The sequence below is a fragment of the Hyla sarda genome, chromosome 1 (assembly GCF_029499605.1).
Source record: "Hyla sarda isolate aHylSar1 chromosome 1, aHylSar1.hap1, whole genome shotgun sequence".
Classification (NCBI taxonomy): domain Eukaryota; kingdom Metazoa; phylum Chordata; class Amphibia; order Anura; family Hylidae; genus Hyla; species Hyla sarda.
In genome coordinates, this window is record NC_079189.1 from 599,211,780 (window position 1) to 599,283,868 (window position 72,089).

The 72,089-nt window shown below is 43.3% G+C and overlaps 1 protein-coding gene across 1 annotated transcript; it reads right to left on the reverse strand.

The window, feature by feature from the left end:
- Positions 1–41,424: 41,424 nt before the first annotated feature.
- Positions 41,425–45,029, reverse strand: LOC130296311 (gastrula zinc finger protein XlCGF26.1-like). Its single transcript, XM_056547711.1, has 2 exons — positions 44,876–45,029; positions 41,425–43,247 (listed from the first exon to the last, which is right to left on the reverse strand). Exons 1-2 carry the CDS (start codon positions 45,000–45,002, stop codon positions 41,881–41,883), a joined length of 1,494 nt encoding a protein of 497 aa, XP_056403686.1. The 5' UTR covers positions 45,003–45,029; the 3' UTR covers positions 41,425–41,880.
- Positions 45,030–72,089: the final 27,060 nt, after the last annotated feature.

Genomic DNA, 72,089 nt, shown 5'->3' on the forward strand with positions numbered 1-72,089 from the left:
AAAATTATATAAAATAACCTATGTAAAAAAAACAAAACAAGAAAAAGAGTGCAGGATTGGTATAAAAATTAAAGGAGTACTATGGCGCTTTTTTTTTTTTTTTAATAATTAACCCTCCATGCTCGGGCTGCAAAATGAAACAAAACAAACTTTAACTCACCTGCCTAAGTTCCTCCGTTGCTCCGATGTCGGTGTACTGTTCTCCGATCCCTGTCTTCTTCCGCTTCCTGTGGGTTGGTTAGTCACACTGCTCTCATCGTATCACCGACCGCAGCCGGACATTGCTGCGGCCGGTGATATGTTGAGAGCAGCGTGACTCACCCACCCGCAGGAAGGGAAGAAGACAGGGACCGGAGAATAGGACACTGACATTGGCGCAACAGGGAAACGTAGGCAGGTAAGTTAAAGTTTTTTTTGCTTCATTTTGCAACCCGGGCACGGAGGGTTAATAAAAAATAAAAGTGCCATAGTACTCCTTTAAGGACATGACTGGGATATAAAAAATTTGTGTGCTGGATCAAGATATACAAATTAGGGTAATGGTTGGGAAATATAAAAATATAAGAAAATATGTAAAAAACTAATGGTGCATGATTGGTATACAAATTAGGGACATGATTGGGAAATATATAAAATAAGTGTGCAGGATCAGTATATACAAATTAGGGATATATTGGGGTGTATAAAAAATGTATATGATTGGGATATGTAAAAAATTTTGTAAACAAAATATAAAAAAGGGGAGTGCATGTGGGTGCATGGTAAATAAAAAAACAAAAAATAACTTTAAAAACTTTGTAAACAATAAGAGTGCGTGATTGGTATACAACTTAGGGACATAATTGGGAAATATAAAACTAACTGTGCAGGATCAGTATATACAAATTAGGGATATATTGGGATGTATAAAAATATATGATTGGGATATATTAATTTTTTTTTAAAGAATATTAAAAAAGTGGTGTATGGGAAATAAAAAAACAAAAACACTATGTAAAAAATAAGTGTGTGTGATTGGTATACAAATTAGGGAAATGACTGGGAAATATAAAAAAAATATATGAGGGTTGCAAGAGGGTGAATAGGGAAAAAAAATTATATAAAATAACCTATGTAAAAAAAAAAAAACAAGATAAAGAGTGCAGGATTGGTATAAAAATTAAAGGAGTACTATGGCGCTTTTTTTTTTTTTAATAATTAACCCTCCATGCTCGGGCTGCAAAATGAAACAAAACCAACTTTAACTCACCTGCCTAAGTTCCTCCGTTGCTCCGATGTCGGTGTACTGTTCTCCGATCCCTGTCTTCTTCCGCTTCTTGCGGGTCGGTTAGTCACGCTGCTCTCAGCAAAACACCGACCGCAGCCGGACATTGCTGCGGCCGGTGATATGTTGAGAGCAGCGTGACTCACCGACCCGCAGGAAGGGAAGAAGACAGGGACCGGAGAATATGACACTGACATCGGCGCAACGGGGTAACGTAGGCAGGTGAGTTAAAGTTTGTTTTGTTTCATTTTGCAGCCCGGGCACGGAGGGTTAATAATAAATAAAAGTGCCATAGTACTCCTTTAAGGACATGACTGGGATATAAAAAATGTGTGTGCTGGATCAGGATATACAAATTAGGGAAATGGTTGGGAAATATAAAAAATATAAGAAAATATGTAAAACACTAAGGGTGCATGATTGGTATACAAATTAGGGACATGATTGGGAAATATAAAACTAACTGTGCAGGATCAGTATATACAAATTAGGGATATATTGGGATGTATAAAAATATATGATTGGGATATATTAAAAAAATATTTAAGGAATATAAAAAAAAGTGGTGCATGGGAAAAAAAAAAAAAAAAAACTATGTAAAAAATAAGTGTGTGTGATTGGTATACAAATTAGGGAAATGACTGGGAAATATAAAAAAAATATATGAGGGTTGCAAGAGGGTGAATAGGGAAAAAAATTATATAAAATAACCTATGTAAAAAAAAAAAAAACAAGAAAAAGAGTGCAGGATTGGTATAAAAATTAAAGGAGTACTATGGCGCTTTTTTTTTTTAATAATTAACCCTCCATGCTCGGGCTGCAAAATGAAACAAAACAAACTTTAACTCACCTGCCTAAGTTCCTCCGTTGCTCCGATGTCGGTGTACTGTCCTCCGATCCCTGTCTTCTTCCGCTTCTTGCGGGTCGGTTAGTCACGCTGCTCTCAGCAAAACACCGACCGCAGCCGGACATTGCTGCGGCCGGTGATATGTTGAGAGCAGCGTGACTCACCGACCCGCAGGAAGGGAAGAAGACAGGGACCGGAGAATATGACACTGACATCGGCGCAACGGGGTAACGTAGGCAGGTGAGTTAAAGTTTGTTTTGTTTCATTTTGCAGCCCGGGCACGGAGGGTTAATAATAAATAAAAGTGCCATAGTACTCCTTTAAGGACATGACTGGGATATAAAAAATGTGTGTGCTGGATCAGGATATACAAATTAGGGAAATGGTTGGGAAATATAAAAAATATAAGAAAATATGTGAAACACTAAGGGTGCATGATTGGTATACAAATTAGTGACATGATTGGGAAATATAAAACTAACTGTGCAGGATCAGTATATACAAATTAGGGATATATTGGGATGTATAAAAATATATGATTGGGATATATTAAAAAAATATTTAAGGAATATAAAAAAAAGTGGTGCATGGGAAAAAAAAAAAAAAAAAACTATGTAAAAAATAAGTGTGTGTGATTGGTATACAAATTAGGGAAATGACTGGGAAATATAAAAAAAATATATGAGGGTTGCAAGAGGGCGAATAGGGAAAAAAATTATATAAAATAACCTATGTAAAAAAACAAAAACAAGAAAAAGAGTGCAGGATTGGTATAAAAATTAAAGGAGTACTATGGCGCTTTTTTTTTTTTTTTTTTTTATAATTAACCCTCCATGCTCGGGCTGCAAAATGAAACAAAACAAACTTTAACTCACCTGCCTAAGTTCCTCCGTTGCTCCGATGTCGGTGTACTGTTCTCCGATCCCTGTCTTCTTCCGCTTCTTGTGGGTCGGTTAGTCACGCTGCTCTCAGCAAAACACCGACCGCAGCCGGACATTGCTGCGGCCGGTGATATGTTGAGAGCAGCGTGACTCACCGACCCGCAGGAAGGGAAGAAGACAGGGACCGGAGAATATGACACTGACATCGGCGCAACGGGGTAACGTAGGCAGGTGAGTTAAAGTTTGTTTTGTTTCATTTTGCAGCCCGGGCACGGAGGGTTAATAATAAATAAAAGTGCCATAGTACTCCTTTAAGGACATGACTGGGATATAAAAAATGTGTGTGCTGGATCAGGATATACAAATTAGGGATATATTGGGGTGTATAAAAAATGTATATGATTGGGATATGTAAAAAATTTTGTAAACAAAATATAAAAAAGGGGAGTGCATGTGGGTGCATGGTAAATAAAAAAAACAAAAAATAACTTAAAACTTTGTAAACAATAAGAGTGCGTGATTGGTATACAACTTAGGGACATAATTGGGAAATATAAAACTAACTGTGCAGGATCAGTATATACAAATTAGGGATATATTGGGATGTATAAAAATATATGATTGGGATATATTAATTTTTTTTTAAAGAATAGAAAAAAAAGTGGTGCATAGGAAATAAAGAAACTAAAAAACTATGTAAAAAATAAGTGTGTGTGATTGGTATAAAAATTAGGGAAATGACTGGGAAATATAAAAAAAATATATGAGGGTTGCAAGAGGGTGAATAGGGAAAAAAAATTATATAAAATAACCTATGTAAAAAAAAAAAAACAATAAAAAGAGTGCAGGATTGGTATAAAAATTAAAGGAGTACTATGGCGCTTTTTTTTTTTTTATAATTAACCCTCCATGCTCGGGCTGCAAAATGAAACAAAACAAACTTTAACTCACCTGCCTAAGTTCCTCCGTTGCTCCGATGTCGGTGTACTGTTCTCCGATCCCTGTCTTCTTCCGCTTCTTGCGGGTCGGTTAGTCACGCTGCTCTCAGCAAAACACCGGCCGCAGCCGGACATTGCTGCGGCCGGTGATACGCTGAGAGCAGCGTGACTCACCGACCCGTAGGAAGGGAAGAAGACAGGGACCAGAGAACGGGACATCGTAGGCAGGTGAGTTAAAGTTTGTTTTGTTTCATTTTGCAGCCCGGGCACGGAGGATTAATAAAAAAAAGTGCCATAGTACTCCTTTAAAGACATGACTGGGATGTAAAAAATTAGTGTGCTGGATCAGGGTATGCAAATTTGGGAAATGGTTGGGAAATATAAAAAATATAAGAAAATATGTAAAAAACTAAAGTTGCAAGATTGGTATACAAACAGGGACACGATTGGGCTATATATAAAAATAAGTGTGCAAGATCAGTATATACAAATTAGGGATATATTGGGATATGTAAAAAAAATTGTAAAATACAATATTAAAAAAGGGGGTGCATGAGGGTGCATGGTAACTAAAAAAAAACATTAAAAAAACGTAAAAAGCCTTGTAATTAGGGACATGATTGGGAAATATAAAACTAAGTGTGCAGGATCAGTATATACAAATTAGGGATATATTGGGATGTTTAAAAAATATATGATTGGGATTTATTAAAACATTTGTAAAAGAATGTAAAAAAGGGGTGCATGGTAAATAAAAAAACTAAAAAAAAACTATGTAAAAAATAAGAGTGCGTGATTGGTATACAAATTACATCCCTCCCCATATCTACCCACCTCCCCATATCCAACCCCCTCCCCCTTATCCATGTACTTTATTTGGGGTATAAGGGGGTCAGACAGGGAATAACCAGTCAAGCAATTGCGCTTCCACAGTCAGTCTTTGCGCTGGCCACTCTGTTTAGCAGAGTCTAAGGGAACGCAGGTTTTCACCCTTTAACCCCCATACAGGGATCTGGACTTCTCTGCTACGTATCCCCAGGTTGCGTCTACATAGTAGCCGCTGACAGATGGAGCTGACAGGTGAAAACAGGAGCCAAGGGTCAGAAGTGGGAATGAAATACATGTAATGAGGAAGGGCCGGGCCGTATGGCTTATTATTATATTCTCAATGGTTTTATATACTGTACTGTAAGAGATAATATTCATAATCAGTATATGTATTGGGATTGCTGTACCCCCACATCTCTTACATAAAAGTATAGGACACAAACATCAATGTCCAAAAAAGCCTCAGCCCCACTTGTACAATCCCCCCTAATTGTCATCACAGCCCTCTCCATATCCAACCCCCTCCCCCAGTGTTATCACAGCCCTCCCCATATCCAACCCGCTCCCCATATCCAACCCCCTCCCCCATTGTTATCACAGCCCTCCCCATATCCAACCCCCTCCCCCAGTGTTCTTACAGCCCTCCCCATATCCAACCCCTTTTCTAGTGTTATAACAGCCCTCCCAATATCCAACCCCCTCCCCAAGTGTTATCACAGCCCTCCCCATATACAACCCCCTCCCTATACCCAACCTTCTTTTCTATTGTTTTCACAGCCCTCCCCATATCCAACCCCCTCCCCCAGTGTTATCACAGCCCTCCCCATATCCAACCCACTCCCCATATCCAACCCCCTCCCCCAGTGTTATCACAGCCCTTCCCATATCCAACCCCCTCCCCATATACAACCCCCTCCCCCAGTGTTATCACAGCCCTCGCCATATCCAGCCCGTTCCCCATACCCAACCCCCTCCCCCATTGTTATCACAGCCCTCCCCATATCCAACCCCCTCCCCCAGTGTTCTTACAGCCCTCCCCATATCCAACCCTTTTTCTAGTGTTATAACAGCCCTCCCAATATCCAACCCCCTCCCCAAGTGTTATCACAGCCCTCCCCATATACAACCCCCTCCCTATACCCAACCTTCTTTCCTATTGTTTTCACAGCCCTCCCCAGATCCAACCCCCTCCCCCAGTGTTATCACAGCCCTCCCCATATCCAACCCACTCCCCATATCCAACCCCCTCCCCCAGTGTTATCACAGCCCTTCCCATATCCAACCCCCTCCCCATATACAACCCCCTCCCCCAGTGTTATCACAGCCCTCGCTATATCCAGCCCGTTCCCCATACCCAACCCCCTCCCCCATTGTTATCACAGCCCTCCCTATATCCAACCCCCTCCCCATATCCAACCCCATCCCCAGTGTTATCACAGCCCTCCCCATATCCAACCCGCTCCCCCAGTGTTATCACAGCCCTCCCCATATCCAACCCCCTCCCCCAGTGTTATCACAGCCCTTCCAATATCCAACCCCATCCCCCAGTGTGATCACAGCCCTCCTCATATTCAACCCCCTCCCCATATCAAACCCCCACAGCCCTCACCATATCCAACCCCTATCTAGTGTTATAACAGCCCTCCCCATATCCAACCCCCTCCCCCAGTGTTATCACAGCCCTCCCCATATCCATTTACTTTATTTGGGGTATAAGGGGGTCAGACAGGGAATAACCAGTCAAGCAATTGCGCTTCCACAGTCAGTCTTTGCGCTGGCCACTCTGTTTAGCAGACTCTAAGGGAACGCAGGTTTTCACCCTTTAACCCCTATACAGGGATCTGGACTTCTCTGCTACGTTACCCCAGGTTGCGTCTACATAGTAGCCGCTGACAGATGGAGCTGACAGGTGAAAACAGGAGCCAAGGGTCAGAAGTGGGAATGAAATACATGTAATAAGGAAGGGCCGGGCAGTATGGCTTATTATTATATTCTCAATGGTTTTATATACTGTACTGTAAGAGATAATATTCATAATCAGTATATGTATTGGGATTGCTGTACCCCCACATCTCTTACATAAAAGTATAGGACACAAACAATGTCCAAAAAAGCCTCAGCCCCCCTTGTACAATCCCAACTAAGTGTCATCACAGCCCTCCCCATGTCCAACCCCCTCCCCAGTCCCATCACAGCCCTCCCCATATCCAACCCCCTCCCCAGTGTTCTTACAGTCCTCCACATATCCAACCCCCTCCCTATACCCAACCCTCTTCCCTAGTGTTTTCACAGCCCTTCCCATATCCAACTCCCTCCCCCAGTGTTATCACAGCCCTCCCCATATCCAACCCCCTCCCAATATCCAACCCCCTCCCCCAGTGTTCACAGGCCTCCCCATATCCAACCCCCTCCCCATATCCAACCCCCTCCCCCAGTGTTCACAGCCCTCCCCATATCCAACCCCCTCCCCATATCCAACCCCTCCCCCAGTGTTACCACAGCCCTCCCTACATACAACCCCCTCCCCATATCCAACCCCCTACCTAGTGTTATAATAGCCCTCCCCATATCCAACCCCCTCCCCCAGTGTTATAACAGCCCCCCCCTATATCCATTTACTTTATTTGGGGTATAAGGGGGGCAGACAGGGAATAACCAGTCAAGCAATTGCGCTTCCATAGTCAGTCTTTGTGCTGGCCACTCTGTTTAGCAGAGTCTAAGGGAACGCAGGTTTTCACCCTTTAACCCCTATACAGGGATCTGGACTTCTCTGCTACGTATCCCCAGGTTGCGTCTACATAGTAGCCGCTGACAGATGGAGCTGACAGGTGAAAACAGGATCCAAGGGTCAGAAGTGGGAATGAAATACATGTAATGAGGAAGGGCCGGGCCGTATGGCTTATTATTATATTCTCAATGGTTTTATATACTGTACTGTAAGAGATAATATTCATAATCAGTATATGTATTGGGATTGCTGTACCCCCACATCTCTTACGTAAAAGTATAGGACACAAACATTAATGTCCAAAAAAGCCTCAGCCCCACTTGTAAAATCCCCCCTAAGTGTCATCACAGCCCTCCCCATATCCAACCCCCTCCCCCAGTGTTATCACAGCCCTCCCCATATCCAACCCCCTCCCCCAGTGTTATCACAGCCCTCCCCATATCCAACCCCCTCCCCCAGTGTTATCACAGCCCTCCCTATATCCAACCCCCTCCCCATACCCAACCCCCTCCCCCAGTGTTATCACAGCCATCTCCAACCCCCTCCGAATATCCAACCCCATCCCCCAGCGTTATCACAGCCCTCCCCATATCCAAACAGCTCCCCCAGTGTGATCACAGCCCTCCTCATATCCAACCCCCTCCCCCAGTGTGATCACAGCCCTCCCCATATCCAACCCCCTCCCCCAGTGTGATCACAGCCCTCCCTATATCCAACCCCTCCCCACATCCAACCCCCACAGCCCTCCCCATATCCAACCAGCACCCCCAGTGTGATCACAGCCCTCCCCATATCCAACCCCCTCCCCCAGTGTTATCACTGCCCTCCCTATATCCAACCCCCTCCCCCAGTGTTATCACTGCCCTCCCTATATCCAACCCCCTCCCTCAGTGTTATCACAGCCCTCCCTATATCCAACCCCCTCCCTCAGTGTTATCACTGCCCTCCCTATATCCAACCCCCTTCCTCAGTGTTATCACTGACCTCCCTGTATCCAACCCCCTCCCTCAGTGTTATCACAGCCCTCCCTATATCCAACCCCCTCCCTCAGTGTTATCACTGCCCTCCCTGTATCCAACCCCCTCCCTCAGTGTTATCACAGCCCTCCCTATATCCAACCCCCTCCCCCAGTGTCATCACTGCCCTCCCTATATCCAACCCCCTCCCTCAGTGTTATCACAGCCCTCCCTATATCCAACCCCCTCCCTCAGTGTTATCACTGCCCTCCCTGTATCCAACCCCCTCCCTCAGTGTTATCACTGCCCTCCCTATATCCAACCCCCTCCCTCAGTGTTATCACAGCCCTCCCTATATCCAGCCCCCTCCCTCAGTGTTATCACTGCCCTCCCTATATCCAACCCCCTCCCTCGGTGTTATTACAGACCTCCCCATTACCTACCCCCTCCCTCCCTCAATGTAATCACATTTTAACAAAATATAGAGATATACATATACACAATTGTGTACTTATTTGGGTGGTGTAGCACCAGTTGGTAAGCGTTCTTGCAGGTGGTCTTGCTTGCAGGCTTGTTAATTGTTCTCTCTAGCAGGCTTGTGGTGGTCTCGCTGGAGGTCTCAGTGGTTTTGCCTATGGTAATGTCATTACGTTTGTATTCACTTGTAAAATCCAAATCTGATGGTTATGGTCTTTAGTCTTTACAGTCTACAAACAAAAAGTAGAGTATATGTTGGGTTTTATATTAAAGGGGTATTCCGGGCAAATACATTTTATCCACTATCCAAAGGATAGGGGATAAGATGTCTGATCGCGGGGGGCCCGCTGCTGAGACCCCCCGCGATCACCCTGCAGCACCCGCATTCTATGCGGGTGCTGAATCTCCAGTTTCGGAAACCTCCGGGTTTCCTGGACTGGGGATGTGACGTCACACCACACCCCCTCCATTTATGTCTATGGGAGGGGGTGTCACACCCCCTCCCATAGACATGAATGGAGGGGGCGTGGCGTGACGTCACATCCCCAGTCCAGGAAACCCGGAGGTTTCCGAAACTGGAGATTTAGCACTCGCATTCTTCCATAAAACATAAAGCATTTCTTCCACAAAACAGACAGCGAAGGGATGATAGAAGATCAGGCCAATAGCAAAACAGTCCACTCCTCTCCCATGTGGCTGGCAATTCCCCATTTTTGGGTTGTATATTCTGCTGAACCTCCACACACATCTGTGGTCATCTCATATACGCCGTTCATATGGCCTTCACTGGTCTGAAGTATATCCAGTGGTTTTAGATCCCGATAGATAATACCTTTTCTATGAAGGAACTCTGTACCACAGACCACTCCTGCTGTAATGAATAATACAGTAGCAGTATCCAGAGGCCAGAACCTCTACATAAAGTCCTACAGGCCTCCTGCTACTCTGAGATGGTGCAGACCTGATGGGCTCCCCTGGTCTCTACTGCTGAAATATGTCACAGATCTACAATCCTTCCCCTTCAAATCACTGGATTTACCATATTATGATTTCCTCAACATCATCTTCCCTTTTCTCCCCTTTAGAAGGCAAATGATATATCTTAGAGTGTGGAATCAAGTTTACTCTGTTATGGTAAATCCCAGCATGTGATGAGACCCCTTATAAAATATAACTTTCATGGTATACATTAAAGTCACAGACCTCAAACATCCAAAATAGAAAATGTGTGAAATACTATGAATGACACTTGCTGAATATGGTCAAATAACTGCAGTATCGTAGAGCAATAGTGAGCCTAGTGAGATAATAATAAATCATCGCCTAAAGAACCTTATATAATATCATATTCAGAAGAAGATACAGATCACACAAATCACCATGTGAAAAAAGTGGCAAAAACTAAAATAAACAGACTATTTAAATTACGCTTGTTCCGACACGTTTTCCCCCCTTGACATCGGGGTTTCTCAAGGAACTTGTGTTACGCCGAGCGCTCCGGGTCCCCGCTCCTCCCCGGAGCGCTCGCAACTTCCTCGCATTTGCAGCGCCCCGGTCAGACCTGCTGACCGGGTGCGCTGCAATGTCTCTCTCAGCCGGGATGCGATTCGCGATGCGGGAGGCGCCCGCGCGCGATGCGCATCCCGGCTCCCGTACCTGACTCGCTCCCCGTCGGTCTTGTCCCGGCGCGCGCGGCCCCGCTCCTTAGGGCGCGCGCGCGCCGGGTCTCTGCAATTTAAAGGGCCACTGCGCCACTGATTGGCGCAGCAGGCTTAATTAGTGTGTTCACCTGTGCACTCCCTATTTATACATCACTTCCCCTGCACTCCCTTGCCGGATCTTGTTGCCATTGTGCCAGTGAAAGCGTTTCCTTGTGTGTTCCTAGCCTGTGTTCCAGACCTCCTGCCGTTGCCCCTGACTACGATCCTTGCTGCCTGCCCTGACCTTCTGCTACGTCCGACCTTGCTCTTGTCTACTCCCTTGTACCGCGCCTATCTTCAGCAGTCAGAGAGGTTGAGCCGTTGCTGGTGGATACGACCTGGTTGCTACCGCCGCTGCAAGACCATCCCGCTTTGCGGCGGGCTCTGGTGAATACCAGTAGCAACTTAGAACCGGTCCACCAACACGGTCCACGCCAATCCCTCTCTGGCACAGAGGATCCACCTCCAGCCAGCCGAATCGTGACAGTAGATCCGGCCATGGATCCCGCTGAAGTCCCACTGCCAGTTGTCGCCGACCTCACCACGATGGTCGCCCAGCAGTCGCAACAGATAGCGCAACAAGGCCACCAGCTGTCTCAACTGACCGTGATGCTACAGCAGCTATTACCACAACTCCAGCAACAATCTCCTCCGCCAGCTCCTGCACCTCCTCCGCAGCGAGTGGCCGCTTCCGGCCTACGATTATCCTTGCCGGATAAATTTGATGGGGACTCTAAGTTTTGCCGTGGCTTTCTTTCACAATGTTCCCTGCACTTGGAGATGATGTCGGACCAGTTTCCTACTGAAAGGTCTAAGGTGGCTTTCGTAGTCAGCCTTCTGTCTGGGAAAGCTCTGTCATGGGCCACACCGCTCTGGGACCGCAATGACCCTGTCACTGCCTCTGTACACTCCTTCTTCACGGAGATTCGAAGTGTCTTTGAGGAACCTGCCCGAGCCTCTTCTGCTGAGACTGCCCTGCTGAACCTGGTCCAGGGTAATTCTTCTGTTGGCGAGTACGCCATCCAATTCCGTACTCTTGCCTCCGAATTATCCTGGAATAATGAGGCCCTCTGCGCGACCTTTAAAAAAGGCCTATCCAGCAACATTAAAGACGTGCTGGCCGCACGAGAAATTCCTGCTAACCTGCATGAACTTATTCATCTGGCCACCCGCATTGACATGCGTTTTTCCGAAAGGCGTCAGGAGCTCCGCCAGGATATGGACTTTGTTCGCACGAGGCGGTTTCTCTCCCCGGCTCCTCTCTCCTCTGGTCCTCTGCAATCCGTTCCTGTGCCTCCCGCCGTGGAGGCTATGCAAGTTGACCGGTCTCGCTTGACACCTCAAGAGAGGACACGACGCCGCATGGAGAATCTGTGCCTGTACTGTGCCAGTACCGAACACTTCTTGAAGGATTGTCCTATCCGTCCTCCCCGCCTGGAAAGACGTACGCTGACTCCGCACAAAGGTGAGACAGTTTTTGATGTCAACTCTGCTTCTCCACGCCTTACTGTGCCTGTGCGGATATCTTCCTCTACCTTCTCCTTCTCTGCTATGGCCTTCTTGGATTCCGGATCTGCAGGAAATTTTATTTTGGCCTCTCTCATCAACAGGTTCAACATCCCGGTGACCAGTCTCGCCAGACCCCTCTACATCAATTCTGTTAACAATGAAAGATTGGACTGTACCGTGCGTTACCGCACGGAACCTCTCCTAATGTGCATCGGACCTCATCATGAAAAAATTGAATTTTTGGTCATCTCCAACTGCACTTCTGAAATTCTTCTTGGATTACCGTGGCTTCAACGCCATTCCCCAACCCTTGATTGGTCCACAGGAGAAATCAAGAACTGGGGTACTTCTTGTCTCAAGGACTGTCTTAAACCGGTTCCCAGTACTCCCTGCCGTGACCCTGTGGTTCCCCCTGTATCCGGTCTTCCTAAGGCTTATATGGACTATGCTGACGTCTTTTGCAAGAAGCAAGCTGAGACTTTACCCCCTCACAGGCCTTATGACTGTCCTATTGACCTCCTCCCGGGTACTACTCCACCCCGGGGCAGAATCTATCCTCTGTCTGCTCCAGAGACTCTTGCCATGTCAGAGTACATCCAGGAAAATTTAAAAAAGGGGTTTATCCGCAAATCCTCCTCTCCTGCCGGAGCTGGATTTTTTTTTGTGTCCAAAAAAGATGGCTCCCTACGCCCTTGCATTGACTACCGCGGACTTAATAAAATCACGGTAAAAAAACGCTACCCCTTACCTCTTATCTCGGAACTCTTTGATCGCCTACAAGGTGCCCACATCTTTACCAAACTGGACTTAAGGGGGGCTTATAATCTCATCCGCATCAAGGAGGGGGACGAATGGAAGACTGCATTTAACACCAGAGATGGACACTTTGAGTATCTGGTCATGCCCTTTGGCCTGTGCAACGCCCCTGCCGTCTTCCAAGACTTTGTTAATGAAATTTTTCGTGATCTCTTATATTCCTGTGTTGTGGTTTATCTGGACGATATTCTGATTTTTTCTGCCAACTTAGATGAACACCGCCAGCATGTCCGCATGGTTCTTCAGAGACTTCGGGACAATCAACTTTATGCCAAAATGGAGAAATGTCTCTTTGAATGTCAATCTCTTCCTTTCCTAGGATACTTGGTCTCTGGCCAGGGACTACAAATGGACCCAGATAAACTCTCTGCCGTCTTAGATTGGCCACGCCCCTCCGGACTCCGTGCTATCCAATGTTTTTTGGGGTTTGCCAATTATTACAGACAATTTATACCACACTTTTCCACTATTGTGGCTCCTATCGTGGCTTTAACCAAGAAAAATGCCAATCCCAAGTCCTGGTCTCCACAAGTGGAAGACGCATTTAAACATCTCAAGTCTGCCTTTTCTTTTGCTCCCGTGCTCTCCAGACCTGACCCATCTAAACCCTTCCTATTGGAGGTAGATGCCTCCTCTGTGGGAGCTGGAGCTGTCCTTCTACAAAAAAATTCTTCCGGGCATGCTGTTACTTGTGGTTTTTTTTCTAGGACCTTCTCTCCAGCGGAGAGAAATTACTCCATCGGGGATCGAGAACTACTGGCCATTAAATTGGCGCTTGAGGAATGGAGGCATCTGCTGGAGGGACCAAAATTTCCAGTTATCATATACACTGATCACAAGAATCTCTCCTATCTCCAGTCTGCCCAACGACTGAACCCTCGCCAGGCCAGGTGGTCGTTGTTCTTTGCCCGTTTTAACTTTGAAATTCATTTTCGCCCTGCTGACAAGAACATTAGGGCCGATGCCCTCTCTCGTTCTTCTGATGCCTCTGAAGTAGAGGTCTCTCCGCAACACATCATTCCTCCGGACTGTCTGATCTCCACTTCTCCAGCCTCCATCAGGCAAACTCCTCCAGGGAAGACCTTCGTTTCTCCACGCCAGCGTCTCGGGATTCTCAAATGGGGACACTCCTCCCATCTCGCAGGCCATGCGGGCATCAAAAAATCCTTGCAACTCATCTCTCGTTTTTATTGGTGGCCGACTCTGGAGACGGATGTTGTTGATTTTGTGCGGGCCTGTACTGTCTGTGCCCGGGATAAGACTCCTCGCCAGAAGCCTGCTGGCCTCCTTCATCCTCTGCCCGTTCCCGAACAGCCTTGGTCACAGATTGGTATGGACTTTATTACAGACTTGCCCTCATCCCGTGGCAACACAGTTGTTTGGGTGGTCGTTGATCGATTTTCCAAGATGGCACATTTTATTCCTCTTCCTGGTCTTCCTTCAGCGCCTCAGTTGGCAAAGCAATTTTTTGTACACATTTTTCGCCTTCATGGATTGCCCACGCATATCGTCTCGGATAGAGGCGTCCAATTCGTGTCTAAATTCTGGAGGGCCCTCTGTAAACAGCTCAAGATTAAATTAAACTTCTCTTCTTCTTATCATCCCCAATCCAATGGGCAAGTAGAAAGAATTAATCAGGTCCTGGGTGACTATTTACGGCATTTTGTTTCCTCCCGCCAGGATGACTGGGCAGATCTTCTACCATGGGCCGAATTCTCATACAACTTCAGAGTCTCCGAATCTTCTGCTAAGTCCCCATTTTTCGTGGTGTACGGCCGTCACCCTCTTCCCCCCCTCCCTACTCCCTTGCCCTCTGGTTTGCCCGCTGTGGATGAAGTGACTCGTGATCTTTCCACCATATGGAAAGAGACCCAAAATTCTCTTTTACAGGCTTCATCCCGGATGAAAAGATTTGCCGATAAGAAAAGAAGAACTCCCCCCATTTTTGCTCCCGGAGACAAGGTATGGCTCTCTGCTAAATATGTCCGCTTTCGTGTCCCCAGTTACAAACTGGGACCACGCTATCTTGGTCCTTTCAAAGTCTTGTGCCAGATCGACCCTGTCTCTTACAAACTCCTTCTTCCTCCTTCTCTTCGTATTCCCAATGCCTTCCATGTCTCTCTCCTTAAACCACTCATCATTAACCGCTTCTCTCCCAAACTTGTTTCTCCCACTCCTGTATCCGGTTCTTCTGACGTCTTCTCCGTGAAGGAGATTCTGGCCTCCAAGACAGTCAGAGGAAAAAAAATTTTTTGGGTGGATTGGGAAGGCTGTGGTCCAGAAGAGAGATCCTGGGAACCTGAGGACAACATCCTAGACAAAAGTCTTATTCTCAGGCTCCAAGAAGAGGGGGAGACCCAAGGGGGGGGGGTACTGTTACGCCGAGCGCTCCGGGTCCCCGCTCCTCCCCGGAGCGCTCGCAACTTCCTCGCATTTGCAGCGCCCCGGTCAGACCTGCTGACCGGGTGCGCTGCAATGTCTCTCTCAGCCGGGATGCGATTCGCGATGCGGGAGGCGCCCGCTCGTGATGCGCATCCCGGCTCCCGTACCTGACTCGCTCCCCGTCGGTCTTGTCCCGGCGCGCGCGGCCCCACTCCTTAGGGCGCGCGCGTGCCGGGTCTCTGCAATTTAAAGGGCCACTGCGCCACTGATTGGCGCAGCAGGCTTAATTAGTGTGTTCACCTGTGCACTCCCTATTTATACATCACTTCCCCTGCACTCCCTTGCCGGATCTTGTTGCCATTGTGCCAGTGAAAGCGTTTCCTTGTGTGTTCCTAGCCTGTGTTCCAGACCTCCTGCCGTTGCCCCTGACTACGATCCTTGCTGCCTGCCCTGACCTTCTGCTACGTCCAACCTTGCTCTTGTCTACTCCCTTGTACCGCGCCTATCTTCAGCAGTCAGAGAGGTTGAGCCGTTGCTGGTGGATACGACCTGGTTGCTACCGCCGCTGCAAGACCATCCCGCTTTGCGGCGGGCTCTGGTGAATACCAGTAGCAACTTAGAACCGGTCCACCAACACGGTCCACGCCAATCCCTCTCTGGCACAGAGGATCCACCTCCAGCCAGCCGAATCGTGACAACTTGTAAATCAATGCCCCATAATAAAGGCAAGTGTCAGATGGAATGCCTGAACAATAACAGGCTGGAGCCTTACAGATACATAACAGTCGATACGACTCCCGGCGTCTCACATGAAATGCCGCCATTCTCTAGGTAATCCCACTGATTATTCTGTTACGTGCAATATTTAAATGACCCACCCGAAGTTATGCAGGTGGTGCCCAGTCATCCTGGTGTCAAGGAGGTGGTATCCAGCAATCCTGGAGTCACAAAGGCAGTGTCCAGCCATCCTGGTGTCAAGGAGGTGGTATCCAGCAATCCTGGAGTCACAAAGGCAGTGTCCAGCCATCCTGGTGTCATAGAGGCGGTGTCCAGCCATCCTGGTGTCATAGAGGCAGTATCCAGCCATCCTGGTGTCATAGAGGCGGTGTCCAGCCATCCAGGTGTCACAGAGGCAGTGTCCAGCAATCCTGGAGTCACAGAGGCGGTGTCCAGCCATCCTAGTGTCACAGAGGCAGTGCCCAGCAATCCTGGTGTCATAGAGGCAGTGTCCAGCCATCATGGTGTCATAGAGGCAGTGTCCAGCAATCCTGGTGTCATAGAGGCAGTGTCCAGCCATCCTGGTGTCACAGAGGCAGTGTCCAGCAATCCTGGAGTCACAGAGGCGGTGTCCAGCCATCCTGGTGTCATAGAGGCAGTGTCCAGTAATCCTGGTGTCATAGATGCAGTGTCCAGCCATCCTGGTGTCATAGAGGCAGTGTCCAGCCATCCTGGTGTCATAGAGGCAGTGTCCAGCCATCCTGGTGTCATAGAGGCAGTGTCCAGCCATCCTGGTGTCACAGAGGCAGTGTCCAGCCATCCTGGTGTCATAGAGGTGGTGTTTAGCCATCCTGGAGCCTGTGCTGTTTATCTGCCCCACACCTATCTGACCACGCCTTCTGCTCTGTGATTGGCATTCCCTCTTCCCGTGTTTCAATGCTGCTTGAGCTGTCAATCATATAACAGGAGGCGTGGTCAGAACTCCATGACTCCAGGATGGCTGGACACCTCCCCGATGACTCCGGGCAGGTCATTTATATACTGCACAAGGCGGAATAAAACTTTAATATGGGGAGAACTGTTTTTTCATTCAGTCATGGTGCTACTATATTTATTATAGATTTTTAATTCCCTACACCTTGTTTTATATCGAATACTTCTGGTAAAAGTTTTTTTTAGGATTATGTTCACATAGTATCTCATAAAATCTGCAGTGTTTCATGTAACATAACACTTCATTTTCCAACCATAAAATTAAAACAATGCAATAGAACTTAATTTAAAAAATCTGTCTTTTTCACTCATTTTTGAGCCACAAAACGACCATTGTGCAACCCAATAAATAATGGACAGAGAAATAAAATATTTCTTGCAAAAATGCAATAGTCTGTTATAAGTTCAGGTCTCTGTGTATATATTATGGGTGCAGCGTTCTATCTTAGGCAATATTATCAGTATTATCCTCTTCGTCCATTCAGCGGTCAGGATTTCACATTAACAGAAATGTGTATTAATTATAAGAATTGGTAGAAATACCTCGCATGTCGCTGGGCAGGAATATAAACCTTTATTAACGCAGCATGAACACTGGCACTAAAGTCCATATACTATTCTTTATTGAGGAGTCGGTTCATCGACATAAAGCATAGCAAATGGTGGCTGAATGGCTATACGTGTATTCAGTTTAAGGGGGTGCTCACATTGACCAAAGGCACAGTTCATTTAGAAAGTCAATTCCAACAAGAAAAACGAGAAATAATGGAGCACTCACCCTGGTCTTGTAGTTTCAAAGGATGTGTTTATTCCATACTGGACATCACAAGACACGATAAGGAGCAAGGTATACAGGTGCGGACATGAGGCAGGGGTAGACAAACAAACGGAGGAGCAAAAATTGTTGCACGCTTGGTTAGCGCTTCATCTGGCTCCAGACAACGGCGCTCAGGGTGTACAGAGCGGGCTCCTGACTCAAGCCCGCTCCATACTCGGCGGCACCCGGCTGATAAAAGTTTAAAAACACCCATTAACCCCTTCCATATTAGAGGTACATTCACACGGACGGATTTATTTGCAGGTTTCCCGCTGCGTATTTGAAAGGGGGCGGTATCTTCTCTGCTGTCCGCAGCAGATTTTCCACTGCGGAATTTCCGCTGTGGAAAATTTGCCCCAGACCCTTCTGACTTCAATGGGGCTTGCGGCGGATTTTCCACAGTGTAAATTCCGCCTCAGAAAATCTGCTGCGGACAGCCGAGAAGAGCCCGCCCCCTTTCAAATATGCAGCGCCCGTGTGAACATACACTAAAAGTTCATATCACCCCCCTTTTCCATATAAAAATATGTAAACATAATAAAAATAAACATATTTGGTATTGGCGCATGCATAATTGACTGAACTATTAAAAAATAACATTTTAAATCCCGTAAGGTAAATGGCGTTAACGTAAAAAAAACATACCCAATCACAGAATAGCTTTTTTATATGTTTCTAACATCATATCCCAGAAAAAATGAAGTAAAAAAGTGTTCAAAAAGTTCAATGCCAAAATGGTACCGATACAAACAGCATATTATGGCCCAAAAAATTTGCCCTCATATAGCCCAGTATACGGAAAAATACAAATATTATAGAGGTCAAGGATTTTCTTTTTTAAATAAAAAAAAATTATTATTAAAACGTGACGGAAACTAAAATTTGGTATTGGTGCAATCAGGCCGACGTAAAGTATCAAAATAATATGTAAGTTTGGCCACAGGGTGAATGGTGAAAAAAAGAAAACCTCTAAATTTGCATTTTTTTTCAATTTCACCTCACAAATATATATATTTTTTTGTTTCAGAGCATAAGTTATGGAAAAATGAAAAGATGTCATTACACAGTATGCTTCCCCGCAAAAAACAAGCCTCATACGGGTCTGTAGATGGAAAAATAAGAGTTATGGCTATTATAGGACGAGGAGGAAAAAACAAAAGTGTGGAAACTAATAAAGACCCTATTTTTGAACTATTTTGGTTGAAATTATTTTATCTGTCAGGACAAGTGGATTTTCTTGAGGGACAATTAGATTGTGTTCCGCTTTAGTCCCTTGGACAAGTATTTTTTTTTTTTAATTTCCACACCCCTGGGTTATAGGAGAAAATGCCCCCCAAAATTTGTAACCCCATCTCTTCTGAGTATGGAAGTACCCCATGTGTGGACGTCAAGTGCTCTGCGGGCGCACTACAATGCTCAGAAGAGAAGAAGTCACATTTGGCTTTTGGAAAGCAAATTTTGCTGAAATGGTTTTTGGGGGGCATGTCGCATTTAGGAAGCCCTTATGGTGCCAGAACAGCAAAAAACAAACAAACACATGGCATACTATTCTGGAAACTACACACCTCGAGGAACGTAACAAGGGGTCCAGTGAGCCTTAACACCCCACAGGTGTTTGACAAATTTCCGCAAAATTTGGACAGGAAAATTAAAAATTAGATTTTTTTCACTAAACTGCTGATGTTAAATTTTTCATTTTCACAAGGGGTAATTGGAGAAAAAGCCTCTCAAAATGTGTAACCCCATTTCTTCTGGGAATGGAAATACCCCATGTGTGGATGTAAATTGCTCTGCGGACGAGCTACAATGTTCAGAAGAGAAGGAGCGCCATTGAGCGTTTGATGAGAGAATTTGGTTGGAATGGAAGTCAGGGGCCATGTGCATTTACAAAGCCCCCCGTGGTGCCAGAACAGTGGACCATGTGGAGGGGCCACATGTGACCCCATTTTGGAAACTAGACCCCTCACAGAATTTAATAAGGCGTGCAGTGAACATTTACACCCCACTGGCGTTTGACAGATCTTTGGAACAGTGGGCTGTGCAAATGAAGAATAAAATTAAATTAAACTTGTGTACTTCTTAGCAGCGCCGTACATTTACTGTGCATGTCCTTAAGGGGATAAGTGATATTTGATATTCAGGTGATTTTTCTGTTGTTCTATTATTTCTTATGGGCCTGCGGTTTGAATATCCTATTATTCTCCATCTTCCCAGGCTCAGATTTGTATTTGTGTGTATATGGATTTTTTATTATATTTATTAAATATCAGTTACCCCCTCTTTATTCTAAGTAACCTGGAGGTTCAATATGACTTTTTGTATTTAATGTCATAAATTAAATAAAAATATGATGAAGAAATAATATTCCTACCTTTGCTGTCCATCATAGTGATGTCACTTGGTTCTGGATTCTCCCAGAATACATAAGGCTTCTGAGGCCGTTCTTCCTCCTCTCCATCAGCCTTTACGATTTTCCTCTCAGGTGTATCAGCCTCTCTGTCCTTCTCTTTAGACGCCATGTTACCTGTTACAGGGGAAACCGGGAGATACAGAAATCACATGAGGATTGTGGAAATCTAAAGGAGCGGGTCTGTCTATATACTTAATCGAGAGGAGGGTGTCTGTCTATATACTTAATAGAAAGGAGGGGTCTGTATATATACATAATAGAGAGGAGGGGGTCTGTATATATACTTAATAGAGAGGAGGGGGTCTGTATCCGGTTCTTCTGACGTCTTCTCCGTGAAGGAGATTCTGGCCTCCAAGACAGTCAGAGGAAAAAAAATTATTGGGGTGGATTGGGAAGGCTGTGGTCCAGAAGAGAGATCCTGGGAACCTGAGGACAACATCCTAGACAAAAGTCTTATTCTCAGGTTCTCAGGCTCCAAGAAGAGGGGGAGACCCAAGGGGGGGGGGGGGTACTGTTACGCCGAGCGCTCCGGGTCCCCGCTCCTCCCCGGAGCGCTCGCAACTTCCTCGCATTTGCAGCGCCCCGGTCAGACCTGCTGACCGGGTGCGCTGCAATGTCTCTCTCAGCCGGGATGCGATTCGCGATGCGGGAGGCGCCCGCTCGCGATGCGCATCCCGACTCCCGTACCTGACTCGCTCCCCGTCGGTCTTGTCCCGGCGTGCGCGGCCCCGCACCTTAGGGCGCGCGCGCGCCGGGTCTCTGCAATTTAAAGGGCCACTGCGCCACTGATTGGCGCAGCAGGCTTAATTAGTGTGTTCACCTGTGCACTCCCTATTTATACATCACTTCCCCTGCACTCCCTTGCCGGATCTTGTTGCCATTGTGCCAGTGAAAGCGTTTCCTTGTGTGTTCCTAGCCTGTGTTCCAGACCTCCTGCCGTTGCCCCTGACTACGATCCTTGCTGCCTGCCCTGACCTTCTGCTACGTCCAACCTTGCTCTTGTCTACTCCCTTGTACCGCGCCTATCTTCAGCAGTCAGAGAGGTTGAGCCGTTGCTGGTGGATACGACCTGGTTGCTACCGCCGCTGCAAGACCATCCCGCTTTGCGGCGGGCTCTGGTGAATACCAGTAGCAACTTAGAACCGGTCCACCAACACGGTCCACGCCAATCCCTCTCTGGCACAGAGGATCCACCTCCAGCCAGCCGAATCGTGACAACTTGTAAATCAATGCCCCATAATAAAGGCAAGTGTCAGATGGAATGCCTGAACAATAACAGGCTGGAGCCTTACAGATACATAACGGTCGATACGACTCCCGGCGTCTCACATGAAATGCCGCCATTCTCTAGGTAATCCCACTGATTATTCTGTTACGTGCAATATTTAAATGACCCACCCGAAGTTATGCAGGTGGTGCCCAGTCATCCTGGTGTCAAGGAGGTGGTATCCAGCAATCCTGGAGTCACAAAGGCAGTGTCCAGCCATCCTGGTGTCAAGGAGGTGGTATCCAGCAATCCTGGAGTCACAAAGGCAGTGTCCAGCCATCCTGGTGTCATAGAGGCGGTGTCCAGCCATCCTGGTGTCATAGAGGCAGTATCCAGCCATCCTGGTGTCATAGAGGCGGTGTCCAGCCATCCAGGTGTCACAGAGGCAGTGTCCAGCAATCCTGGAGTCACAGAGGCGGTGTCCAGCCATCCTAGTGTCACAGAGGCAGTGCCCAGCAATCCTGGTGTCATAGAGGCAGTGTCCAGCCATCATGGTGTCATAGAGGCAGTGTCCAGCAATCCTGGTGTCATAGAGGCAGTGTCCAGCCATCCTGGTGTCACAGAGGCAGTGTCCAGCAATCCTGGAGTCACAGAGGCGGTGTCCAGCCATCCTGGTGTCATAGAGGCAGTGTCCAGTAATCCTGGTGTCATAGATGCAGTGTCCAGCCATCCTGGTGTCATAGAGGCAGTGTCCAGCCATCCTGGTGTCATAGAGGCAGTGTCCAGCCATCCTGGTGTCATAGAGGCAGTGTCCAGCCATCCTGGTGTCACAGAGGCAGTGTCCAGCCATCCTGGTGTCATAGAGGTGGTGTTTAGCCATCCTGGAGCCTGTGCTGTTTATCTGCCCCACACCTATCTGACCACGCCTTCTGCTCTGTGATTGGCATTCCCTCTTCCCGTGTTTCAATGCTGCTTGAGCTGTCAATCATATAACAGGAGGCGTGGTCAGAACTCCATGACTCCAGGATGGCTGGACACCTCACCGATGACTCCGGACAGGTCATTTATATACTGCACAAGGCGGAATAAAACTTTAATATGGGGAGAACTGTTTTTTCAGTCAGTCATGGTGCCACTATATTTATTATAGATTTTTAATTCCCTACACCTTGTTTTATATCGAATACTTCTGGTAAAAGTTTTTTTTAGGATTATGTTCACACAGTATCTCATAAAATCTGCAGTGTTTCATGTAACATAACACTTCATTTTACAACCATAAAAATAAAACAATGCAATAGAACTTAATTTAAAAAATCTGTCTTTTTCACTGATTTTTGAGCCACAAAACGACCATTGTGCAACCCAATAAATAATGGACAGAGAAATAAAATATTTCTTGCAAAAATGCAATAGTCTGTTATAAGTTCAGGTCTCTGTGTATATATTATGGGTGCAGCGTTCTATCTTAGGCAATATTATCAGTATTATCCTCTTCGTCCATTCAGCGGTCAGGATTTCACATTAACAGAAATGTGTATTAATTATAAGAATTGGTGGAAATACCTCGCATGCCGCTGGGCAGGAAGATAAACCTTTATTAACGCAGCATGAACACTGGGACTCAAGTCCATATACTATTCTTTATGGAGGAGTCGGTTCATCGACATAAAGCATAGCAAAAGGTGGCTGAATGGCTATACGTGTATTCAGTTTAAGGGGGTGCTCACATTGACCAAAGGCACAGTTCATTTAGAAAGTCAATTCCAACAAGAAAAACGAGAAATAATGGAGCACTCACCCTGGTCTTGTAGTTTCAAAGGATGTGTTTATTCCATACTGGACATCACAAGACACGATAAGGAGCAAGGTATACAGGTGCGGACATGAGGCAGGGGTAGACAAACAAACGGAGGAGCAAAAATTGTTGCACGCTTGGTTAGCGCTTCATCTGGCTCCAGACAACGGCGCTCAGGGTGTACAGAGCGGGCTCCTGACTCAAGCCCGCTCCATACTCGGCGGCCCCCGGCTGATAAAAGTTTAAAAACACCCATTAACCCCTTCCATATTAGAGGTACATTCACACGGACGGATTTATTTGCAGGTTTCCCGCTGCGTATTTGAAAGGGGGCGGTATCTTCTCTGCTGTCCGCAGCAGATTTTCCACTGCGGAATTTCCGCTGTGGAAAATTTGCCCCAGACCCTTCTGACTTCAATGGGGCTTGCGGCGGATTTTCCACAGTGTAAATTCCGCCTCAGAAAATCTGCTGCGGACAGCCGAGAAGAGCCCGCCCCCTTTCAAATATGCAGCGCCCGTGTGAACATACCCTAAAAGTTCATATCACCCCCCTTTTCCATATAAAAATATGTAAACATAATAAAAATAAACATATTTGGTATTGGCACATGCATAATTGACTGAACTATTAAAAAATAACATTTTAAATCCCGTAAGGTAAATGGCGTTAACGTAAAAAAAAACATACCCAATCGCAGAATAGCTTTTTTATATGTTTCTAACATCATATCCCAGAAAAAATGAAGTAAAAAAGTGTTCAAAAAGTTCAATGCCAAAATGGTACCGATACAAACAGCATATTATGGCCCAAAAAATTTGCCCTCATATAGCCCAGTATACGGCAAAATACAAATATTATAGAGGTCAAGGATTTTCTTTTTTAAATAAAAAAAAATTATTATTAAAACGTGACGGAAACTAAAATTTGGTATTGGTGCAATCAGGCCGACGTAAAGTATCAAAATAATATGTAAGTTTGGCCACAGGGTGAATGGTGAAAAAAAGAAAACCTCTAAATTTGCATTTTTTTTCAATTTCACCTCACAAATATTTTTTTTTTGTTTCAGAGCATAAGTTATGGAAAAATGAAAAGATGTCATTACACAGTATGCTTCCCCGCAAGAAACAAGCCTCATACGGGTCTGTAGATGGAAAATTTGAGTTATGGCTATTATAGGACGAGGAGGAAAAAACAAAAGTGTGGAAACTAATAAAGACCCTATTTTCGAACTATTTTGGTTGAAATTATTTTATCTATCAGGACAAGTGGATTTTCTTGAGGGACAAGTAGATTGTTTTCCGCTTTAATCCCTTGGACAAGTAGTTTTTTTTTATTTATTTCCACACCCCTGGGTTATAGGAGAAAATGCCCCCCAAAATTTGTAACCCCATCTCTTCTGAGTATGGAAGTACCCAATGTGTGGACGTCAAGTGCTCTGCAGGCGCACTACAATGCTCAGAAGAGAAGAAGTCACATTTGGCTTTTGGAAAGCAAATTTTGCTGAAATGGTTTTTGGCGGGCATGTCGCATTTAGGAAGCCCTTATGGTGCCAGAACAGCAAAAAAAAAAAAAAAAACACATGGCATACTATTCTGGAAACTACACACCTCGAGGAACATAACAAGGGGTCCAGTGAGCCTTAACACCCCACAGGTGTTTGACAAATTTCCGCTAAAGTTGGACAGGAAAATGAAAAATTAGATTTTTTTCACTAAACTGCTGATGTTAAATTTTTCATTTTCACAAGGGGTAATTGGAGAAAAAGCCTCTCAAAATGTGTAACCCCATTTCTTCTGGGTATGGAAATACCCCATGTGTGGATGTAAATTGCTCTGCGGACGAGCTACAATGCTCAGAAGAGAAGGAGCGCCATTGAGCGTTTGATGAGAGAATTTGGTTGGAATGGAAGTCAGGGGCCATGTGCGTTTACAAAGCCCCCCGTGGTGCCAGAACAGTGGACCATGTGGAGAGGCCACATGTGACCCCATTTTGGAAACTATACCCCTCACAGAATTTAATAAGGGGTGCAGTGAACATTTATACCCCACTGGCGTTTGACAGATCTTTGGAACAGTGGGCTGTGCAAATGAAAAATAAAATAAAATTAAACTTGTGTACTTCTTAGCAGCGCCGTACATTTACTGCGCATGTCCTTAAGGGAATAAGTGATATTTGATATTCAGGTGATTTTTCTGTTGTTCTATTATTTCTTATGGGCCTGCGGTTTGAATATCCTATTATTCTCCATCTTCCCAGGCTCAGATTTGTATTTGTGTGTATATGGATTTTTTATTATATTTATTAAATATCAGTTACCCCATCTTTATTCTAAGTAACCTGGAGGTTCAATATGACTTTTTGTATTTCATGTTATAAATTAAATAAAAATATGATGAAGAAATAATATTCCTACCTTTGCTGTCCATCATAGTGATGTCACTTGGTTCTGGATTCTCCCAGAATACATAAGGCTTCTGAGGCCGTTCTTCCTCCTCTCCATCAGCCTTTACGATTTTCCTCTCAGGTGTATCAGCCTCTCTGTCCTTCTCTTTAGACGCCATGTTATCTGTTACAGGGGAAACCGGGAGATACAGAAATCACATGAGGATTGTGGAAATCTAAAGGAGGGGTCTGTCTATATACTTAATAGAGAGGAGGGGTCTGTCTTTATACTTAATAGAAAGGAGGGTGTCTGTCTATATACTTAATAGAAAGGAGGGGTCTGTATATATACTTAATAGAGAGGAGGGGTCTGTATATATACTTAATAGAGAGGAGGGGGGTCTGCCTATATACTTAATAGAGAGGAGGGGGTCTGCCTATATACTTAATAGAAAGGAGGGTTCTGTATATATACTTAATAGAGAGGAGGGGTCTGTTTATATACTTAATAGAGAGAAGGGGGTCTGTCTATATACTTAATAGAGAGGAGGGGGTCTGTCTATATACTTAGAGAGGAGGGGGTCTGTATATATACTTAATAGAGAGGAGGGGGCCTGACTATATAATTAATAGAGAGGAGGGGGTCTGTATATATACTTAATAGAAAGGAGGGTGTCTGTCTATATACTTAATATAGAGGAGGGGGACTGTATATATATATATATATATATATATATATATATATATATATATATATATACATACAATTTATCTCCCACATTCCTCTCCTGAAATACTCTGTGCTGCTGTGTACCCTGCTCCTTCTACAATGTATCTCCCACACTGATCTCCTGAAATACTCTGTGCTGCTGTGTACTCTGCTCCTTCTATAATGTATCTCCCACACTGTTCTCCTGAAATACTCTGTACTGCTGTGTACTCTGCTCCTTCTACAATGTATCTCCTATACTCCTCTCCTGAAATACTCTGTGCTGCTGTGTACTCTGCTCCTTCTATAATGTATCTCCCACACTGTTCTCCTGAAATACTCTGTACTGCTGTGTACTCTGCTCCTTCTACAATGTAACCCCCACACTCCTCTCCTGAAATGCTCTGTACTGCTGTGTACTCTGCTCCTTCTATAATGTATCTCCCACACTCCTCTCCTGAAATACTCTGTGCTGCTGTGTACTCTGCTTCTTCTACAATGTAACCCCCACACTCCTCTCCTGAAATACTCTGTGCTGCTGTGTACTCTGCTCCTTCTACAATGTATTTCCCACACTGATCTCCTGAAATACTCTGTGCTGCTGTGTACCCTGCTCCTTCTACAATGTTTCTCCCACACTCCTCTCCTGAAATACTCTGTGCTGCTGTGTACCCTGCTCCTTCTACAATGCATCTCCCACACTCCTCTCCTGAAATACTCTGTGCTGCTGTGTACTCTGCTCCTTCTACAATGTATCTCCCACACTGATCTCCTGAAATACTCTGTGCTGCTGTGTACTCCGCTCCTTCTATAATGTATCTCCCACACTGATCTCCTGAAATACTCTGTGCTGCTGTGTACTCTGCTCCTTCTACAATGTATCTCCCACACTGATCTCCTGAAATACTCTGTACTGCTGTGTACTCTGCTCCTTCTACAATGTAACCCCCCACACTGTTCCCCTGAAATCCTCTGTGCTGCTGGCATCCCTGTTGTGGCTTCTAACTTGTTTCCATTCCCACCATTGTCCATGCCCCATCAGTCTCTTTCCTCTTCACTTAAACACTCTGTGCTTCTGGGACTCCCTAGTAGGTTTCCTCCCTGACCTTGGCTACAGGTGCAGACAGAGCACTTACCTGTAATTTGGAATGGCGGTACATCCAAGGGAGAGCAGCGGCCGTCAGGTGGGTCTGTCCTCGCCGGACGCCCTGATCTTTCTTGGCCGTCATCTACCCTGATCTCGTCTCTGTTCCTCTCTTCCATTTTCCCTTCTTTTTGCCTTCATTTTATAAGAAAGATGATAAAGTCTACAGAAAACGGCAGCCATGGGCGGTGAGGAGTCATGTGACTGTCCTGAGCGCTAGAGAGCCAATGAGAGATTGGAGGCGGAGTCACCTGTGGTCTGTGGTGATATCACAATGCTCCAGTGTTCTACATACGAGAGGGGAGAAGTATATGGACATATAGTAAATATACAGTATATATATATATACCTCGATGTCTACCATATATCCCATTACATCACAAAAAGATTTCCCATTTTTTTCCATATAAAACATTAAAAAGAAATGTATAAATTATGGGAGGGGTCTGCCTAAATATCATGGTGGTGGTGGTGGTGGGGGGCTATATACATAATGGGGACAGGCCTGCCTATATACATTATGGGGAGGGGGGGTCTGTATATATATCCTATGGGGAGGGGGTCTATATACATTATGGGGACAGGTCTGCCTATATACATTATGGGTAGGGGGGTCTGCATATATATATATATATATATATATCCTATGGGGGGGTGTCTGTCTTTATATATTATGGGTAGGGGGGGTCTGACTATTTACATTATGGGGAGGATAGATATTACTACTACTACTACTACTACTACTACTAAAGAACTACTGCTCCCAGCATAGATATTACTACTACTACTACTACTGAAGAACTACTGCCCCCAGCATAGATATTACTACTACTCATGAAGAACTACTGCACCCAGCATAGATATTACTGCTACTACTACTGAAGAACTACTGCTCCCAGAATAGATATTACTACTACTACTACTACTACTGAAGAACTACTGCTCCCAGCATAGATATTACTACTACTACTGAAGAACTACTGCTCCCAGCATAGATATTACTACTACTACTGAAGAACTACTGCTCCCAGCATAGATATTACTACTACTACTGAAGAACTACTGCTCCCAGCATAGATATTACTACTACTCATGAAGAACTACTGCTCCCAGCATAGATATTACTACTACTACTGAAGAACTACTGCTCCCAGCATAGATATTACTACTACTACTGAAGAACTACTGCTCCCAGCATAGATATTACTACTACTCATGAAGAACTATTGCTCTCAGCATAGATATTACTACTACTACTACTACTACTACTGAAGAACTACTGCTCCCAGCATAGATATTACTACTACTACTGAAGAACTACTGCTCCCAGCATAGATATTACTACTACTACTACTACTGAAGAACTACTGCTCCCAGCATAGATATTACTACTACTACTGAAGAACTACTGCTCCCAGCATAGATATTACTACTACTACTACTGAAGAACTACTGCTCCCAGCATAGATATTACTACTACTACTGAAGAACTACTGCTCCCAGCATAGATATTACTACTACTACTACTACTGAAGAACTACTGCTCCCAGCATAGATATTACTGCTACTACTGAAGAACTACTGCTCCCAGCATAGATATTACTACTACTACTGAAGAACTACTGCTCCCAGCATAGATATTACTAATACTACTGAAGAACTACTGCTCCCAGCATAGATATTACTACTACTACTGAAGAACTACTGCTCCCAGCATAGCTGCATGAAATGGCCTAAAAGACATCCCAACTAAAAAACACCTGATGCCAAATAAATAGGGAGTAACTCCTGTGTAGGGGCAATACTGGGGGTGAATACTGTAGAGGCCGCTAATGGGAATAACTATTGTCCAGGGGCACTGATGGGGTTAATGACTGTGTGGGGCACCACTGGGGGGTAACTAGTGTGCGGGTATTACACTTTTCATACCCCCCTCCCAGAATGTAGATGTTCTGCTCTGATGCCAGTGAGATTATCGGCCTCATTTATCACAACCGTCTCCTTGTTGCCCCTAGCAACCAATCACAGCTCAGCTTTCATTTCTTAACCTCCTCTGGTAAAATGAAAGCTGTGCTGTGATTGGTTACTATGGGCAACACAGATCCTTTTCCTATTAGACAGTTTCCATATATCTGCCCCATAGTGTGTTACCTGGAGTCCTGTGGTAACAATGAGAACCTTCTAGAAGAAGATGATGGAGGTTGTAGTTCCTCCATGGCGTCCATCAGATGGCGGTCGCTCGGTGCAGGGAGGTCCATCAGATGGCGGTCGCTCGGTGCAGGGAGGTCACTTACACTTCTCCTCTTATAGGTCATCCAGGCCCAAAATATAGGTGAGAAAGTCTATAGAAAACGGCAGCCATGGGCGGTGAGGAGTCATGTGCCTGTCCTGAGCGCTAGAGAGCCAATGAGAGATTGGAGGCCGAGTCACCTGTAGTGATGATGTCATCAGCTGTCACATGATGTCACAATGCTCCAGTGTTTTACTGGAGAGAGGGGAGAAATGTATGGACACATAGTAAATATACAGAAAAAAAAGAAAGAATATAATTATATATGTTTACAGTGCTATATACCACTCTGCCATAAACTACGGTAAATAATCAATAAATATGTTTAAAAATATGAAAAAAAATTGCCCCTATTATCCCCCATAACTCCCCTGATTCCCCCATAACCCCACATAATAGCCCCTAAAATCCCTCCCATAATCCCCATAGCCCCCCTAAAGCCGCATGTGAGCGCCGTCAATTTTAGAAAAATACCAAATGCCAAAACACATCACATCACATGTCACAAAAGAATGGAAGAAAAGGTGATTGAAAAGTCAGATCAATGCCAAAATGGCACCAATAAAGACTACAGATTATGGCGCAAAACATAAGCCCCCTCCCCCATACAGCTTCATAGACAGAAAAATAAAAATGGAATAGGGGTAAGAAAATAGAAATGTATTATTTATTTATTTCTAAAAGTAGCAAAAAATGATAAAAATGTTACAAATTTGGTGTCATTGTAATGGAACCGATCTGAGGAATACAGATAACATGGACATTTTACTGCACATAGAAACGTGTAAAACGGAACCCCCCCCCCAATCAGCATAAATGCATTATTTTTATTTTCCATTTTACCTCACAAATAATTTTTTTTGTTTGTTTCTCCAAATAATCCCAAAAATTTCTCCAAAATTTTATGATGAAATGAAAGTTGACCTTACAAAGTAGAATGAGTCCCTCATACGGGTCTGTGATGGGAAAGGGACAGATTTGGGGTTGGGTCACATGTGCCGTATTTTGCTGCGTGTTGACTTCAATAGGTAGGAAAATCCGCAGCAGCAAATACGCTGCAAAATACGGCACGTCTGACCCGACCCGAATGGGTCTTAGAAGATGAGGAGAAGAAAATGCAAAAATTTATAACTTTTAGCAATTCCCCCACAGACCCATAATAGGCTTCTTGTTTATTGTGTGACCTATTGTACTTTGTAATGACACCTTTCCTTTTACCATAAAATGTTTGGCCACAGCCTTTTAGCCTTTCTCAGCGCCATTATTAGCTCTTAAGTGGCAGAAACCTCACCTACCCTTGGGGGAATATGTCCCGCTTGCAGCAAAAGAGAAAGAAGCAACTATCTCAGCGATTATCTCAGTCTATAACTGATTTGTTTCGGACCTGGACATGCTCCAAGATGGCGCCATCTTGCTTAAGCTCTGCTGACCTCTCTGAGAAGCTCCCAGACCCTACAGACCTCACTCCTGACACCATGTTTCAGAACATCAAGCAACTCTTCCAGACCGAACTGTCTAAGGCTGCTACCAATCTTTCATCTCAGTGGCGAGAGCTGGGGCAGAGGGTAGCAGACTCTAAGGCCAAGTTTGACGACTTGGCGGACGCGATAAGAAACAACCTCCGTGTCTTGGAGGATCCCTTGACACAGCTACAGGCCCTTAAGCTGAAACCCGAGGACCTCGATAACCGCTCTAGACGAGTGAATTTGCGGATCCGTGGCTTACCGGAGGAGGTGACAGAGGTCTCTTAGACGATTTCCTCCCTGTTCTATGAGCTGGTCCCACAATTGTCTGTTTTGTCCGCATACACAGGGCCCTGGCTAGACCCAAGAATCCTGATCTACCGCGGGTCGTGATCCTAAAACTTCATTATCCTGAGGTTAGAAACCTTATTTTACAGGCTGCTAGAAATGTCCCTGCACTCCCTGGTGCCCCCCCCCCCCCCCAGTGCATATCTACACTGATCTAGTTCCTTCCACCCCAGCTTGGGACTTTCACCCAGTAACGTTGGTGCTACAGTGGGGAGGGGTGTGGTATAGATAGGGATTCCCCTTCTCCCTCTCCTTTCAAGTGAATGGCCACTCCCACACTGTTCGCTCCCTGACTGATGCCAAGGATGTGCTCTCCCAGGAACGCATTAAGCTAGTAGACCAACCACCTTTGCCCGAGTGTTTAGGCTGCTTGATTCGTACCTGGATACCTGTTGCTAAGGACCGGTGTTCATCTCTCCCTCCTTCGGTGGACCCTCTTCCTCCTTGAAAGCTGAATACTGACTGTATTGTTACACCCTGTTACCTCTGTTGGGACGCTGCTCTGTTTTCTTCAGCTTGGATGGACATTCCTGTAGTCTCCCGATGGACTAGTGCACTTTACACCCTGGACATGTCACTGGACTGCCCCCTCTTCCCCTCTACCCCCCCTAGTTGGTCGGTTGTGGTCACCCACTCCCTTTCTTCAGGAGTCTTGTCTGCGGTCCAGAATACTGTTTTCCACCATCCCTCACTGGGAATTAGGAAGAATGTCAGACAACTCTCTCCGGCTGCCTGTCTCTCCTATTCTATGGTTTTGTTTACATTTTGTCTTTTTTTGTGTTTTTGTTTATTTTTTGTTTATGCAGGCATGGTATTATATTGCATGGATGTTCCATTTTTATGTCCTGGGTGCATGCCACCATTATTCCTGTAGTAGTCTTTTGCATGGCATCTAGGCCTTCATTTTTCATAGGTCGTATAAAAGGTTTTACTGCTTTTCGTTCACATCTAAATGTTGCAGGGTGAGGACTCTCCTGAGTAACCCATTCCCACTCTCTGTACAACATGAATATATGGACCCTGAGGTGTTTTTTGATATTACTAGGTACTCTATATGATAAGGTTTTATGTTTGGTTAATACATATGCTCCTACTGACTCTCCCCTGACATTTTTTGGGAAGATGTGATGACTTACGATACTTTGATTTGGGCAGGTGATTTTAACATTTAGCAAACTAGATAATTCTAACTTGGCCCCATTTCGCAGGTCAGGGGCTCAACAACGCCTGCTTTAGTAATTGTTTATAGATCATGGTCTGACGGACGTTTGGCGTGAGCATAACGGAACAGCCAGGGTTTATTCTTATTATTCCCCTGCTCAGCTACATTTCACCAGGATTGAATGGGTGTTGACCACCCGCAGGACCTTACCTTCTCTCTGTCTGTTGGCGTGGTCCGACCATGATATGGTATGTGCTGTGTTCAATTTTATGACTCCTTTCACATCCCCTTTTTGGTGGCGTTTGAATGAGTCCCTATTTGCCTAGGGTCAAACAGCAGTTGGATTCAGATCTGTCCTCCTATTTCACCTTCAATGTTGACTCTGATACTGCCCCTGAATGGGGATGGTTGGCCCACAATTCTTACATTCATGGACAAATCATATCTTTAGCCACAGGCATCAAGCACGACCGTAAAAAACGCAAGCAGCCCTTAGAGGCTAAATTGCAGAGACTTACATTTGTGGTCAGGGCTACCAACGTGAATAAGCTACCTGAAAATAACAACAATACCTAATAATGATAACAACCATAATATTAGTAACGACAATAGTAATAACGATCATAGTTATAACCATTATAACGATACCTTATGACTATTAAATCTAACAACAACAACAAGGATAATGATAACATACTTACAGTGGTTAGAATTGTGACCAAAACCGCGACCGTGGGCATGCCTATAGAGGGCCAATAATTAAGCCGATTTCTTCTAAAGGTATGGTGTTCAGACGTACATTGTCTGAACACCATACCTTTAGAAGAAATCGGCTTAAGTATTGCCGAATACTAGGAACCCCATAATGACACCCCCCCCTGCTTTGAGGGGCAGGGGCGTACAAATGCCCGTGTCTCATCCGCTCGGCTGGTTGTAATTTATATATCCGTACTTGTATGATTGCTGTTACTTAACATGCTAAAGTATAGTAAGTCATAACCTCTACCAAGGGTCTGCCTATAAAGGGCCAAAAAATACACACAATATCCTTTTGATTCCCTACCACCACCTGAGCCAGCGATGTTATTACTCTGAAGCCGTGTCAGAACAACAAATATGCAGTGCATCCCCTTGCGGACGTGGCAGGCATAACTGGTATACTACCGCCTATGAGCCAAAATATAATTGCTCTGAAGCCGTGGCCGTAACCATGATTATGCAGTGCATCCCCCTGTGGACGTGGCAGGCATAACGGGTAAACCACAGCCTATGAGTCATGATATTATTGCTCTGAAACCGTGTCAGTAACAATACTTATGCAGTGCCTCCCCCTGCAGACGTGGCAGGCATAACAGGTATACTACCGCCTATTTGTCATGATATTATTTCTCTGAAAATGTGTCAGTAACAATAATTGCGCAGTGCAACCCCCTGCTGATGTGGCAGGCATAACAGGTATACTACTGTCTAAGTGTAGATATTATTACTCACAGGAATGAGTAATAATAATAACATAATTTGCAGTGAATCCCCCTGCAGACATGGCAGGTAAACCGGTAACATACCACCTATGTGAGGATAGCTCTGAAAACAATTTCGCAAGAAATATTACTTAGATGACTTACCAGTAGCAATAATTACACATTGCAACCACTTGCAGACATGGCAGGCATACAGAGTATACTACGAATTTGGGTTGTGAATATTGTTGCTCTAAAGACGTGCCAGTAACAATAATTACGCATGTGCATCCCCCTGCAAATGTGGCAGGCATGATGGGTATCCAACCTCCTATGAGTCATAATGTATTAATTCTGAAGACAGTTGTGAAGTAGAGGCTAAATGTAACATGACAAGTTAATCAGACTGCTAATAATGATCGTAACTGATTTTAATTGTTTTTATTGGCTGTAGTAATACATGTCTGCACCTATGTATCGCACAAATGCTATGAGCGTATCACCAGTATACAGCTGCGAATATATGAGCCGCGTTAATTAAGCGCATGCACCCACCATAAATGCTGTGTGTATGAACAGTATAAATGCTATGAGTACACGTACAGTATAAAAACTAGAAGCGGATGTGCAGTATAAAACTAAGAGCAAATGTACAGTATAAATGCTAAAAAAGTGCGGAGCTGTAGCCAGCTCCTTTTGCGCCCAAGGCAAGCCCAGAAAACTGCAACCCCCCCCCCCCCCCCCAAAAAGAAAAAAGGTCAAAAAGTGGTTCTGGAGTATAATACAGGATATAACTCAGGATCAGTACGGAATAAGTAATGCAATGTATGTGTTACGCCGAGCGCTCCGGGTCCCCGCTCCTCCCCGGAGCGCTCGCTACACTCTCGCTCCCGCAGCGCCCCGGTCAGATCCACTGACCGGGTGCGCTGCGATACCGCCTCCAGCCGGGATGCGATTCGCGATGCGGGTGGCGCCCGCTCGCGATGCGCACCCCGGCTCCCGTACCTGACTCGCTCTCCGTCGGTCCTGTCCCGGCGCGCGCGGCCCCGCTCCCTAGGGCGCGCGCGCGCCGGGTCTCTGCGATTTAAAGGGCCACTGCGCCGCTGATTGGCGCAGTGGTTCTAATCAGTGTGTTCACCTGTGCACTCCCTATGTATACCTCACTTCCCCTGCACTCCCTCGCCGGATCTTGTTGCCATTGTGCCAGTGAAAGCGTTCCCTTGTGTGTTCCTAGCCTGTGTTCCAGACCTCCTGCCGTTACCCCTGACTACGATCCTTGCTGCCTGCCCCGACCTTCTGCTACGTCCGACCTTGCTTCTGTCTACTCCCTTGTACCGCGCCTATCTTCAGCAGTCAGAGAGGTTGAGCCGTTGCTAGTGGATACGACCTGGTCACTACCGCCGCAGCAAGACCATCCCGCTTTGCGGCGGGCTCTGGTGAATACCAGTAGTGACTTAGAACCGTTCCACTAGCACGGTCCACGCCAATCCCTCTCTGGCACAGAGGATCCACCTCCTGCCAGCCGGCATCGTGACAGTATGTACACAGTGACCTCACCAGCAGAATAGTGCATACAGCTCTGGAGTATAATACAGGATATAACTCAGGATCAGTACAGGATAAGTAATGTAATGTATGTACACAGTGACCTCACCAACAGAATAGTGAGTACAGCTCTGGGGTATAATACAGGATATAACTCAGGATCAGTACAGGAAAAGTAATGTAATGTATGTACTCAGTGACCTCACCAGCAGAATAGTGAGTACAGCTCTGGAGTATAATACAGGATATAACTCAGGATCAGTACAGGATAAGTAATGTTATGTATGTACACAGTGACCTCACCAACAGAATAGTGAGTACAGCCCTGGGAGTATATTACAGGATGAGGATGCCCATACTACATTATAGAAAAAAAAAACCTGTACTCACCTCCAGTGCTCCTATTGTGCCCATCTCCGGTCCCCCGGTGTAATCCTGAGCTGAAGAATGTTTTGGGCCCGGAGTGACATTGTGGCCCACTGTGTCATACTGCTGCTAAGCCTCCGTAGTGATGTCCCACCTCGGCCAGCTAAGCAGCAGCATGGCACACTGGGTCCCGATGTCACTCTGGGCCTAAGTGTCACACTGCAGCTCAGGAAGAGGACTGCACCCGGGGACCGTAGCAGGGCACAGCGGGAGAGCTGGAGGTGAGAACAGATTTTTTTTTTTATAAACCTGTAGTATGGACATTCATCTAAAATGTCCTCTGAGCTGACCAGGTCCACCGACGCAAAATTGCGGTGTCCTGATCAGTTCACACGGGGAGCGGAGGGTCCCTACCTGCCTCCGGTTTATCCTATCAGCCCCTAAATATAAATAAGCCCCTTCCCTAATTAACGTTCTGATCAGCCTCCCTTTACCCATTTTTAAAATAAAATAATGTAAATAAAAATAAACGTGGTGTCGCCTCATGCGTAAATGTCCGAACTATTAAAATATAACAATAATTAAATAAACCACACGGTCATTGGCGTAAACATAAAAAAATGCCAAAGTCCAGAATTGATGATTTTTGGTCACTTTATATAACATAAAAAAAGACAAAAATGGTAAAGCTAAAAACTACAGATCATGACACAAAAAGGGAGCCCTCGTACAATATTATAATAAGGAGGCATATTTACAAATGAGAGGACACAGTGGGCATTATTATTTATTTATACATAAGGGGACACAAAAGGGCTTATGAGGGGGCACGAGGGCATATTTAAAAAATTAGGAGGCATCGTAAATATGAGGGGGACACAGAGGGCACATTTTTATATGAGAAGAACATAAGGCAATATATATATTGCCCTCCTGTTCTTCTCATATAAAAATGTGCCCTCGGTGTCCCCCTCATATATATAATGCCCCACAGTGCACCCTCATATATATATAATGCCCCACAGTGCACCCTCATATATATTTGATTGTGTGTCTTGGCCTTACCTGTTCGCACTGTTGTCTAAATTTGGTTTCTTGGGTCCCTTTATTCTGATTTTGACTAATTTGTACTCAGCGCCGACTGCATACTTGTCGCCAGCTCTTTTCGCGTTAGTGATAAAGCTTTTGGCAGAGTTGATTAGGGATCATCCTGACATCAGTTGCATGACAATTGGCTCGTCTGTGTATAAGGTGAAACTTTTTGAAGATGGCCACTTGTTGACTCTTACGAATCCCCTTGTGTCCTTGCTGAATATTTTTCAACTTTGTGATGATTTCGCCCAGTGGTTGGAGCTACGTGTAAATATAACGAAATCTGAGATACTCTATTGTAATGTCCCGCCTCTTACACAACAGTCTATTGCCCATACGTTTGGCTTTAAAGACTTTCTCTGGTTTTTCCTATTTGGGGATTAAATGGACATCCTCCCTTCAGTCCCTCTACGGGGTTAAAGGGTAACTCTCATTAAAATAAATTTTTGCTATTGCACTCCTTATGGTAAATAAAAAATATTTCTAATATACTTTGTTTAAAAAAAATTAAGTTATCTATGTTTTAATTGTGCTTAAAAAAGCCCAAGAGCACATTTTCCCGCATCTTATACACAGACTTAGGACCGAGGTCCAAACACAGAAAGTGCAGCCTGGAGTGCTGCTTTCAGCAGCCAGGGAGCCGCCGGTAATGGCCGACATCCGCAATCATGTGGATGTCCGCCATTTAAGGGGTACTCCGGTGCTTACACATCTTATCCCCTATCCAAAGGATAGGGGATAAGATACCTGACCGCGTGAGTTCCGCCGCTGGGGACAGCTATCACGCCCCCTGCCGTAGGCTTGCATTGAGTGGCAGAGCGTGACGTCACACGCCGCCGGCCGTGTGGTCGTCGGTAATCAGACATGGAGCGAACACGCTCCGGGGACTGATTACAAACGGGGGTGCGCGTGCAAGATCCCGGGGGTCTTTTGGATAGGGGATAAGATGTGTAAGCACCGGAGTATTCCTTTAACGTCAGATGCAGTGATCAATATAGATCACGGCATCTCCGGCAGTGGGGTACTTTAATTGGATGATGGGATCACCTGCAGCGGATGATTTACATTTTTATTGGGGGGAGGGGATATTTCACATTCTTTTTTAAAGCTTTAATAGTCTCCATAGGTGATTATTTGTAGAAATCATTTGATTGCTAATACTGTTCAGTGTCATGCATAGGGCATAGCACTGATCAGTGTTATCGGTCATCTTCTGCTCTGGTCTGCTCGATCTCAGACCAGAGCAGAAGACCCCAGGAGACGGACGGAGGAAGGTGAGGGAATCTCCATCCGTCTCCTGGGGTCTTCTGCTCTGGTCTGAGATCAAGCAGACTAGAGCAGAAGATGACCGATAACACTGATCAGTGCTATGCCCTATGCATAGCACTGAACAGTATTAGCAATCAAATGATTGCTACAAATAGTCCCCTATGGAGACTATTATAGTGTAAAAAAAAAAAAAAAATGTGAAAAAATCCCCTCCCTCAATAAAAATGTAAATAATTAGTTTTCCCATTTTACCCCCAAAAAAGAATAAAAAATTAATTAATAAACATGTTTGGTATTGCCGCATGTGTAAAAATCTGAACTATCAAAAAATATTGCTTTCTCAATCTCATATGGTGAAAGGCGTAAATGTAAAAATATTTTATTCCCAAATTTTTTTTTATAAAAAAACTTAAATATAAACAAATGTGGTACCGATACAAACTACAGATCACAGCGCAATAAATGAGCCCTCATACCTCCCTGTATACAGTAAAATAGGAAAAGCTATAGGTGGTCAAAATAGAGCAGTTTCAAACATACTAATTTTGTTAAAGTAGTTTGAGATTTTTTTAAAGCGGTACAATTCTAAAAAGGCATATAACATGGGTATCATTTTAATTGTATTGACCCACAGAATAAAGATGTCATTTTTACTGTAAAGTGTACAGCATGAAAACTTAAAAAAAATAGAAAAATTTGCTACATTGCGGTTTTCCCACATAAACAATATTTTTTTGGTTGCGCCGTACATTTTATGGTGAAATAAGTGATGTCATTATAAAGTAAAATTGGTGACGCAAAAACAAGCCCTCATATGGGTCTGTGGAAGGTAATATAATAGAGTTATGATTTTTAGAAGGCAAGTAGTTAAAAACGAAAATGAAAAAATAAAATCGGCCTTGTCCTTAAGGGGTAAGAACTGCCTCCACTGAGACCACCACTTTTGTAAAAGTGTGTGGGGCTGAAGAAATGCCAAACCGGAGGGCTACAAACTGAAAATGTTTTAAGACTCCCTTGACCTAGAATGCGATCCTCAAAAATCTTCCGGATCCAGGATGGTTGGGAATATGGAGGAAGGCTTCCTTGAGATCCAAGGTAGTCAGGAAATCTTCCGGCAAAATAAGATTGGTTAACGACTTTATAGCTTCCATCCGAAAGTGATTGTGCTTCATGTACTGATTAAAAAATCACTACGTACTGAGCCTTATGTGACCCTGCTCTAAGGATACGTTTACACATGCGTATTTTTGCTGCCGTTGACCTAAATGGGTAGCAAAATCTGTTACGGCAGACCTGCAGCAGAAAATATGCACGTGTGAACGTACTCTAAAGGTCTTGTTCACATGAGCGGATTTCCTTTCAAACCTGCTGTGAGTTCGAAAGACGGCGGCTCTCCACTGGCTGCCAGCAAAAATTTGTTGGCCATTTTTGAAGTCAATAGGGTCTGTGGCGGATTTTCAACAGCGTAAACCCGCTGCTAAAAAAAATCTTCTGCTGACAGGCCACAGAGACCCCGCCCCCTTTAAAATTTGCAGCAGGAAATACAAGTTTGAAAGGAAACCCGCTTATGTGAATGAGCCATAAAGGTTGGAGTTTTTCCAGATTTACTCCTGTGCCGGGTAGTACTCTGTAAAGCTGAGGTTGGTGCTCTCAAATCACCCAAGTGCAAGTAAAAAGTGCAAACGTGTTCACACAAAAACCGTGCATGAGGATGCAGTCCATCACAAGCCCTTCACCGAAAGGAGAGAGGCCCCCCCCACCCAACAAAACCCTTAACCTCCAAGCCTTAAGGCACCTGCGAGGCTCCAGGAACAATGTCCCTTTTCGACAAAGCTACTCAGGGACCTAAAAGTGTTCCCGGGGGGCAACTAGGCGTTAACCAGGTTGCCACGAAGGAACCAATAAAACCGGTTTGGTACTCATGCCAAAGCAGGAATACCACGGGGTATGGCAGGGAGGTGACACACGTCCTCTAGATCGGCAGGAGGAACACCCAGAAGGGCAACCGCACCCTACCAAATTCTTGTGACACATAAAGAACACAAACGTGAGCACAGTGACAAAAACCATATAAATAAATAAGTGAATGTGCGCTGCGTAAAACTGCCCGGACATCCTTCCGGATCTATAGAAATTACTCTGCAGATCAAAAGCCAGAAGGCCGGAACAGTAGAGGTGAGTGCTTGGAAGAGTGAGAGATAACGTGCGTGCTTCGTGCCATCTGTCAAGTGGGGTTGCCAATACCAAATGAGTTCCGGCACCCTGGGGTCACCACTGGAGGCTCTGCTTTATTAGACTTTCTGCATGTCAAAATTAGCACAGAACAAGGAGTGCTTACAAATGCCATGGCAATTTTCTTCTGCAGGTCAGTACAATTATGGCGAAACCTAATACATATACTTTTTAGAATGGTTCATTACAGTGACACTATAAAATGTATTTTTCGTTAAAAAAAAAAAAAGTTATTTTTGTGCATCTCCATGGTTTGAGAGCCATCTCTTTTCACTGACGCAACTTTTGGAAATTTTGCAATTGTTTAGATACTTTGTATGTTAGGATTGTGCCTAAATAATAATTGTGAATTGAAATGTTGTGAAAGATATTTTGTATGTAAAAATTTTACAAAAGAAAAAAAAAAGAAAAGAAAAAGAAACCTCGGCACTCAGGATTTCCTTTGAATAATCCTCTGTGTTTTATTCACATGTAAATCACAATGTAACACAGTGTTTCTAGTCAATTTACTAATTATTTGTGATTTTTTTCACACGCCCCTTCCCATAGATTTGCACTGAAGGGGTGTGGTGTGACATCTCGAAGGGTGTGGTGTGACATCTCGAGGGGCGTGGCGTGATGTCACGACCCCACAGCCCGCACCCAGCATTTGGAACAAAATATTCTGAACACTGGGGCAGTGGAGTACCCCATTAAGTATGCGAGAAATACACAACAAACAAATAGCATACTATTGGATTTGTGTGTGTCTGCACAAAATACGGCCACTTGGGCAAATATTTTGCCCAAAAATTACTATCCACTGCATCTGCCAGAAAAGTAGACCCACACTAAGAAAGTGTGGTAGATGAAAAGTCACAAAAAAAAAACCTGCAACCATGTTCACTACGCAATAAATGCAACTTATAAACACAAAAACAAGTGTAAAGAAAATAATAAAATTCCCCCCATTTTGCTTCTTATATAACAGGCATTTTCAATCATAATTTATTCCTCTAAATGGCTTTACTGTAACAATTGTGTTAATTATTTTACTGTATTATTTGCCAATAAAAAAGTTAAATTAAAAAAGGCTGCTTCACTGCCTGAATTATTTGGTATTTATGAAGATGTGATTTGTGGATAAAAACGTTTCCCACATTCTGGTTATTATGACTTCTTCCGTGTGTGAATTCTCTGATGTTCAACAAGATGTGATTTCTGAGTAAAGCATTTGCCACATTCTGAGCATGAATATGGCTTCTCCCCAGTGTGAGTTCTATGATGTAGAACGAGACGTGATTTCACAGCAAAACATTTCCCACATTCTTGGCATGAAAATGGCTTCTCTCCTGTGTGAATTCTATGATGTTCAACAAGCTTTCTTTTCTCCAAAAAACATTTTCCACATTCTGAGCATGAAAATGGCTTCTCGCCTGTGTGAATTTTTTGATGGCGAATAAAAGCTGTTCTTTCCCTAAAACATTTTCCACATTCTGAGCATAAAAATGGCTTTTCTCCTGTGTGAGTTTTTTGATGTTCAACAAGCTTTGATTTCAGATAAAAACATTTCCCACATTCTGAGCATGGAAATGGTTTCTCCCCTGTGTGCGTTCTATGATGTTCAACAAGCTTTCCTTTCTCCGAAAAACATTTTCCACATTCTAAGCATGAAAATGGCTTCTCGCCTGTGTGAATTCTTTGATGGCGAATCAAATCTGTTCTCTCCCTGAAACATTTTTCGCATTCTGAGCATGAAAATGGCTTCTCTCCTGTGTGAGTTTTTTGATGTTTAACAAGAGCTGATTTTGGATTCAAACATTTGCCACATTCTAAGCATGGAAATGGCTTTTCTCCTGTGTGAATCCTCTCATGGTCAAGAAGATTTTTTCTTATAGAAAAACATTTCCCACATTCTAGACATGAAAATGGCTTTTCTCCTGTGTGAGCTCTCTGATGTTCAACGAGGTTTGATTCAACTGTAAAACATTTCCCACATTCTTGGCATGAAAAAGGCTTCTCTCCTGTGTGAACTCTCAGATGTGCAACAAGCCTTAATTTCAAAGTAAAACATTTCCCACATTGAGAACATGAAAATGGCTTCTCCCCAGTGTGAATTTCTTGATGGCGAATAAGATTTACTTTCTGCCTATAACACTTCCCACATTCTTGGCATGAAAATGGTTTCTCCCCTGTGTGAATCCTCTGATGGTCAACAAGATATGATTTCATAGTAAAACATTTTCCACATTCTTGACATGGAAATGCCTTCTCCCCAGTGTGAATTCTCTGATGTTGAACAAGATGTGATTTCATAGTAAAACGTTTCCCACATTCTTGACATGAAAATGGCTTCCCCCCTGTGTGAGTTCTCACATGTCTATCAAGCTGTGATTTGAAAATAAAACATTTCCCACATTCTTGGCATGAAAATTGCTTCTCCTCTGTGTGAATTCTCTGTGTATCTTGTGTGGTATGATCATCTGCTTTATAATATGAAGATATAAGATTCTCCTCTGATCTCCTGGTACTGTCATCTGCCAAGGATAAAACAGTTTATGTTATTTATCAGTAATAGAACCTTAAACATTTTGCCCACATGTACAGTCAGTCACATGTACAGTCAGTCACATGTACAGTCAGTCAGTCACATGTACAATTAGTGCTGAATTATTTCATTATTTGACATCATAGAACATTCTCACTATCTGATCTAATAATCTTCTCTCCCCCATCTCCTGCAGTAAGACTGAGATCGCAGTGATCATTTTTTCTTTTTCTTCTCGCCTTCTTAAAACCACCACTCATACCCATTCACAGACCAATACGAGGGCTTGTATTTTGCAAGACCAATTGTACTTTGTACTGACACCCTTCATGTTACCATAAAGTATACTGGAAAATTGAAAAATATGTAATTTTGGATGCTTTAGTTTTTACAATACAGTGGTCCCTCAACATACGATGGTAATCCGTTCCAAATGGACCATCAATTGTTGAAACCATTGCATGTTGAGGGATCAGTGCAATGTAAAGTCTAGGACAGTGGTCTACAACCTGCGGACCTCCAGATGTTGCAAAACTACAACACCCAGCATGCCCGGACAGCCGTTGGCTGTCCGGGCATGCTGGGTGTTGTAGTTTTGCAACATCTGGAGGTCCGCAGGTTGTAGACCACTGTTAGAGGAAGTTGTACTCACTGTTAGAGGAAGTTGTACCGTCACCGCTGCCCTGGATGTCGCCGTCCATCGCTGTCGCCGCGTCCCCTAGATGTCCCCGACGCTCCGGCAAGGCATCTGCTTCCCCGGCATCCGTGCTCTCCATCGCCGCCATCACGTTGCTACGCACGCCGCTCCTATTGGAAGACGGGACGGCGTGCGCAGCGACGTGATTATGTCGATGGAGAGCGCCGACGATGCAGGGGATCCCAAAGAGGACGCGCCGGAGCCCCGAGGACAGGTAAGAGACATCACCGGAGCTCATGGGGCACCGTAAACGGCTATCCGGTGGCAGCTGAAGCAGTCTGCGCTGCCGGATAGCCATTTATACGATGGCCCCGACATAAAAAAGCATCGTATGTTGATGCTGCCTTCAATATGACCTCTGAGAGGCCATCGCATGTTGAAATTATCGTATGTCAGGGCCATCGTAGGTCGAGGGGTCACTGTACTTTTTTTTATTCTATGTGTCAGTACAATTTCATCTATGACTTTAATCTTATCGACCCATAGAATAAAGAGGACGTCAACTTTACTCTAAAGTACAATGTAAAAACTAAAGCATCCAAAAAATGTTTTCATTTTACTACTGTTAGGATTAGCTACTGTTAGTAGTTGTTATTTAGTCTAGGATGTGCACAGGAGCTGAACCATCTATAAGTCTGCAGCTGTTGCTTATATTTCAGCAAATCTTCTATCTCATTCTTTCTTCTATATATAATTGGAGTTAATAGCTCATCTGTCCAAAAATTGTGAAAATACTTTTTCCTCATCAGCAATGTCACATTTTTACCCATATTTTATTTATTTTTAGGCTGAATAGGAAATGTACAGAATAAAAAGTAACAGCAGATGTACACCAATTTTTTGAATTTTTTAGAAATTCCCTTTGAAACTGACTAAATAACATCTGTGACTCCACTCTGCATTTAATGGTTACTACTCACCTGGACAATAACCTGTAGGAATGTCCTCTTTATACTGTTCATCACTGCTCACATCTGTCTCCTCTTCTTCCTTTATGTCTGTAGTATTAATATAGTTCAGATCTTTCCCTGTAGGAATGTCCTTCATATACTGCTCATGACCGCGCACATCTGTCTCTTCTTCTTTTACCCTTATGTATATAGATCAGATCGTTCCTTGTAGGAATGTCCTCTTTATACTGCTGATTGCCCCTCACATCTGTCTCTTCTTCTTTTACCCTTTTGTCTGGAGTATTAATAGAGTTAAGATCTTTCCCTGTAGGAATGTCCTTTTTATACTGCTCATCACCACTCACATCTGTCTCTTCTTCTTCCTTTATGTCTGTAGCATAGATAAGATCTTTCCCTGAAGGAATGTCCTTCATATACTGCTCATCACTGCTCACATCTGTCTCTTCTTCTTTCTTTATGTCTGTAGTGTTAATATAGTTCAGATCTTTCCCTGTAGGAATGTCCTCCATATACTGCTCATCACCACTCACATCTGTCTCATCTTCTTCTTTTACCCTTTTGTCTGGAGCATTAATAGAGTTAAGATCTTTCCCTGTAGGAATGTCCTCCTTATATTGCTCATCATTGCTCACATCTGCCTTTTCTTCTTTCGTTATGTCTGTAGCAAAAATAGAGTTCAGATCTTTCCCTGTGGGAATGTCCTCCTTATACTGCTCATCACTGCTCACATCTGTCTCTTCTTCCTTTATGTCTGTAGCATTAATATGGAGCAGATCTTTCCCTCCAGGAATGTCCTCCTTATACTGCTCATCACTGATTACATCTGTCTCTTCTTCTTTTACCATTCTGTCTGGAGCATTAATATAGATCAGATCATTCCCTTGATTCAAAAGCTGTAAAAGAAATATTGTAAAAGTCATCAGACAGTAAAGTCACCTGGAATATTTTTAGGGTGAAAAAAAATTATAAAAGCACGGCTGTCTTTTGGGTAATGTATCAGGATAATCTACTTTATGTGGGAGTGTACATAAGGAGTAGCATTTTTTCAAGCCATTATATACTGTACCTTATATATTGCATGTTTCACCAGGTTTCTGCTCAATCTTAAATTTTTAGTTGTCTCTAAGCTGGTGGGTGCACCCTAGCCTCTATGATGTCTTCCATACACTGGATACACAGACAAGAGGATCCTGTTCTTCTGTCTCTTTATAGTACACACTAAAAATCAGCAGTAGCATGGAGAACATTATAGAGAAGTAGTGAGCAGTCTACGGCTAGGCTCTTTTAATAATGTCGGTGTATCTGATTAGGTCTGTGTGACTTTTCTGTCTTAACTTTAGACCAGTGTTTCCCAACCAGGGTGCCTGGCTACCCAGACATGCTGGAAGTTGTAGTTTTGCAAAACCTGGAGGCACCCTGGTTGGGAAACACTACTTTAGATAGCTGACTTAGAATGCCTTTCTCTGTACGCACATGCACCAAGAGATTCATTAGTCTTCCTCCCTAACGGAGGTCCTTTTCCTTAATATTCCTTTGTAAAAACTGAACAGAAGTATTCATTTAGACAGTCAGCTAGCCCATTTTAAATTACATTTTATTATCATAATGCCCAAAAATGACATAACAGGAGGTGTTATCTCAGCCTTATAGCTGCAGGTCTCCAAGAACAAGGGTTCTCAACCAGAGGTAAGCGTACCCCTAGGGGTACGCCAGGAGTTATGCGGGGATACAGCATTTCGCTGACAAATACCGGCCATGCATTTGCCAGTATTTGTCATCGCAGGGCGGGGATTGGACACCACAGTCACCGCGGCAGCTCACTATAGTGTACCGTGAGCTGCAGTGGCTGCTGGGCCTGATGTATGACATCCCTGACAATGTGCGGAGCCGGAAGGACAGCGCAGAAGGATGTCACTCGTCAGTGCGGCCCTCTGACTCCCGCCGAACGGCATAGACAAAGGCCTGGGAAGAATGTTAAACTAAGTGTAACACCGCAATATGGGAGGGTGTTATTGTATGTATCTCATATATTGGCCTAGGGGGATCGGAGAGGAGAATAATGGCACAAGGGAATTAATATGGGGGGGTGAATAATGGCAAAAGGGGATCAGAGGGAGGGGGGAATAATGGCAAAAGGGGATCAGAGGAAGGGGGGGGGGATAATGGCACAGGGGGATTCATATGGAGGAGGGGGGGGGGTAATCCTTACCCCCCCCCCTCTCAATCTTAATCCTTTTATCAGATTATGGCAAAAGGGGATCAGAGGGAGGGTGAAATAATGGCACAAGGAGATTAAGTATCGCATTAGAAAGGTAAGTACACGCCATTATGAAATTAAGTACTTTTATTACTTATTTTGTCCACGGGTACGCCTCGCATGTAAGTTCTGCACAAACTTACGCGAAAGGGGTACCTGCGGACATACTTTCACCCATTGGGGGTACAGTTGCAAAAAAGGTTGAGAACCACTGTCCTAGAAGCTGGAAATTAAGATGATGGATCAATAACAACCTCAGGACCCTCGTACACATGTATATCCGGCATGGCTAGACAGGCTTCAGGTTGTGTCAGTGGAGAGAGATCAGAAAGAAGTCAGATCGGAAAAGGGACAAATTCCTTTGTGATAAAAGAGATTACGACACAGACGCAGTGTTCACTTAGAGAAATCAAAAACCCGCAGGAGTTAATCAAAAAGGGAGAAGGAGAAAATTTCTAAAGAAAATACAGAAGTCCTGACTATTGGACCACAGACTCTGATACGAGTGCATCGGATGAAGCCAACAAGGAAACAACTAGGGATCAAAAGTCGAAAGATAAAAAAGATGAAGCCCCTTTAGGAGAAAGATTAGGAGGGGGAAGCATAAGAGGAGGAATGAACAGATACCAACAGAAGGGAAAGACAGTGTCGTGGCAGGAGTAACTAGTACAGACAATGTCATCAATATCGGAACAAAAAACAACAGATCGCTTCTGTGTGCGATCTTCCAGACCAAATGGGATAATGTGGGATAATGAGGAACGCACTCACCTGGTCAGGTTGTGCATATTCCAGGCACAACGCTGATGTGGGCTTAATGTAACAACTGCTGCGGCTTCCCACGCTGGATCCACCGGCGTGTAAGAGACAGTGAAGGAGGAGGAAATCGGAAGCTGAGATCGCGCTGTTGCAGAGAAGATTCAAGGATACTGGTAGAAGTCTTAATTTCTTTTATTCTATTCACACAACGCGTTTCTGGATATTAATAATCCTTTCTTCAGGCGTGATACAAAACACAGAATGCAGGAGATATATATAAGGGAAGTGATGTATCGCACCTGGATAACAACACGCCCACAATTCTCACACAAGTAAACATAATGGATATTATTAATGCTACATATAATCACTAAATAATAAATCCACTATATTCCACAATAGATAATAAACCTGTCCAATAACAGAAAGGATTATTTTACAAAAAAATGCAATAATGTACAAATGCATAAAAACACATTGATACATAAAAAACACACAATAAAACCTACATTAAAAGGCCGTTTTTTCTATACACTCATTTAACCCCTCGGGCCACCCGCCCTGTCCTCACCCATACCACCACGATAATACCTATTATCAGTCCGAAGCGGGACACACTACCGCATTATTTCCCACTGAAACATCGACTGTCTACAGTCACCAAATCAATAGCCACGTCATCTCTCTCTTTGATTCCACATCTGGAAATAAATTCACCAACATTAAAAAGTACAAAAAGAAAAATAGACCACGGGGATGCAGGGGGGCCGCAAAAAAGGAAATAAAACTTGCCAGTCCACTTGTACACCAAAACCAAAGCCAATAAAAATATTTAACATATCATCACATGTATTGGGTGATAATGAGATTTCCCTTTTAGCCAAGGGACTCTCATTTTGTCCCTCTACTGCTCCGGACCCTTTTCAGTTGTTTTTGGATTTGAATGAATATATTCGCAAATTGGCCCTCACACGTTTTTTTGTTTTTAAGGAAAACAAAACAGGTAAACTTGAAGCAAATATTCCGACTAATGTTGATGACCATGACAATATTGATATTTTAGATGCACGTGGTAAACATATGGATGTGCACAAAAAATCCACTTTTTTTCCTCTGGGACACAGAGGCAATTTTGTGGAGACATTTTACTCATTGGTGGGGAATGATTTTAGGAACATTAATGAAACTCCCCGTTTGACTCATAAGGATAATTTATCCTTGGAAGAACGAAAAGCGCTCAAATCATTAAGAAATAATGAGAATATTATAGTGAGACCCGCTGATAAAGGGGGGGGGGGTACAGTCATTTTAAATAGATCGGATTACATTAAGGAGGCAATGCGGATCCTTTCGGATATGAATTATTATGAAGTCCTGTCAGATGATCCCTCTGTAAAATATTTTGAGGATTATTTATTCTTTATCAAGAATGCCTTTGACATTCAGGTGCTAAATAAAAATGAATATGAATTTTTAAAGATCAAAAATTACCAACTCCCCACCTTTTATTATTTGCCAAAGGTCCACAAGGATCAAAGTAATCCCCCCGGGAGACCAATTATCTCTGGGGTTGGTGCTATTAGTTCCCACCTATCCCATTTTGTGGACCTTTTTTTACAGCAATATGTGTTGGAACTGCCTAGCTTTTTAAGAGACTCCACCCAGCTCATTCAAGAATTGGAATTTTTTTGAAATATTGATAATAATAATTATTTATTTATAACCTTGGATGTTAGTGCTTTGTATTCCAACATTTTAAAAGAAAAAGGGCTTGGTGCAATCAGATACTATTTGGAACAAGATGCTGCTATATCTAGTGCCCAGTTGGAATTTCTTCTTTATTCCATTGATTTTATTCTTGAGCACAATATTTTTTCTTTTAATGGACACATTTTTAGACAGACCCTCGGTTGTGCGATGGGGACTCGATTTTCCCCAAGTTATGCAAATTTATATATGGGGCATTTCGAGTCCCTTCGCATTTTAAATCCGCACATCATATTTTATAAGCGTTTTATAGATGATTTATTTATACTTTGGAATGGCACTGAAGATGAAGCAACACTTTTTATTAATGAAATTAATCACAATGATTGGGGATTATTATTTACTCCAACTATTTCATCTACCAGTTGCGTGTTTTTAGATTTGGAAGTTTTTAAAAATAACACAGATGAAATACAGACACGCACACATTTCAAAAAGGTAGATGTGAATAGCTTTTTGAACTTTAATAGTTGTCATTATCCGAAATGGATTTTAAATGTCCCATATGGACAATATCAGCGTGTGCGGAAAAACTGCAGTTCTGATGCAGATTTTCTTGTGCAATCTAAAATACTGCAGGAAAGATTTTTAGAAAAGGGTTATCCCAAAAAAATAGTGTCCACTGCTTTTCAGAAAGCAAGCACCTTAGAACGCAAGGAGTTGGTACATAAAATAAATAAAAAGACAAAAGGAAGGAATGCTGTGATCCAGAATACTAATAATAAAAGGAAATTTAATTTTATTACCACTTATAACAATAATCCTGATCGGATCCGGGGGATACTGACTAAATATTGGGGAATCCTGCATGCAGATCCGATTTTAAAACAAGTTTTACCAAAGAGACCTAATTTAACATTTCGAAGGGCAAAAACCCTTAGAAATCAGTTAGCCCCAAGTAGGCTAAAAATATTGAATAATGATGTAATCTCTAGAGATATTACAAAAAATGCAAAATCAGGTACCTTTAAGTGTGGGACCTCGAGATGTCTGTGCTGCAAATGGATCCCCTGTAAGAATACATCCCTACTAACATCTTTTTCCACTCAGGAGGTAATAAAGTGCAGGGATAGTGCAAATTGTGCATCTTCTTTTGTAGTTTATTTACTAATATGTAGATGTGGGATCCAATATATTGGGCGCACAGTGCAAAGTTTGCGAGCTCGAATGAACAAACATCGCTCTAATATTGCAAAAAAATTTATGCAGCACAGTGTCTCGAGACACATAACCTTAAGTCACCCTGATAATATCGACTGTCTGTCAGTTTTTGTAATCGAACAAATTCCTGCTAATAATCCTAATCGGTATCAACAGTTAATTAACCGAGAATCGTATTGGATTTTTAGATTTAATACTATGTGGCCCGAGGGGTTAAATGAGTGTATAGAAAAAACGGCCTTTTAATGTAGGTTTTATTGTGTGTTTTTTATGTATCAATGTGTTTTTATGCATTTGTACATTATTGCATTTTTTGTAAAATAATCCTTTCTGTTATTGGACAGGTTTATTATCTATTGTGGAATATAGTGGATTTATTATTTAGTGATTATATGTAGCATTAATAATATCCATTATGTTTACTTGTGTGAGAATTGTGGGCGTGTTGTTATCCAGGTGCGATACATCACTTCCCTTATATATATCTCCTGCATTCTGTGTTTTGTATCACGCCTGAAGAAAGGATTATTAATATCCAGAAACGCGTTGTGTGAATAGAATAAAAGAAATTAAGACTTCTACCAGTATCCTTGAATCTTCTCTGGAACAGCGCGATCTCAGCTTCCGATTTCCTCCTCCTTCACTATCAATATCGGAAGTCATTGCCGTCTTGTCCAAGGGTCTTAATTATGGACGGCATGAGGGGTTCGACTTCCCCCAGTTTGAAGTCGACCTCTTCAAAGCAGTCAGGAAAATAAATCTGCATAAAATATTTAACAATAAGGAAGATTCGATCTTTCGTTAACAAAAAGAAAGTCACCAATATGCATAGGCCTATTAGGTTTTAGTGTAGCTTCAGGTCTTGATGAAAGGGAATCCGATGATGTGAGGATATTGGCTGCGTTAGCTGCAGACTCTTCATTCGTAGAAAGTAAAGAGATATATACAACTAAATTCTCAGGGGGAAAGCCGTCAACTTTTAACCCCCAGTATGCCCAGGCACTCCATTAGATCTCTTCACTACTGCGGTGCTTAGCGATACGAGATGCTTAGTTCATCCAGAGAAAGATCTCAATACAGAAGAGAAAAAGGCCTTTGATTGGGTCAGTAATCAACCTCACTTAACCCCTTAAGGACGCAGCCCTTTTTCACCTTAAGGACGCAGCCCTTTTTCACAATTCTGACTACCGTCACTTTACGCATTAATAACTCTAAAACGCTTTTACCGAATATTCTGATTCTGATATTGTTTTTCATGACATATTCTACTTTATTTTTGTGGTAAATTTTCGTTGTTACTTGCATCCTTCTTTGGTGAAAAATCCCAAAATATCATGAACATTTTGAAAATTTAGCATTTTTCTAACTTTGAAGCTCTCTACTTGTAAGGAAAATGGATATTCCAAATACATTTTATTTTTCTTCACAAATACAATATGTCCACTTTATGTTGGCATCATAAAATGGACATATTTTTACTTTCTGAAAAAATTAGAGGGCTTCAAAGTAGAGCAGCAATTTTCAAAAATGTCATGAAAATTGCAAAATCTGAAGGGACAGATGTTACAGAACTACAACTCCCAGCATGCCTGGGCAGTCTTGGCATGCTGAGAGTTGTAGTTTGGCAACATCTGGAGGGCTACTGTTTGGGCACCACTGTAACAGTGGTCTCCAAACTGTGACCCTCCAGATGTTGCAAAATTACAACTCCCAGCATGCCTGGGCAGTCTTGGCATGCTGGGGGTTGCAGTTTGGCATCCACTAGGAAAGGGCAGCAGTAAAAATCGCTTACTGCCCCTTCCTTCCCCCCCCCACCTTTGTTTCCCTACCTGCGCCGTGATCGGCTGTCTCCAGCGACGATCCCCACGGCATCTTGTCCTCAGGTATCGGCCTCCATCTTCTCCCCCCGTTCTGCCTGACATCCAGGGGTGGGCAGAATGGGGGGTTGCCATGGCAACCCACTGTCCTGCGCTGCCATTGGTGAGAATCAGTTCTGGCCAATGGCAGGGGATAGGAGAAGATCGCAGCACTGTGACCTCGCTCCTATCCCTCAGGATGATTGGGGCTGTCACTGACATCTCCGATCATCCCTATTTTCCGGGTGATCGGGTCACCAAAGACCTGATCAGCCCGCAATAGCAGAAAATTGCATGTCTGAATTGACATGCGATTTTCTGTGATCGCCGACATCCCCCCTCGGCGATGTGTCCCGGGATGCCTCGGCGATGTGCCGGGATGCCTGCTGAATGATTCCAGCAGGCATCCCGTTCCGGTCCCCAACCGGCTAGCGGCGGGGACCCGAATTCCCACGGGCGTATGCATATGCCCTACGTCCTTAAGGACTCGGGATGCAGGGCATATGCATACGCCCTACGTCCTGAAGAGGTTAAAGGGGGAATTCCATGCAAAAACATATTATCCCCTATCCAAAGGAATAGGGGATAAGATGTCTGATCGCGGGGGGCCGCCTTGATCTCCCTGCAGCACCTGCATTCTATGCTGGGCTGCGTCTCCAGTTTCGGAAACCTCCGGGTTTCCAGGACTGGGGACGTGACGTCACGCTACACCCCCTCCATTCATGTCTATGGGAGGCCGTCACGCCCCCTCCCATAGACATGAATTGAGGGGGTGTGACGTCAGGGAACGCAGGTGCTGCAGGGAGATTGCGGGGGGTCTCAGCAGCGGGCCCCCCACGATCAGACATATTATCCTCTATCCTTTGGCCCCCACAGCGCTTCTATATATGCCCCCCCCCCTCCCCGACGTGGGGGGGGGACATATATAGAAGCGCTGTGGGGGCCAAAGGATAGAGATATAAATGTGCTGCGGGGGGCAAGATATATAGAAGCGCTGTGGGTCCAGACATATAACCCCCCCTGCGATTCAGCAACCAAGTAGACGCAGCAGCACTCCAGCGTAGTGAAAATAGTGACTTTTATTTATCACCAAGATGCAATAGCGACGTTTCAACCACCTCACGTGGCCGTCCTCAAGCAGTGTGAGTTACATAATACGTGCTTTAAATAAGGGAAGACAATGTGACCTCACTTCCTGTGGGCGTACAATAATTAGCATGTGTAAACAAACAAGTAGGTTCACAGTAATAGACCTCTATACATCCCATGTACAGGGAACCCTGTTCTACTGCAAAATTAAGTGTAACATCAAATAAAGTGTAGAAAAACAAAACACTCGTGCTAAACACACAATATACAATTACTATGCAGTACAGTGTTATATATAAAACAATGTTCCGTGTCAATCAGTCCATACCTCCAGTCCCGGACGTGGGACCCGAACATAGAGATCTCAAACATACCCCTGACTCCTCCATAGGAACGAAAAAAAGCAATATCATAGGTGATCGGCGTTCTTGCCGACTGTAGTAGTTTCCGGTGACCGGATCCAAGCTTCCGGTTCGCAGGCCTGTGGTATTCCAATTTACACATGCGTGGTGTTCCGGCTGGAGACTTCAGGTCATCTTGGATGTTGGCAGGCCCTCTCTCGGGGTATTGGCGCCTGCGCACTTGTCGACCGAGCTCGCACCTGCGCCTCGGCACCTTGAGCTCCCGGTCCGCCATCTTAGGTGCTAGAAAGTGGACAGTTTAAGGCTTGACATAGTCCCTGTGTTGCCAGTACTTCTCCCAGCGGGCCCACGGTGTCAGTGCAACTGGTGATTGGCTCCCCACTATTTGGGGTTGTTCACCAGTGTACCGTAACTTTTGCTAGACCACCTAAACGGTACGGGTATAGCGGAGAAAACACCGGCCCCTGATATGGAGATTTAATGTACCTCATGAATGTCTAGCCCGTCCACAACATCCAGTTCTCCATGACAGGTAGACACCACTCTAGTTAAATTGGAGTCCACATCTTGGCCCAACACAAATTGTGAAAAGAAAAATTTTTTACAAAAAGAGAGTAATCCTAATGGAGGTTTCAACTTTCAGGTGGATGATGGAGATCTGGTCGGGTTTCCACGTCGAACCTGGATCTGAACACAAATAAAAGTATTACTAATGTGATATAGTGTATATATAAAAAAATATTCAATTAGGAAAACACTTATTACACAGATCAGGATGTGTCATTGTTATCTCAAGCAGTTAGGCGTTACAAATAGCATGTGTTACCTTAAAGTCAACATTCAGACCCTCTGGTTTGAGGGTATGGAGTTGGAAAATCCATTTAAGTTCCTTCTTTTTTAATAGACTTACACGGTCCCCGCCCCTTTTAAGGGGGGGGTGACGTGATCAACTAGCATAAATTTCAGGTCCTTTTCTCCATGGCCTGCCTCTAGAAAATGCTTCGGAACTGGTAGATCTTGTTTTTGTTTCCGTATAGTGTAACAGTGTTGATTTATACGTGTTTTGAAGTCAAAGGTTGTTTCCCCTACATATAGTTTTTTACAAGGGCACCATAGTATATAGATGACAAAGTCACTCGTACATGTCAAGTAATATGGAATTTTGTATTTTATGCCAGTAGTAGGGTGTTGAAAAAAACTGCCTTTCACCATGTAGGTGCAATTCACGCATCTTCTACACGGGTAAGAGCCAGTGTTTTCCACTGTCAAAAATCTCTGAGTCTGTTTCCTCAGGGATACGTCCGCCTTGATGATTTGGTCTTTCAGATTCCTAGGGCGTCTGTAAGCCATCAGTGGTGGTATTTGAAATTCAGGAATGTTTGGGTACTCCTTCTGGAGCAGCACCCAAAATTTCCTCAATATGGTGGATATTTTTCCAGAAGTATTATTGTATGTTGACACAAACGCTACTCTTTTGTTCGTGGAAGCGTGTTTAGTGGGATTCAAAAGATCATGTCTAGAGGTTGCTTGAACCTTATCCCGGCAGCTGGAAATGAGTTTCCTCGGGTACCCTCTCTGTAAAAAATTGTCTGCTATTTTATTCATAGCTGGTTCAAGTTTGTCAGGAGTGCTGACAATCCTTTTTTACCCTCAATAATTGACTGGTGGGAAGAGACCTCAGCATCGACTTAGGATGGCAGCTGTCATATTTCAAAATAGAGTTACAATCCGTATCCTTAGTGTAGAGGTCAGTGGATAAGCAATTACCGCTTACTTCTACCCAGGTGTCCAAAAATTGGACACCAGACTTAGAAGAGGTAAGAGTAAATTGTATGTTCTCATGGATGGTGTTTAAATATGCATGGAAGTCCCCTAGCTGGCCTTGGGAGCCCGCCCATGCGATAAAAATATCGTCAATGTACCTCCACCACCCCAGTACATGGCTGAAGTGGTGGGATACATAGATGCGTTGCTCCTCAAGACCAGCAACGAAGAACAGATTTGCGTAGGTCGGCGCCACATTGGTGCCCATTGCGGTGCCGACCTGTTGAGTAAAGTATTCATCATTGAATACAAAGTAATTCCTAGTAAGCACCAAGGTTAGCAAGTCTATCAAAAAAGAAACTTGTTCAGTAGTGAAATCCTCAATAATGGTCTGTTGTACACATTGTATTCCCTCTCTGTGTGGTATAGAGGTATAGAGACTAGTTATGTCCAGAGATGCCAGTATAGTCCCTTCTGGAATGAAAATTTTCTCAATCTTATTAATGAAGTCAGCTGTATCCCTTAAGTAAGATTTCGCATTATATACATAAGGGCGGAGTACCTTGTCAAGAAAAATGGAAAGGTGGCTCGTCACTGAGTTAGTGCCCGATACAATCGGGCGTCCAGGCGGGTCCACTAGGGACTTGTGGATTTTCGGTAGTAAGTAAAGTACCGGAGTACTAGGATGTGTAACAGTGAGAAAATTTAATAGGGGTTTATCAATCAAGTTACTCTCTAGTGCGTTTTCAAGTCTGTTCGTTGCTGGTCTTGAGGAGCAACGCATCTATGTATCCCACCACTTCAGCCATGTGCTGGGGTGGTGGAGGTACATTGACGATATTTTTATCGTATGGGCAGGCTCCCAAGGCCAGCTAGGGGACTTCCATGCATATTTAAACACCATCCATGAGAACATACAATTTACTCTTACCTCTTCTATGTCTGGTGTCCAATTTTTGGACACCTGGGTAGAAGTCAGCGATAATTGCTTATCCACTGACCTCTACACTAAGGATACGGATTGTAACTCTATTTTGAAATATGACAGCTGCCATCCTAAGTCGATGCTGAGGTCTCTTCCCACCAGTCAATTATTGAGGGTGAAAAGGATCGTCAGCACTCCTGACAAACTTGAACCAGCTATGAATAAAATAGCAGACAATTTTTTACAGAGAGGGTACCCGAGGAAACTCATTTCCAGCTGCCTGGATAAGGTTCAAGCAACCTCTAGACATGATCTTTTGAATCCCACTAAACACGCTTCCACGAACAAAAGAGTAGCGTTTGTGTCAACATACAATAATATTTCTGGAAAAATATCCACCATATTGAGGAAATTTTGGGTGCTGCTCCAGAAGGAGTACCCAAACATTCCTGAATTTCAAATACCACCACTGATGGCTTACAGACGCCCTAGGAATCTGAAAGACCAAATCATCAAGGCGGACGTATCCCTGAGGAAACAGACTCAGAGATTTTTGACAGTGGAAAACACTGGCTCTTACCCGTGTAGAAGATGCGTGAATTGCACCTACATGGTGAAAGGCAGTTTTTTTCAACACCCTACTACTGGCATAAAATACAAAATTCCATATTACTTGACATGTACGAGTGACTTTGTTATCTATATACTATGGTGCCCTTGTAAAAAACTATATGTAGGGAAAACAACCTTTGACTTCAAAACACGTATAAATCAACACTGTTACACTATACGGAAACAAAAACAAGATCTACCAGTTCCAAAGCATTTTCTAGAGGCAGGCCATGGAGAAAAGGACCTGAAATTTATGCTAGTTGATCACGTCCCCCCCCTTAAAAGGGGCGGGGACCGTGTAAGTCTATTAAAAAAGAAGGAACTTAAATGGATTTTCCAACTCCATACCCTCAAACCAGAGGGTCTGAATGTTGACTTTAAGGTAACACATGCTATTTGTAACGCCTAACTGCTTGAGATAACAATGACACATCCTAATCTGTGTAATAAGTGTTTTCCTAATTGAATATTTTTTTATATATACACTATATCACATTAGTAATACTTTTTTTTGTGTTCCGATCCAGGTCTGACGTGGAAACCCGACCAGATCTCCATCATCCACCTGAAAATTGAAACCTTCATTAGGATTACTCTCTTTTTCTAAAAAATTTTTCTTTTCACAATTTGTGTTGGGCCAAGATGTGGACTCCAATTTAACTAGAGTGGTGTCTACCTGTCATGGAGAACTGGATGTTGTGGACGGGCTAGACATTCATGAGGTACATTAAATCTCCATTTCAGGGGCCGGTGTTTTCTCCGCTATACCCGTACCGTTTAGGTGGTCTAGCAAAAGTTACGGTGCACTGGTGAACAACCCCAAATATTGGGGAGCCAATCACCAGTTGCACTGACACCGTGAGCCCGCTGGGAGAAGTACTGGCAACACAGGGACTATGTCAAGCCTTAAACTGTCCACTTTCCAGCACCTAAGATGGCGGACCGGGAGCTCAAGGTGCCGAGGCGCAGGCGCGAGCTCGGTCGACAAGTGCGCAGGCGCCAATACCCCGAGAGAGGGCCTGCCAACATCCAAGATGACCTGAAGTCTCCAGCCGGAACACCACGCATGTGTAAATTGGAATACCACAGGCCTGCGAACCGGAAGCTTGGATCCGGTCACCGGAAACTACTACAGTCGGCAAGAACGCCGATCACCTATGATATTGCTTTTTTTCGTTCCTATGGAGGAGTCAGGGGTATGTTTGAGATCTCTATGTTCGGGTCCCACGTCCGGGACTGGAGGTATGGACTGATTGACACGGAACATTGTTTTATATATAACACTGTACTGCATAGTAATTGTATATTGTGTGTTTAGCACGAGTGTTTTGTTTTTCTACACTTTATTTGATGTTACACTTAATTTTGCAGTAGAACAGGGTTCCCTGTACATGGGATGCATAGAGGTCTATTACTGTGAACCTACTTGTTTGTTTACACATGCTAATTATTGTACGCCCACAGGAAGTGAGGTCACATTGTCTTCCCTTATTTAAAGCACGTATTATGTAACTCACACTGCTTGAGGACGGCCACGTGAGGTGGTTGAAACGTCGCTATTGCATCTTGGTGATAAATAAAAGTCACTATTTTCACTACGCTGGAGTGCTGCTGCGTCTACTTGGTTGCTGTATCTAATTGGGGCTCGAGGACCAGGGCCCATCCACAGCCTGCACCCACTGCACCTATATATCTATATATCTTTCCCCACCGCAGCGCTTCTATTTGAAAACCCCGCCGGGAGCCCTGAATGGCCCCTCAGTACCGGACATTCAGGGCTCCCGGCGGGGAATTTAAAAATTAAAGTAAAATACATCGTACATTGCAGGGGAGCACAGCATGCCGCCCTCCCCCCTGTTTAATAACTTATAATCGCAATGGGTCTCAGAAGTGAGATCCGGTGCGATCATTCCCTCAGCTCCTGTACTACAACCCCCATCATGGAACAGAGTCTGTTCCATGATGGGGATTGTAGTACAAACACTAATTTAGCCTCCACAGCCATATATGTAGTGTTTTACCCTTTATTTTGTGTTAGTGTAGTGTAGTGTTTTTAGGGTACATTCACACTGGCGCAGGTTTACAGTGAGTTTACCGCTAGGAGTTTTCGCTGCGGCAGAAAATTTGCCGCAGCTCAAACTTGAAGCAGGAAACTTACTGTACTGTACCTGTGTGAATGTACCCTGTTGCAAACCTCCAGCTGTTTCAAAACTACAACTGCCAGCATGTACTGACAGACCGTGCATGCTGGGAGTTGTACTTTTGCAACAGCTGGAGGCACACTGGTTGGAAAACCTTCAGTTAGTTTCTGTTACCTAACTCAGTATTTTCCAACCAGTGTGCCTCCAGTGGTTGCAAAACTACAACTCCCAGCATGTACTGATCGCCAAAGGGCATGCTGGGAGATGTAGTTATGCAACAGCTGGAGGTACGCAACTACAACTTCCAGCATGCCGAGACAGCTGATTGCTGTTTGGGCATGCTAGGAGTTGTAGTTTTGCAAGATCTGGAGGACTACAGTTTATAGATCACAGCAAAGTCATCTCCAAACTGCAGCCCTCTAAATCTTGCAAAACTACAAATCCCAGCATGCTCAAACGGCTGTCTGGGCATGCTGGGAGTTGTAGTATTGCAACATCTGGGGGGGGGGCTACAGTTTAGAGAGCATTGTATCGTGGTCTCCAAAGTTTAGCCCCCCACCAGATATACCCCGCCGGGAGCCCTGAATGGCCCCTCAGTACCGGACATTCAGGGCTCCCGGCGGGGAATTTAAAAATTAAAGTAAAATACATCGTACATTGCAGGGGAGCACAGCATGCCGCCCTCCCCCCTGTTTAATAACTTATAATCGCAATGGGTCTCAGAAGTGAGATCCGGTGCGATCATTCCCTCAGCTCCTGTACTACAACCCCCATCATGGAACAGAGTCTGTTCCATGATGGGGATTGTAGTACAAACACTAATTTAGCCTCCACAGCCATATATGTAGTGTTTTACCCTTTATTTTGTGTTAGTGTAGTGTAGTGTTTTTAGGGTACATTCACACTGGCGCAGGTTTACAGTGAGTTTACCGCTAGGAGTTTTCGCTGCGGCAGAAAATTTGCCGCAGCTCAAACTTGAAGCAGGAAACTTACTGTACTGTACCTGTGTGAATGTACCCTGTTGCAAACCTCCAGCTGTTTCAAAACTACAACTGCCAGCATGTACTGACAGACCGTGCATGCTGGGAGTTGTACTTTTGCAACAGCTGGAGGCACACTGGTTGGAAAACCTTCAGTTAGTTTCTGTTACCTAACTCAGTATTTTCCAACCAGTGTGCCTCCAGTGGTTGCAAAACTACAACTCCCAGCATGTACTGATCGCCAAAGGGCATGCTGGGAGATGTAGTTATGCAACAGCTGGAGGTACGCAACTACAACTTCCAGCATGCCGAGACAGCTGATTGCTGTTTGGGCATGCTAGGAGTTGTAGTTTTGCAAGATCTGGAGGACTACAGTTTATAGATCACAGCAAAGTCATCTCCAAACTGCAGCCCTCTAAATCTTGCAAAACTACAAATCCCAGCATGCTCAAACGGCTGTCTGGGCATGCTGGGAGTTGTAGTATTGCAACATCTGGGGGGGGGGCTACAGTTTAGAGAGCATTGTATCGTGGTCTCCAAAGTTTAGCCCCCCACCAGATATACCGGTTTCTGTAGTCTTCATAAGGGATCCACACGTCATCGCCGCCCGCCGCAGTCGGTCAGGTAAGGGACCACCACCGGTCACTCTACAGTTCCCCCGTTCTGCCCGGAGTACCGTCAGTGGGCAGGACGGGGGAACCGAACTTTAACCCCCTTGCCCCCGATCTGTTATTGGTCGTCGCGTCTTGATGACTAATAGCAGGCATAGGAGGGGTGGCACCCCTGTCACCTAACTCCCATCCCTTCAGGGGGACCGGGGGTGTCTTGGACCCCTGATTTTTCGGGTCACCGTAGACCGGTATAACCCGTATCCGCCGAAAATCCTCGGTCTGAATTGACCGTCTTAGGACCCCCCTGGGCATATGCAAGGGATGACTGCTGATAGGGGACTGGAATTCCCACGGACGTATCCATACGCCCCACGTCCTTAAGGACTCGGGATGCAGGGCGTATGCATACGCCCTGCGTCCTGAAGAGGTTAATAATGGATGAATACTCATAGTGTGAAAGGAGCCTTAGGAGAAAAGCGGTACGGAAGACAACGGCCGTGTGAACCTAGCCTTAGAAGGTGATGAGGGAAATACAAAAATAAACATTTGTTTCATTAAGGCCAAATCTACCTGCATCATTAAAGGGTTAATGGTAACAATGGAGGAATCGCTGCTGTTTACATCCACAAATACAAAGTAAATAAAAGTTCTTCAATAATTTCTATGTCCCCCGTAATGACGTCACCGAGAACTGCGACTCCTCCTGATGACATCACAATCCTCACATGTGACCACAAATATATATATATATATATATATATATATATATATATATATATATATATACACTACATACCTCCACTGTGGAGCTGTGTATGTGTGTGTTTTATATGTCTGCAGCAGAGATGCGTGTAATGTGCATGTAGCTGAGCTGTATGTGTACACAGTAGAGCTGTATATGTGTAATGTGCATGTAGCTGAGCTGTATGTGTACACAGTAGAGCTGTATATGTGTAATGTACATGTAGCTGAGCTGTATGTGTACACAGTAGAGCTGTATATGTGTAATGTACATGTAGCTGAGCTGTATGTGTACACAGTAGAGCTGTATATGTGTAATGTACATGTAGCTGAGCTGTATGTGTACACAGTAGAGCTGAATATGTGTAATGTGCATGTAGCTGAGCTGTATGTGTACACAGTAGAGCTGTATATGTGTAATGTGCATGTAGCTGAGCTGTATGTGTACACAGTAGAGCTGTATATGTGTAATGTACATGTAGCTGAGCTGTATGTGTACACAGTAGAGCTGTATGTGTGTAATGTACATGTAGCTGAGCTGTATGTGTACACAGTATAGCTGAATAAGTGTAATGTACATGTAGCTGAGCTGTATATGTGTAATGTACATGTAGCTGAGCTGTATGTGTACACAGTAGAGCTGTATATGTGTAATGTGTATGTAGCTGAGCTGTATGTGTACATAGCAGTGCTGTATATGTGTAATGTACATGTAGCTGAGCTGTATGTGTACACAGTAGAGTTGTATATGTGTAATGTACATGTAGCTGAGCTGTATGTGTACACAGTAGAGTTGTATATGTGTAATGTACATGTAGCTGAGCTGTATGTGTACACAGTAGAGCTGTATATGTGTAATGTGCATGTAGCTGAGCTGTATGTGTACACAGCAGAGCTGTATGTGTAATGTACATGTAGCTGAGCTGTATGTGTACACAGTAGAGCTGTATATGTGTAATATACATGTAGCTGAGCTGTATATGTGTAATGTTTATGTAGCTGAGCTGTATGTGTACAGAGTAGAGCTGTATATGTAATGTACATGTAGCTGAGCTGTATGAGTACACAGTAGAGCTGTATATGTGTAATGTACATGTAGGTGAGCTGTAAGTGTACACAGTAGAGCTGTATATGTGTAATGTACATGTAGCTGAGCTGTATGTGTACACAGTAGAGCTGTATATGTGTAATGTGCATGTAGCTGAGCTGTATGTGTACACAGTAGAGCTGTATATGTGTAATGTGCATGTAGCTGAGCTGTATGTGTACACAGTAGAGCTGTATATGTGTATTGTACATGTAGCTGAGCTGTATGTGTACACAGTAGAGCTGTATATGTGTAATGTACATGTAGCTGAGCTGTATGTGTATACAGTAGAGCTGTATATGTGTAATGTACATGTAGCTGAGCTGTATGTGTACACAGTAGAGCTGTATACGTGTAATGTACATGTAGCTGTGCTGTATGTGTACACAGTAGAGCTGTATATGTGTAATGTGCATGTAGCTGAGCTGTATGTGTACACAGTAGAGCTGTATATGTGTAATGTGCATGTAGCTGAGCTGTATGTGTACACAGTAGAGCTGTATATGTGTAATGTGCATGTAGCTGGGCTGTATGTGTACACAGTAGAGCTGTATATGTGTAATGTGCATGTAGCTGAGCTGTATGTGTACACAGTAGAGCTGTATATGTGTAATGTGCATGTAGCTGAGCTGTATGTGTACACAGTAGAGCTGTATATGTGTAATGTGCATGTAGCTGAGCTGTATGTGTACACAGTAGTGCTGTATATGTGTAATGTGCATGTAGCTGAACTGTATGTGTACACAGTAGAGCTGTATATGTGTAATGTACATGTAGCTGAGCTGTATGTGTACCCAGTAGAGCTGTATTTGTGTAATGTACATGTAGCTGAGCTGTATGTGTACACAGTAGAGCTGTATATGTGTAATGTACATGTAGCTGAGCTGTATGTGTAATGTACATGTAGCTGAGCCGTATGTGTACACAGTAGAGCTGTATATGTGTAATGTACATGTAGCTGAGCTGTATGTGTACACAGTAGAGCTGTATATGTGTAATGTACATGTAGCTGAGCTGTATGTGTACACAGTAGAGCTGTATATGTATAATGTACATGTAGCTGAGCTGTATGTGTACACAGTAGAGCTGTATATGTGTAATGTACATGTAGCTGAGCTGTATGTGTACATAGTATAGCTGAATATGTGTAATGTACATGTAGCTGAGCTGTATATGTGTAATGTACATGTAGCTGAGCTGTATGTGTACACAGTAGAGCTGTATATGTGTAATGTGTTTGTAGCTGAGCTGTATGTGTACATAGCAGTGCTGTATATGTGTAATGTACATGTAGCTGAGCTGTATGTGTACACAGTAGAGCTGTATATGTGTAATGTGCATGTAGCTGGGCTGTATGTGTACACAGTAGAGCTGTATATGTGTAATGTGCATGTAGCTGAGCTGTATGTGTACACAGTAGAGCTGTATATGTGTAATGTGCATGTAGCTGAGCTGTATGTGTACACAGTAGAGCTGTATATGTTTAATGTGCATGTAGCTGAGCTGTATGTGTACACAGTAGAGCTGTATATGTGTAATGTGCATGGAGCTGAGCTGTATGTGTACACAGTAGAGCTTTATATGTGTAATGTGCATGTAGCTGAGCTGTATGTGTACACAGTAGTGCTGTATATGTGTAATGTGCATGTAGCTGAGCTGTATGTGTACACAGTAGAGCTGTATATGTGTAATGTACATGTAGCTGAGCTGTATGTGTACACAGTAGAGCTGTGTTTGTGTAATGTACATGTAGCTGAGCTGTATGTGTACACAGTAGAGCTGTATATGTGTAATGTACATGTAGCTGAGCTGTATGTGTAATGTACATGTAGCTGAGCCGTATGTGTACACAGTAGAGCTGTATATGTGTAATGTACATGTAGCTGAGCTGTATGTGTACACAGTAGAGCTGTATATGTGTAATGTACATGTAGCTGAGCTGTATGTGTACACAGTAGAGCTGTATATGTGTAATGTACATGTAGCTGAGCTGTATGTGTACACAGTAGAGCTGTATATGTATAATGTACATGTAGCTGATCTGTATGTATACACAGTAGAGCTGTATATGTGTAATGTACATGTAGATGAGCTGTATGTGTACACAGTAGAGCTGTATATGTATAATGTGCATGTAGCTGAGCTGTATGTGTACACAGTAGAGCTGTATATGTGTAATGTACATGTAGCTGAGCTGTATGTGTACACAGTAGAGCTGTATGTGTACACAGTAGAGCTGTATATGTGTAATGTACATGTAGCTGAGCTGTATGTGTAATGCACATGTAGCTGAGCCGTATGTGTACACAGTAGAGCTGTATATGTGTAATGTACATGTAGCTGAGCTGTATGTGTACACAGTAGAGCTGTAAATGTGTAATGTACATGTAGCTGAGCTGTATGTGTACACAGTAGAGCTGTATATGTGTAATGTACATGTAGCTGAGCTGTATGTGTACACAGTAGAGCTGTATATGTGTACTGTGCATGTAGCTGAGCTGTATGTGTACACAGTAGAGCTGTATATGTGTAATGTACATGTAGTTGAGCTGTATGTGTACACAGTAGAGCTGGATATGTGTAATGTGCATGTAGCTGAGCTGTATGTGTACACAGTAGAACGTTCGCTGGAATTGCTGGACCAGATTAACTTTTTCAGGTGCAAACTTTACACGGCCCTTCACAATTCTTTTACTGTTCACAATGCCGGATAGTATACATTTCTTTACCTCCCCCCCTATTTCACAGGTGTCTTGCAATAAACAGATTTCACTGACAAAGTCCCATACACTTTCTGGCGCAATTTCTTTTTCTGCATCTGTGTGCGAATTTTCAGCAATACAGGACACAGTTAAGACTGGGGGGTACTTTTTGCATAAGGCGCACAACCGTATCCTGCTTGTAGGACGCCAAAAGTTGTGGTAGAGAGTTTGATGGAAAGGGCAGATGTTATTACCCTAGGGGCAGATGGCATTAACCCCTTGTATCCTCTACACCACCCAAAGGTATGGCCGCTGGATCCTGGGCTAGGCACGGGGCAAATAATGACTCCGACGCCAAGTTACGGAACAACGGCTGCTTTACTGAGGTAGACAGATGGAATAGTCTTTACAGCTCAGTTAGGCTCAAGGAAGTGACCAGTGACTGTAGAGACTTGCGGGCTCTCTGGGACTTGTAGTGGACTTGGATTAATTGCTGCAGACCCACACTGAATTTATACAGACTGATCTTGACCATAACTGACTAGACTTCACCACTTGTGTAGCTTACCAGGTTTTGATGTTCACTTGTGGGGCACTTGGTTGGTGGAAGCGTGGCTGCGTGGTTAGGCCTTGGGTCTCATCAGGACACCAGACACTCTCAGGTCTTGACTGTACTCTTCCTCAGCTACGCAACTACTCACTAGCTAGCTCTTCCCTGGGTTTATATGGGGGAGACTTTGGATGGGTCTTATAGGTCACCAACAAGTCACCTGGTCACTGACACCTTCCCTGGTTGCAGAGCTTAGTAACAACATTTAAAGGCATATTACAATATACAGACAATGCAATAGATTATACAAGGCACTTATTAACCATTTATATTACACAGATTAAGGAGGGACTCAGGGGACACTGCAATAGAGTCCGCCAGACAGGACAGCAAGGGTACAGGGGTGCAACTCTTGTACTGGGCCACCACATGTGTATAGGGAGAGGTATTAGCAGTAGAGTGGGAAGTACTCATGGGTGTATAGGGAGAGGTATTAGCAGTAGAGAGAAGTGCTCATGGGTGTATAGGTAGAGGTATTAGCAGTAGAGAGAAGTGCTCATGGGTGTATAGGTAGAGGTATTAGCAGTAGAGAGAAGTGCTCATGGGTGTATAGGTAGAGGTATTAGCAGTAGAGAAAAGTGCTCATGGGTGTATAGGTAGAGGTATTAGCAGTAGAGAAAAGTGCTCATGGGTGTATAGGTAGAGGTATTAGCAGTAGAGAAAAGTGCTCATGGGTTTATAGGTAGAGGTATTAGCAGTAGAGAGAAGCGCTAATGGGTGTATAGGTAGAGGTATTAGCAGTAGAGAGAAGTGCTCATGGATGTATATGGAGAGGTATTAGTAGTAGGGGGGAAGTGCTAATGGGTGTATAGGGAGAGATATTAGCAATAGAGGGAAGTGCTCATGGTAGTATAGGGAGAGGTAGTAGCAGTAGGGGGAAGTGCTAATGGGTGTATAGGGAGAGCTATTAGCAGTAGAGAGAAGTGCTCATGGGTATATAGGAAGAGGTATTAGCAGTAGAGAGAAGCGCTAATGGGTGTATAGGTAGAGGTATTAGCAGTAGAGAGAAGTGCTCATGGGTATATAGGTAGAGGTATTAGTAGTAGGGGGGAAGTGCTAATGGGTGTATAGGGAGAGGTATTAGCAATAGAGGGAAGTGCTCATGGTAGTATAGGGAGAGGTAGTAGCAGTAGGGGGAAGTGCTAATGGGTGTATAGGGAGAGGTATTAGCAATAGTGGGAAGTGCTCATGGGTGTATAGGGAGAGGGAAGTGCTCATGCAGCTGTAGAGAGCACTGGTGAGACCTCACTTGGAGTACTGTGCGCAGTACTGGAGACCTTACCTTCAGAAAAATATAAATACATTGGAGAGAGTTCAGAGAAGATACTAAACTTGTCCCTGGATTAAAGGATAAAACTATATATATGTATATAGTGTATAGAAGAAAGAGGAGACAGATGGGATATGATAGAAACTTTTATATACATAAAGGGAATCAACAGGGTAAAGAAGGAGAGGAGATTTATATAGAAGAAAAACTACCACAAGAGGACATAGTGTTATATAGAGGATATAGTGTTCTATAGAGGGGAAAGGTGTCTGCAGTAATATCAGGAAGTATTACTTTACTGAGAGAGTAGTGTATGCATGGACTAGCCTTCCTGCAGAAGTGGTAGCTGCTAATAGAGTAAATTATTTTAAGCATTCAAGGCTATCCTTCATATAAGAAAGGGATAGACACAAGGTTATCCTTCATATAAGATAGTACTAGGAATAAGGCTATAATTCATATAAGATAGGGATAGGCATAAGGCTATCCTTCATATAAGATAGGGATAGGTATAAGGCTATAATTCATATAAGATAGGACTAGGTATAAGGCTATAATTCATATAAGATAGGGATAGATATAAGGCTATGCTTTATATAAGATAGGGATAGACATAAGATTATCCCTCATATAAGATAGGACTAGGAATAAGGCTATAATTCATATAAGATAGGGATAGTTATAAGGCTATAATTCATTTAAGATAATAATACTGCTGGCACTAACCTCCAACAGGCCCAGAGTGTATAAATGGTGTTCTTGGGCCTAGGCGTTAAGAGACTGACATTATTTAGGCTGGTTAGGAGCAATTAAAATTTTTGGTCATTTTTCCAAACTAGCCCACCATCAACCTTGCTGGTGCTGCTACCTCCAGCCAGGCCTGTGATATCTGGCTGGCAAAATTGAAAAAAATAAAATTCTTTTGAACCTCCTGCTGTACAGAGGCTACTACATCTCTTACCAGTCTATTACTTCCTTCTGTAGTTGGGCTACTACTAGTCCCTGTAGTCCGCCATCACCCTTGCTGCTGCTGCTGCTACATCAAGCCAGGCCTGGGCCGCCTGGCAAAATTTAATTAAAGACTTAATTAAAAACCATTACCTATTTTTGACTAAAAATTGGTAGCTACTCCCAAAAAGGGGACATTTTTTGAACCCTCGACAAAATCCTTGACACCTTCCTCGCTTGGCAGACTGGAAAACTACTCCCAAAAAGGGACAATATTTTTTAGATTGTTTCAAATTTTTTGTATGGAAAACATTGACTTTATCATGACTGTACAAAAATTCTTTAATTTCCAGCATGTCAAAATCACCATAAGCCAAAGAATTTGACAACCAAAAATTCCAGAATTTTTTTAATGTTTAAGCTTGATTTTAAAATTTTCAAACTTAAATTTAATATTTTCAAACTTTCATCAGGTTCTTCTCTATTTTAAGACAGCATCACCAATCCTGTTGTTACTTTCAAAAAGGCTTATTTTTAGAACGCTTGGAAAATGCTTCTGTATCTTCTTATACTATTGTGTGCATTTTAATACCAACAGTGACCTAGCGTGAACCAGGGATAGTTTAGGCCGCTCTATTTTAGTGTGAATAAGCCTTAAAAATCAGTGAGCGCATTAAAGAAGCTGTTAGTTACCATGGGTTACCACATGTCGCCCTAACTGAGCATTAAAGCCATTTTAAAACTATGTGAATACATTCCTAGCAGTGTTATACAGGGCTTAATAGCTGTTAGGCTGTGTTAGAAATTTGGGGCTTATTTGATTGCCGGTTAGGGTTGAACCGAGCCAAATTGAACTGGTAATTTTGAAAAAGTTTGTCAAAACCGGCAATTTGAACTTTCAAGTGTTTTCTTATCTCTAATCCAAACCATCATTGAAGACCACTATAAATACACTGCCCGGTATCTTGAAGAAGAAGTTGGAGGACTACTACCCCCAATATAGCCCAGTCACCATATCAGTACCTAGAGTGCCGATGGATCCCAGGACACTATTGCCCCACTCCTTATCTTTCTTGGTTATTTTACTACATGATAGTACAGATGGATTGGACCTAGTTGGCCATATTTGTCGCTGACCTGTTACAACCACCAGTTATTGTACGCACTTGTTGAGCTTTTGTCTTCTATACATTTGTCTTAATATGACCATTTGGACCCTCACAACTCTGGGTCCTCAGGAAATTGATGTTAAACTTGGAATATGTCAATTCATTTGTTGTCTGTCAAAGACTTTTCCTTCATTTTCTGTGTTAGTTTTGCCAAAAAATTATTAAAAAATAACAGCGTCCGCCTATTTCTCAAGAAGTTAATGTACTAGGCCGCTGTCTGAACACTGTCCTATTATTATATATGATTCTTCTTGCTGACGATACAAGAAGTATTTACCAGCTAATGGAATAAAGATGGACTCACCGATAGTGACCGCTGTACTGAGCTATTGTTCTCTGGTTTTAGCCAAAAAACACCTTTATACCCCCACAAGTGCGTATTGTATATCTCCGCCAGAGCAACATTACACCACAAAGCAAGTGTTCTCTGATGTCAGCCAAACTATATGGGCTGAATGGTTCTAATGGATTTAACAATGTAAAGTCTATTAAATAAATGACAACATAGACGAGAGAAGAAAAAATACACAACAAGTGGAGGCATAGATACATTTTAATAATTTTATTAATAAGTAAGAGAACAAATAACATTTGACAAATACATTTGGAAACAATAGTATTTTCCCAAATTCACCCGATCCCTCTTAGTTTTGTGTACACATGAGATGGGGAGTAGAGACTTGGTTGGGAAGTATAAAAAACAAGTGTAAAGGTTCAGTACATACAAATTATGGAAATTATTGGGAAATATAAAAAAAAAAAAGAAAATATGTAAAAAACTAATGGTGCATGATTGGTATACAAATTAGGGACCTGATTGTGATGTGTAAAAATAAGTGTGCAGGATTAGTATATACAAATTAGGGATATATTGGGATGTATAAAAAATATATGATTGGGATATATTAAAAAAATATAGAAAAAAGGGTGCATGGTAAATAAAAAAAACTATGTAAAAAAATAAGAGTGCGTCATTGGTATACAAATTAAGAACATAACTGGGATATAAAAAAAATAAGTGTGCAGGATCAGTATATACAAATTTGGGAAATATTGGGAAATATAAAAAAAAATATGATTGGGATATATAAAACAAATGTGTAAAAAATAAGGGGGTGAATGGTAAATAAAAAAAATTGTATAAACAAAATTAAAAAAACTGTAACAAATAAGAGTGCGTGATTGGTATAAAAATTACGGAAATGACTGGGAAATATAAAAAAAAATAAGTGTAAAGGATTTGGGAAGTATAAAAAATATAAGAAAAATATATAAAAAAATAAGGGTGCATGATTGGTATACAAATTAGGGACATGATTGAGAAATACAAAAACTAAGTGTGCAGGATCAGTATATACAAATTAGGGAAATGATTGGGATGTATAAAAAATATATGATTGGGATATATTAAAACATAAAAAAAAAAGGGGTGCATGGTAAATAAAAAAAACTGTAAAAAATAAGAGTGCTTGATTGGTTTACAAATTAGGGAAATGACTGGAAAATATTAAAAAATATAATTGTTAAGGACTTGGGAAATATAAAAAATAGAAAATATGTAATGGTAAATAAAAATAATTGTATATAAAAAAAATAAAAAACTACCGGTATGTAAAAAATAAGAGTGCATAATTGGTATACAAATTAAGGACATGACTGGGATATAAAAAAAAATAAGTGTGCAGGATCAGGATATGCAAATTAGGGAAATGGTTCAGAAATAAAAAAATATAAGAAAATATGTAAAAAACTAAGGGTGCATGATTGGTATACAAATTAGGGACATGATTGGGAAATGTAAAAATAAGTGTGCAGGATCAGTATATACAAATTAGGGAAATATTGGGATGTATGAAAAATATATGATTGGGATATATTAAAACATTTGTAAAAAAAAATATAAAAAAGGGATGCATGGTAAATAAAAAATAACTAAAAAATAAAAGTGCGTGATTGGTATACAAATTAGGGAAATGACTAGGAAATATAAAAAATTAAGTGTAAAGGATTTGGGATATATAAAAAATATAAGAAAATATGTAATGGGAAATAAAAAAAAATATATTTAAAATTTTTTTTAAACTATGTAAAAAGTAAGTGCATAATTGGTACACAAATTAAAGACATGACTGGGATATTAAAAAATATAAGTGTGCAGGATCAGGATATACAAATTAGGGAAATGGTTGGGAAATATAAGAAAATATGTAAAAAACTAAGGGTGCATGATTGGTATACAAATTAGGGACATGATTGGGATATATAAAAAAAAGTGTTTGGGATCAGTATATACAAATTAGGGATATATTAGGATGTATAAAAAAATATATGATTGGGATATGTAAAAAATGTGTAAAAAAATATATTAAAGGGGTGCATGAGGGTGCATGGTAAATAAAAAAAACATAAAAA

What these genes read in the sequence shown, in the direction of transcription:
- LOC130296311 (XM_056547711.1), bottom strand. Translation starts at nt 45,002, where the DNA reads ATGAAGGACATTCCTACAGGGAAAGATCTGAACTATATTAATACTACA. An exon ending in TCCTACAGGTTATTGTCCAG is followed by an intron (nt 43,248 to 44,875) that starts GTGAGTAGTAAC and finishes TATCCTTGGCAG; the next exon opens with ATGACAGTACCAGGAGATCA.